Source organism: Zonotrichia leucophrys, chromosome 9 (genome assembly GCF_028769735.1).
Source record: "Zonotrichia leucophrys gambelii isolate GWCS_2022_RI chromosome 9, RI_Zleu_2.0, whole genome shotgun sequence".
NCBI lineage: Eukaryota > Metazoa > Chordata > Aves > Passeriformes > Passerellidae > Zonotrichia > Zonotrichia leucophrys.
In genome coordinates this window covers 18,692,173-18,748,083 of record NC_088179.1, presented here as the reverse complement: position 1 = coordinate 18,748,083, position 55,911 = coordinate 18,692,173, and the positions used below count along the sequence as shown (strand labels likewise).

Below are 55,911 nucleotides of genomic sequence, written 5' to 3'. Positions count from 1 at the left end.
GTTCACTTTGTTCTGTGTTTAAGTCCCATCTGTGGGACGTCCAACACACTCTTGCACATACATACTGCATGACTCCCACATGATATTCCCTTTATTTACCTTCTTCCTGTCTTTTAATGCATTGAGGAGACACACATTGCTTGGGTTTGTATTAGATCATGTTCTATAGAGTAATTGCAAAAGGAATTTGCAATGATCTGCTGAGAATGTACAAAATGAATTTCTTATATAAAATCCTAATATAGCTCTTACTGAAATTATGGATGTCACCAACCTCTTGACTAGAGAAAACTTCTAGTAGTCTATATTATTGTAGTAATTCTGTATATTTATAATTATCTTTCCACCACTAGTAACTTGAGGAATGTTATTTTAACTCTGTAAATTTAAAAATTTTATATACGGGCTTAAAAGACTGGTACATTACACAATTTTTACTAATGACTCTCAAATTATTTCACACATTTGTTTATATAATACAAAGCACAATCCTACCTTTGTAATCATTGGAAGTGAGTTTTTACAGTTCATTCTGTAGCTCTATATCTGAGTGGATACTTGGACAGATAAAAGAAGAGTGGGGTCACTTAGATCATGCTAGACACCATGGTGAAAATACTCATAATAATTACTAGTGGAGTTTACATTTCTTTCTTCATTGATTGTAAATTTGTAATGTAAGATTGTCTAATGCAAGCTTTGTATAGAGATAATTAATGTATCAAAAATTTCTTGTTCAGTGAGGTTTGGTGTTACCAGCTTCAAGGCATGCAAGGGTCTTTGGATTTGATTTTTAAAGCCAAGGGTAAAACTTGGCTGAATGTTATTGATTAATGGAAGTTCTGATTTCCAGAGAAGTATTTCTGGAAAATCTATGAACCACTTGGTGGTAATTTTGTTGTGAGAGGCAAGACCATTTCTGTCACATTGAAATGCTGATATACTGCTAGATTTTGTGTTTTGTCATTGAAAGGGCAACCTGAGAGTGTCTTGCTGTACTTTATTACTCCCTTGTATAGAGAATGACAGTATCTGTGGTAGAATTGCTGATTTCCTATTTTGAACACATTCTTCCCTGGCTGGCTTAAAATAGTAGCAATAATATAGTTAACAAAACACTAAGATGAATTATTTTCTATATGGAAAGTTAATTTTCGTCATATATCTGAAAGGGGGAATGCTGGTTCTCTGAAAGCTCTGCTCCTGCTGATGGCACAGAGGGGGAATGGCACAGCTGAGCTCTAGGGGAAAAGCTGCTCTGGGAGACAGAGACAAGAAGGGGAAAAAAGGCATTTAAAAATCCCCCAGAATAAATAAAGGGGCTTAAGAAGTGTATATATTTGTGTAGATCAGCATTGTGTCCCCAGCAGGAAAGGTGGTGTCCTGTGCCAGCACAGAGCCCTGTGACACTTGCTTGTTGACATGAATAACTTCATGGCTGTCTTTGAGTTGGGTTATTTCTGACCTCTAAAATGCGAATCAAAACAATCCCCCACAGGAATGCTGTGAAGCCAGATCATTCCAAACTAAAATGCAGCGTCTAAACAGGAAATGTATCCAAGGTCATTTTAGGTTGGATTTTATAAATGAGGGACTAATGTTAGTATTTTCTTTTTACTATCAGGTAGTAAATGAAAGTGTACAGGAATAGCATGTCTCATTTTAAAAGGGAACACAAGTACACTGCTGGCTTCCACATGATCTGCATGTTAAAGCAAGAAAGTGACTAAGTAGTAGGAACAATAGGTAATGAATAAAAAAATAGGTAGTGAAAAAATAGGTAGTGAGTCTGCGGGGAATGTGGAAGGCTGGAAGGCACGGCTGAGCGTGCCAAGGACAGGGATGACATTTGGGTTATTTGGGTGAAGTGGCAGGTGAGTGCTCTGACCTGGCCACTGATCCGTCACCCTGGAGCCCGAGCAGCTCATCTCAGTCCGGGAGGCAGAAATACACTCTAGGGACCAGCACTGTGCCAATATTTATTTTTTTTTCTCCAAGGCAGTAAGTATCAAATTCTGGTTGTTCACTGGTACCTGCAAGGTTCAGCTGTTTCAGGAACAGCATTCCAAGCAGAAACTATGCAAAGAGATTGGTTTTAGTAGTGTTTTATATTTGTGAGAGATCTGTATTTGATTCTTTGCTTTTCAGACTTTTGAACCCTTTGTTTCGATGTGTGAACCCTTAGTTTTGAGGAGTATTTTCCAACCTTAACAAATACCTGTGTATCAGATTCCTGGACCATATTTCTTATTGAGCAAAAGACCTTTTTTATGTGAAAGACTGTTGACTTCAAAACAAAGTTTACATGCCACAAACTATTGCAAGATCTTAAAATACAGCGGATTAATAATCCTCAAATAACGTGTCCTCTAGAATGCTGTTGTCGCCGATTTTCATGTTGATTCTCGTCCCGTACCAAATGCATGAGGGTACCGGTGCTGTTTAACTCCTGCCAGCCCGCGGCGCTGTCACCGTGCGGGCTCTGACCGAGCCCGGTGCTGTGGGGGATCCCCGGGGATGGTCCCGGTACCGCCCGGGCTCTGCCCCCGGCCCTGCCCGGCTCCATTTCGCGAACTGCCCGCGCTCAAGATGGCGCCGGCCGCCCTCAGCCCGCACTGAACATGGCGGTGCGGGCGCGGAGCGGGGTCATAGGCGGAGGAAAGGGAAGTGACGCCCCCCGTCCCGGCGGCGGCGGTGACGGGCACGGCCGGGGCCAGCGGGGCTCCGTGAGGGACAGAGGCCGGGACCGGGAGCTCGGTGAGTGACTGAGGCTGTGCCAGGGCTCCGTGAGAAACTGGGGCGAGCGGGGCTTTCGTGAGGGACCGGGGCTGAGCCGGGGCTCCGTGCGGGACCGGGGCTGAGCTGGGGTTCCATGTGGGAGCGGGGCCGAGCCAGAGCTCCGTGAAGGACCGGGGCTGAGCCGGGGTTCCATGAGGGACCGGGGCCGAGCCAGAGCTCCGTGAGGGAGCACGGCTGAGTGAGGCACCATGAGGGGCTGGGGCCGCCGCTGCCCCTCGGCCTGACCGCACCGAGCCGGGGCTCCGGGAGGGAGCGGGGCCCGTCCTCGCTGGCCAGCGGGACAGCGCTGAGCCGCAGGCGGTTCAGCCGTGTTTGACGAGGGGAAAGCCTCGTGTTTCCGGGACAGATAGCACCGGATCTGTTCGAACCTGCCCCCGAGTTTCGTCAGCTGCTCTTGCCGCTTGTGGTGAGGAGAGGAGAGCAAACAGCTCCTACTGAGCTTACTGCCCTTTGGAGTTTAGAGCTTTGATTTGGGGCTTCAGGCGTTTTTGTTTTGTTTTGTTTTGTTTCCTAATGGCTGTGTGAGCAGTGTATGAGTTTTAATGAGCTGGGTGTACCGAGTGTTTGGTCACTTGATGCGCCTTTCCTTGCAGCTGCAGCATGGCAGAAGCCTCTGTCTCTCCACTGAAGCACTTTGTGCTGGCCAAAAAGACCATCACTGCCATCTTCGACCGGCTGCTGGAGTATGTCACTGAGGGAGCAGCGTTTGTGGAAGGTGAGCTTTCCCTTTAAACACGAGGGCCTTGTCCTTTGTTCTGAGTATATTTTATTGCAGCGTAATGTACCTTATGTTAGCTGTTACTGTGCTGTTTGTATAAACGTGCACCTTCAGAAATAGTCACATTTTTCATTTGACACTGGGGATTTTTTCATCTTGTGCTGGAAGGAATGCCTGGCATTGCTACATATCTGAAAAGCTGATTAACTTACTTGGATTGGCAGCCTGGTCTCTTTTCCATGAGGGTGAAAGCTTAACCACTCTGGCCTGACAGTTCTGTGGCGGTTTCTTTTGCACAGAAGGAAGGACAAACAGGTTCTCCCATTTTCCAGCAGGAAGGTGCATCAGTGATGCAATGCAGGGAACCACTGGTCACACCCTCAGAGGGTTTAGCAGCATGGAATGTGTGAGGCCACACAGAGCTGGTTGCTTATCATCCCCAGTGAGCCCTGTGGGGGCAAGACAGCCCAGCTAGCGGGTGTATCCATGGGAGGTCCTGGCTTTCCTTTCTGAAGGAAGCAGGAGTCCCAAGGAACTGGGCACATGAGCCCATCAGCTGTGTTCACTGGGTTAGTCGATCAGAGATTGGGTTGGCAATTGATATGAAGTGATTTATGTGGTAATTTCACCTTGCTTGTGGCAGAGCTGTCAAATGATAAGGGCTGGTATCAGTGTCTGTAGTGAGGTTTTTCTTGTTTTATCACTAATTAAAATTTGCAGTTGGCATGTTAAGTACTGATTACTTACACCTTGTTCTCTGTATGTGATTGCTTTTATGTTTTTCCTTTCTGTGTGTAGCCACATACAAGAACCCAGAGCTTGACCATATAGCAACAGAAGATGAACTAGCAAAAATACAAGCATATAAAAACAAGCTGGCAGTCATTGGAGAAGTGCTCTCAAGGAGACACATGAAAGTGGCATTTTTTGGCAGGTAATGAACGAAATTGCCAGTACTTAATGTCTTTTTTTTTTTGACTTAGGAAGGTCAGAGGTTGTCCTGTTCTCCAGAATGGCTTTGGGTTTTTTAAGGTGGTGGTTTTGTTTAATTTTTTGTTGTTGTTGTTATTCTGGACTGTTCCTACTTAGGATTTTTTTTGTATTTGATCAGAAGTGCTGAAGAACTAAACTTGGAGCTGTTCATGCTTCTATCTATAAGCAGCTGAAGAGAAACAGAGATAGTTGTCTGGTTGGTTGTGACATCAATCTGATAGATCTGTGTGATGATTTTAAGGATAGCAGTAACAATATAGTCTGCTAGTCCACTTTGCTTCAGGGAATTGATTGTTCTGTCTTTACATTTAAACATATTTTTGGAGTGTGAATCTTCATGGTTCTAAAAATTCTGTGATAGTATTGGGAAAACCTTGTACAACAGTGGTCTTGTCTTCATTTTGCTAAAAGTAGTTTAGTTATTTAAAGAAAAACTATAAAAAGTTCTGGAATAAAGAAATTAGTTATATCTCAGCCTTGATATTTCAAAAAGTTAGAAGTTGAGTGCAAGCTGTGATGTGTGACAAAAGTTTCCCTTCTGCAAAGGGAAAAAGTTCTGAGCAGGACAAAAGAGTGCTCAACTCTCCCTCTGGCATTTTGAATAAATTTGTGAACTGTTGTCCAGTGAGCACTGAACTTTTTCTGGAAGTAGTTCAAAAATGAGTAACAGTTGATGCTGTTGTGTAATAGTTAAACCTCAGATATTTCTGGGTGAGGGGTAGAGGCTCAGTGCAGAGTAGGACACTGCTGAGGACTGAAAGTTGTTGCAGAAGGGGGAGTTGGTGACCTGTTCCCCTGAATGAGCACTCCCCACTCTCCTGGCTGGAGCTCTGTACCCAAACCAGCCTGTGCATCCAGTTCAGCACAAAGGTGTGTTCAGTGCTGCTGTGCTCTGCTCAAAGTACTTTTGTTTTCTATCCCTCCAGAACAAGCAGTGGGAAAAGTTCAGTCATTAATGCAATGCTGTGGGACAAGGTACTTCCCAGTGGGATTGGCCATACAACAAACTGCTTCCTCAGTGTGGAAGGGACTGATGGAGATAAGGCTTATCTGATGACAGAAGGATCAGATGAAAAGAAGAGTGTCAAGGTACATTTCTTGGATGATTTAATGCCAATTTTCACAGGAAATGACTCTCAAAGAGTCTTTTTGTTAACAACAGTTTAAAGTCCAACAGAAGTACAGGGCTCTCTCATTCTACATTTTAAAGTTCTTATTTAGGAGGGAAGAGCAAACTAATGAAGGTGCTCTGCTGCACAGGTTTCTTGGCCGTTCTAGAGAAAACACTAACGTGTGTTGTTTCACTGTAACAGAGCATGTGTTGAGTGATTTATTTTTATAGGACTCAGTAAGTCCTGTTACTGATTAAGGATTTGGAATGTGCCCTTCATTTGGACTGATGGTGGTCACCTTAGTGAACTGCATACTCTGATTTGTTAAACCTTATACCTCTGAGGCAAATTCATGATGATGCTCAGTAGCACACAGTCCAGCCCTGTAGGGAACATCTGTGGCTCAAAAGAAACTCTGGTCTGAGTTTCAAGGCACAGCTTCTTCTTTAGATGCTGGTGAGTTGAAGAGCTAAAGAAAAAAATCACAGCTATTCACCAGAACAAAGTATGAACTCTGTTACCCTCTTCAGGATAGATCCTGTCCCAGTTTGCTTGAGAACTGAGTTAGGCTGCTTTGCAGACTTGTTTGAGGTGCATTTTCATGTTGGTGTTCTCTGTAATTCTCTCTCCAGACCGTCAATCAGCTGGCTCACGCACTCCACATGGATAAGGATTTGAAGGCTGGCTGTCTCGTCCATGTCTTCTGGCCCAAGTCCAAGTGTGCCCTGCTGAGAGATGATTTGGTTATAGTGGACAGGTATCTCTTCTGTTTTAGTAAATATTTTCCTAAGGGTATTAGCCATTACAATGTTTAGAAAAGAGATTGGTTTAGATTCAAAATTCTTGAAAGGCTTTTCTGTTTGAAAGGACAGAGTTTGTTCTTTTTTATGTACTGCTTGTCATCACCCTCCTGATTGTGCCCTTGTAGCAGTTGGAACAGACAAGTATCTTGTGACTGAGCTGAAAAAGGTTTTGGCTGAGGATACTCTACCTTTAAAACAAGCAATATGGAAGCATGAATAGGGTTGTTGCAGCAACAACCTTTTGCCCATTTCCTTTCTTGAAATGCTTCAGACTGATCATGTGAAGTATAAACAATGTGGACTTCATTTTTAAAAGTTTCTGATAGGAGTTGCAGTGCCTGCGTACCAAAGTAATGGGTGACCTCAAAATGTAATTTTGGCTATGTCAGCTGTGTGTGCCCTGTGTCAGGCTGGCATTTCCTCTGTGTTGATGTGTTTAAGGAATTCTGGAAGTGGTTGTTTTGTCCATGCTAAATGCCCTTATTTCTGGCCACTACATTATAATCTACAGTAGCTTTTCAAACCTTCAGGTCATCTGTACCTGATGTGTAAATCAATAAATAGTGAATTTGAGAGTAATTCACACAGGTATCAGTGAATTTTTAAATATGATTTCTTCAAGAAAACAACACTCAAGACTGTATTCTAATAAATCACGTGGGTTTTGTTCCATCTCTGTCTTGTACTTTGAAATTACTGGGAGTTTGTTATTATTTCCTTGGGTGCATGATCTTGGATCTGTAAAGCCTCTTCTGCTAAAGGGGAAAGAAAAGAACATATATTCTAAGTTAGCAGGTATTTGAAAAGAGCAAATCATCCTTTCACTGTTAAATTGAGAAAATTTGAACCACTATAATTTACGTGTTGCAAACATGACTTAATGTTCATATTCCACTTAATTTTTTTTAATGGATAGCACTATAGTTTTAACTTCATTTTGGTTTCTTCTTAAATCTATGCACAGTTTGCATAGCATATTGCTTTAAATTTGGACTTTATTAATGAAAAACATATTTTATGAACTACGGTCTCTTCTGATTAAAATTAGGATCTGAGGAGGGGAACCATTGTGTGAGGCTCTCTGGGTTTCTGGTGGACTCCCTGTCACTTCACTTGGCAGTTAATTATGTGTGCATACTTACTAATCAGAAATTGCATTTTGGAATAAATAGGTAGTGTAATGATCAAGTGTCTGATAAATTCTAGATGGTAATTGGCTTGTGCAGTGCTTATCTTAAGTTTGAGGCAGGCATCAGCCTCGAGATACAAACCTCTGCAATTTCTTGCAAGGCCCTTAGGCATTTCCACTCTATTTGTATCAGTTTGTATCAACTTCTTTGTTGTGTGAATAAGAGTTTGTGTTTCTTGTTCTCAACAGCCCTGGCACAGATGTCACTACAGAACTGGACAGCTGGATTGATAAGTTCTGCTTGGATGCTGATGTGTTTGTCTTGGTTGCCAATTCTGAATCAACTCTCATGAACACGGTATGATGTGCAACGATTTTATGCTCCTTCATTTAAATATTCAGCAGTTCCATAACCAGAAGAGCTGAGAGCTTTACAGAAGGTGAATCACTGCACATAGGACTTGGGGCTGGGTGGCAAGAAATAATGTATATCCCTCACTAGGGAACAGAGAACAAAATTTACATTTCTGACTGGCTTGGCTTTCTCTGCCTTGGGTGTCATGATTGTCCTTTCCAGCTCAGTTGTGTTTTTCATAGATGGATGATGGAGTGCTTGTCTTGCCTTGCAATTTGTTGGTATTTGTTACCAACAAAAGAAGACGCTTGTGGACTGAAGACACTTGTATTATCAATGAAATCAAGGAGTGTTTCATATCCAGAAATGCTCCATAAGTTCAGTAAAATACAGGAACTGGGTGAAAGGAGTTGAGTTCCTGTCTTGTTCCTCTCTCAGGAGAGGGTGAATTCCCCTGGCACACCTTGTGTTGAGGATGAGTGCTGCAGGGAACCCTCAGTGGGCTGTGTTTCTTCTGAAGGTGTGAACACCAAGGGTGCTGTGCAGTGTGGAGAGCTGAAGATACTTTAATGTCTTGTTTCAGGAGAGAGAAGAGTTCTCTGAACCTTGCAGCCTAAATATTGTAGGACTTATTGTAAGAGGAGGGGAACATTTAAGGTGGCCAGAGCAGCTGTTGCAATAATCAAAATACAAGACCAGAAATTTGGTGTAATTTTGTAGTGGTCTCCAGTTTTGACTAAACTAAGTATTGTGGATGCTGACAATGAAAGGTTTCTAAGTTATTGCAAGTGTGACTGCCAGAATGCAGAGTGGTACTACTGAGGGAATTCCTGATGATTTTTATTAAGCCCACTGCAGACAAATCATATGCTCAGGTTTTTCTGAGGATGGTTCTCACCTGAAAGGTCTGAACTTTCTAACGGTTGAGACAGTTTTTAATACAATAAAGAACTGAGTGTGCAAAGACAGTATTTCTTTGCATTCTAGCAAATTAGAATAGTTTAGTAGAAGTATAAGAATGCAAGTTTAAAAACCTTGCATTCCATTTTCTGAGCTGAGTCCACAAAGAGTCAAAGACAAGAGATGTAATTTAGAAGAAAAAGAAAATTCTTAAAACATTCCAAAGGATTTGGCACTACTGTGGCCATGTCTTCTCTGTTGTGCACATGAGTGACACTTCTAGGTTTTTGGGATGGACAAAACCTGTAAGTTGTTTACATTGTGTATAACACAGTTGCTGGGGTCTTTTAATTAAAGGAAAAATTATTTCAGTGAACATCTCACTGCTATATAGATAACGTAAGTTGCCCTGCAGATAAAGCTTTTGACAACTAAAAAGTTCTCATCCTCCTTAAGCATTGGTTTTGCCTCTTACCATAACAAGTTTGAGAATACTTGGCATTATTCTGCCACACTACCAGAGATTTTTTTGGTGAAAACATGATTCTTCTACTGTTCCCTCATAAATTCTCGTCAGACCAAGTTCTGATTTCTGCAGCAGTGATCTGGATTGCACATGCTTATTCCCAGCTGATGGAGAATCATGGGTCTCCAGTGCTGTGTGCAGGATGTGCTGTGGTGTCCTGCTGGGAAAGTTTATGGCAGCACAGAGATCTCTTCTGTTTCAGCCTTGCTGAGTGGGGACTCCCTCCATCACGACTTCCCCATTATGGCTCTGTTAACAGCAATGATGGGTGGGAGGTGCAGCCTGGAGACCTAAATACACTTAATTTTGTTAAATTAAGACATTCCTCAATGAGGTTTTATTCTGTGTCTCAACCATGTGTCCTCATGCATCCTCTGTAGCTCAAGCTGATGTTGCCTAGCTGAGGAATAGTTAGATGTTGTATTATCTGGATAGAGAACCAGATTTAACAGGGTTAGCAGGAGCATCTTGGTAGTTCAGGTAAGGGAGACTTCATTGTTTTAGTCAGGCATCAGTAGTTTTTGGACTATTTTTTGGAAGTTTTCTTAGTTTATATTTTTACCAGTTTTTAGAGAAAGTTGCAGTGTCTTTGACTAGCACTGGCATCCGTTTTAAGACATTTGATGACTTTTGAACTACCCTAACCTGTTATGTGCTGAATATCTGTGGGGTTTTATACTGATGAATTCTTTATAATAAACTTCTAAAAAGCTGGATAAACTTCAGAATCTGTTACAGAAGAGTGCATGACTCTGGTTTGGATGTCTGGGACATTTTCTGTTTGTGCTTTAATTCTTAGGAGAAACATTTTTTCCATAAAGTGAACGAACGACTTTCCAAGCCAAACATCTTCATCCTCAATAACAGATGGGATGCTTCTGCATCAGAGCCAGAGTACATGGAAGATGTGAGTGAATTGATGGCTCTTACATGGGTTGACAGTTAATTAATATGTATTAATATGGAAACACCAGCTCTGTCTTATTAATAAAAGGCTAAGTTATATGGTCAGAAAAAGGAAATAACTATTCCTCATTCAAACCAAAAAGTAACTTGCAATTCAAATGACAGTAATGCAGGCAATTAATAAAATGGGAGACTTCTTTAGAACCTTTTTCCTCCACAGTTAAGGTTGTTTTTTAGTCTTATTTGTATTACCTTTTGTTTCTGCAGTGATAATGCAGCCTGAGGGCACAGTTTATACATTTATACCTGCATAGAGTAGCTGGGAAGGTGCAGTGTTAGGTGGGAACAGTTTGGATCTTCAGCTCTTGCCAACAGCAGCCAGCTTGCAGTGAGAATTATTTCTCCATGTGTGGGGAATGAAGGGTTTACCCCAGAAACTGCCTGAGATCTGTGACTTACGTAAATGCAGTTGTACAAGGAGGTGTTGCTGTGTCCAGGCCTGTTTAAAGGAGCAAAAGCAGCTGCTGCTTCTGTAGGGTTGGCAGGCATCTGCTGTCAGAGGGTGGCTCAGCATCTGTTTCTCCTCTGATGTTGTGATGTGCTCGCTCTCAGCTCAGGCTTTGCCTTTGTTCAGGAGCTTTCGCCTTTCCGTAGGTGCGGAGGCAGCACATGGAGCGCTGTCTGACCTTCCTGGTCGATGAGCTCAAAGTTATCGATCCTGTGGAGGCGAGGAATCGCATCTTCTTCGTTTCAGCAAAAGAAGTTCTGAGTGCCAGGACACAGAAGGCCCAAGGAATGCCAGAGAGTGGTGTGTAGCAGCTCCTGCTTTTCCTCAAATACAGAAAAACACTATAAAACCTGATAAATGTGTTTAAGATGCAGTCCCTGCTGTGAGGTACTGCTGTCTCCCTTATAGTGTGTTGTTTCACAGGTGGAGCACTTGCTGAAGGATTTCAAACAAGATTCCAAGAATTTCAGCATTTTGAGCAGATATTTGAGGTATTTATGATGGGCTTTCTGAACTGCCTGGTTTTTGTTGTAAAGGTAGCTTTTCCTTATGCTTAGCTTAATTATACTGAGCATTATCCATATTAGCAAGTGGAGGAGTGTAATGTATTTAAACCATCTGCAGCTTTGCCTTTTCTGTGGGTTCTGTTCATATCCTCTCACCTCGAGTAGTAGGTAGTTGTTGGAAATGAGAATTATATCAGTTAGTGAAGGGACCAAAACTCTCAGCTCATCTTCTGAGATCTCAGGACTAATATAGTCTATGTAAGAAGAAATTATGGTCTTGAAACGTGTGTATCACTTACAGCCACATGCTGGTGAATGTTTGCAGTAAGAAATTTAGTTTCATCAATGTAAATCTAAACATTTATTTTCATTTCTAAAGCCAGAGTTTTGAATTTATCACCATTATGTACCTCTTAGCTCTGTTGTTCTGATCATTAACACTCTCCTTGCATCCTCTGTGCTGTGCAGAATCCACCCTTCCACCTCAGTTTAGCCATATTCATGGCTGGAGTTCACAGTTTCTACAGAAATAGGACTGGCTAGACAGTTGAGTGGTTTCTTTATTATAGGATCCATTTACTTGCTAAATTTGATAACTTTAATTAACTAAAGCCATTCTTGGATATCTTAAGGAAGCCTCTTGGGTACCCCTCAATGGTTTTGTATATGAGTATTTAAAAAAAAAGTCCAACTGCCTCTGAAAAGTCTTTCTTGCATTACAACAAACCCATTTAACCTTAGCAGAACTGAATTATGTAATGATGTGTGTACATGAGAAAGGCTTTAAAATGATAGCTTGATTTGGTCTTGCATAGGCAAGAAAATGTCAGACTAAATTTAATCCTTATCCACACTCTTCTGATAGGTGACTGAAGTGTTGAAATGATGGGTGCAGGGTGCTGGCAGGGCCTGGCTGCATGAGGCATGGCCTTTCTTGTGTCTCTAGCTGCAGTCAAACATGCATGTTCTTTGCAATTTTTGTCCTGAGAACCATAGTAGCCAGCAGGAAAAAAGGAAACCGAGCTTCTAAATCAGTTATTGTTCTTTATTGTATTTTGTCATCTGCTGTACCCAAAGCTTTTTTGACAAAATCTCTTATAATTACAGTTAAGCACTCAACACTTAGAGTATTTCAAAATGAAGATGGATGATGACTTGTGATGCTGTGAGTGCTCAGCACATCTGTAAATCAGATGTCACAGACTCAAGTTGGCCACCACAATTAGAAGTATCTGTCACAGGATCACAGCCATGACAAGTTTCTGTGGCACAAGGAACAATTCTGTGACAGCACTGCACGGCCTTAAATCAACCTTTTTTTCTTTTTTCCCCATGTGTTACATTTGCTGCACACCTGACTCCAACAGTGAGAGTGGATTCTGTAGTGTTTTCCCTGCTCAGCTGTGTTTTGTCCTAAAATCATTATTAATGGCTTTGAATAGGGGTGTGATGCCATAATTTAGAGAATGACAACTGTGCTGAATTAAGATTGCCAAAGCAATTTAAAATTTGAGCACTTGCTGTTGCAGCCTCTTTCACATTCAGGTTTTGTGGCAGTTTTCTAACTTACAGTGGCAGTTTATGTGCTTTTAAAGAAAGGCTGAGACTGAAATGGTTTACCAGGTCTGAAGTTTTCAGACCTGATACTCAAATTATTGTCACCTGAGCTGATAAAGTAGCTGACACCAGCATGCTGTTGTCATCAGTTCTGACTGCCAGCTCTGTTAATGAGGAATCTGGGACTGCAGGGAGAACTTTCTGTGTGAAATCCTCACTGATGCCATGCCTTGTGCCCTGCCAGACCAAACTCAGATGCTGTGCAGCCCTGAGTGCAGCCTGAGCACTTTGCATTTACTCCTGGCAGGAGCTGCAAGGCCCAGCACTGGGGTTACATTGCAGTGTGTGAAAAGGAGGGGATGAGAGCACAGATGCTTCTGTCTGTCCTCATCAAACACTGACTCCTCTCTCCCTCAGTCTGTCTTGCCTTTAGCTCCTTGTCCTGTGCAGGTGCCCTCCTCAGACTTCCCAAACTTCTCTCAGTAATGTCACCTCACAGACCTGTCCACGTGCACCTTGTTCCCCCTGGCTGTACCTGCTGGCTTTGCTCCTCCTGGATTCTCTCACCCTGCTTCTGTCGTCACTAGAATTGGACAGCTTTTCCCTCTTCTCCATATGGGCTGAGAAGAGGAACTGTTACTTCTCCAGTACTTCCACATTCCTGATTTTAGTATCAGTTCCCTGGTGGGAAAGCCTGTTCATTGTAGGACTGATATGAGCTCAGTATAGATAGAATCTTTTTAAAAATAAATCTAGAAACATCCCCCCAGTGCTAGTTAGTTGTGATATGAGAAAAACTTGGACTAATTTTGGAAAGCTTGTAAGGTTTATATAGACTTTAGTGTGAGGGCAAAAATCATTCTGAAACTAGATGAAACATGTTTGTCTGCAAAGCACAGGGTGGTTGAAGTTGCTAAAAAAATACCTGGTGCAGGCATTACTAGAAACAATTGTAAGCAGTGGGAAAATTAAGATTTTAGAGATTCATGTAGTAGCTTTAAAAAGTGATGCTACTGTGTCAGCTGTATTGCAGCAAAGGAAAGGAGAGAGCATTGAATCCTTGGATCAGTGCTGGATTTTTGTGTTAGGGAATAATAGAAAGTGGTCAGCACTGAGGTACACAGAATGCCTTATTAAAACAGCAAAGAAATGCCTGGGCCCTGCCCTGTGTGCAGCAGTGCCTGGAGGATATCCTAGATAAAACCAGCCCCACCATGCCTCAGGCTGGGGTGCTTCTCAAGTTTCTCAGAAGTGCTGGCAGCAGAATTGGGGTGGAGGAGGGAAGAGGGTGGAAGAGAACTCGTGGCTGGCAGAGCTGGGATGAGGCAGCGCTGCAGAGCCTTCCCCAGCTCTGCCCAGGGATGGGGCACAGAGCACTGGGCACTGACAGCTCTCCTGTGATGGAAGGTAACTGGTTTTGCTTAGACTGTTGAAACAGTTCATCTTGGTTTCAGTCAAAACTTTTGTACAGACTAACAGCCAAACTGCTGCTGTCCCCCTCTTATCTTTCCCCACTGTTTAACTAACCTTTGTGTTTTTCCTAGTGCTCTAACTTGGATTTTCTGATTGTGTTGTGAGTGATTGTCATCCTTTTACCTACCACATACTAATGTTGGGAAGACTCTGCTCTGTGCCTAGTCTAGCTCTTACAATGTGCTGATATTTAAAAAACTCTGGCCTTTCATTGCTGATTTCTAGATCTGCTTCGTCGAGGAACAGGGACTGTTTTACCCATTTTGTTTATTTTGTTTTCATCTATTATTTTTAGATAGCTGAGATTTGTAATTACAGCATATGCTAAGGTCATAGGCAAGTTTTCTAAAAGCAACCCAAACCTGTGCCATGAAAGGTGAATCCACAGATGGAGAACAATTTAAAAATCCCATTGATGTGGTTTTAGGAAGTCAGCTGCTTGCTTTCTTCCCCTCAAACACAAGAGTTCTTCAGTCACTGTCCTGTAATTCTGAATTGCTGTTCCGTGTTGAAGATTGGTTAGAAATTGTATTGTTAGAGCATTTTCTGCTTGCTCATTTAACACATCAATAATATACAAACAAACTGATACTTTAAGGACTACTTAACTTTTATTTATCCCATGAGCAAGCCCTTGTTTCTTATTCCTTATTGTATATTTTGTTCCTGGATGGTCAGTATTGACATGACAATGTCCAATTCTATTGACAGAGTTACCTCTTGGAAGTAAGACTGTGTAGTGCAACAAATAAAACTAAAGCCAGACCATATTGCTAGCACTCATATTTGACATTTGTAATTCCAAATAGATGGTTTTGAAAATTTCCTGAAGAGATAGATTTATCTTATGTATTCATCTGAATTTTCTTTTTTTTTTTCACATTATTAATTTATTTTAAAAGAATGAAAACCTATGCACATTACTGTGAATGGACACGAAGGCAGATTTGCTGCTGTAGATTCATTTGAGATTTCACTTTCTGTTGTCTTTTAATTTCTTTATACTTTCTCCCTTTTTATTTCCCACTGGTTTAAGTTCATGGTAAAATTGGCAGCATGTGCTTTCTGACAGTGAAATTCCTGATGGTGTTGGCATGGAATTGCAGTAATGTGTTGTGGCTTGGGCCCCTCGCAGGAGTGTATCTCGCAGTCAGCCGTGAAAACCAAGTTTGAACAGCACACTATCAGAGCTAAACAGATAATAGATACTGTGAAAGACATTATGGACACCATAAACGTTGCAGCAGCAGAGAAAAGGTAGGTGGGGTGGAGGACTGGTTGGATTTGGTTTGTCCAGATCATCTGAGGAGCCATTCCTGGGCTGGTGATTTTCTTGGGCCATTATGGACTTTAAAATCCACTTTTTCTGCTTGGTAAGAAACAGACAATTTCCCTGGTATGTCAGTATGTCAGTGTTACCATTGTTCACTTGCCCACTCAGTTCTGTTCTTGGTCTGTGATTTCTGTACAGTGATCTTGGTTTACTTTGGTGTTCTTTGTTACTGATTTGCAATCTGTGTGTTTTCAAACCTTTTTTTCAGAAATAGTTAAAATGTTAAGTTTTTCTAGTGATATGCAGCATTTCAGAGATGATGTTTGGGCCTACTTTACTTTCTTTAACAGTTACAGTGAAGAATAAAAATGGAAGGATGTAGATGCTTTAATTTGCAAGTGATTAGAATACTGTAAGGAATGAGATGAGCCCAAGCTAACAGAGGCTTGGCCTCTGGCCCTTTCCAGATTGCATCCTTAAATATCCTTATTCTCTCTTCACTCATGTAATCCCTTAGTGCTAATGATAGCAGCTCATCTGTTCTGTCTGGTAGCTTCATGTATCCTTTGAGGTTTGCATATGTGTGCAGTTTTTCCTCACTTTTGTTGCCACCTTGTGTCTCTTGTACACAGTGAACTTGCTGTCACGATTAATGCTTCCCATCCATCTCCTTCCTGCCTGTCAATAATGTGTCTTTGTGTTTCAACAGACTTCACTGTGCTGTCAAACACACTCATCCCCCTGACTATGTCAGTTTTTACAGACTGCCTGTTTACATACTGACTTGTCTCACGTTGTCAGATCCCATGAAAACATGCTGTGAAATGTTTGAAAATACTCTGATATTCTGCTTCTTTCTGTCAATTGAGTTAACCAAAATGTCTGTGGTGATGCCTCTTAGTTTGAATTGCTATTTGTTGTTTCTGGTGGCCCTTCAAGAGGAAATTGCTCCAGGTTTTCAGGAATTTTTGCTTAAGTGATAGGTCAAGGAATTCTAAAGAGACTTGTTTGTGACGAGGTTGGTTTCTGCCACATCCCCTTTGCTTTGCAGGGTCATCAGGCCCACATCACTGTTAAGGAGTGGTTGAGTGCTGGTTGTGAGCAGAAGTTTGATCAGATTGACCCTTTTTTAAAATCAGGGTAGATGAGTTATTAAAGGCCTCTGATTCCCCACACCTTTTTTACTTGTAATTATGTGACAATACAGTGATGACAGCTCTGACTCAAAATGTTGCTTTTGAGTTGTGTTTGCTCAGCACAGCCTTTGAATGCTCGTGCACATGGAGCTGCCATGTGCAGCCCTTCTTGGAGCAGTGCCTCTGCTTTGGGCAGCCAGTGTCACTTGGGATCCCCCTGCCTGCTCAGAAACCATCAACTGATCCTGGTCAAGGGCTCGTTTCTTTCCTGGGGGAATGCATGGTGGTGATGGTGATTTCCTTTCTGCTGGGTTAGAGTCCAGTCCATGGAAGAGCGAGAAGATCAGAAGGACAGGCTGGACTTTGTGAGAAACCAGCTGAACATTTTGACAGAAGACACCAAGGAAAAGATCAAACGCGTTACTGAGGAAGTCGAAAACAAAGTAAGTCAAGGCAGTGGGAACAACTCCTCAGATCCAGGTGTTGCCTCCTCTCTCAGGCAGCTCCTTTTGCAGTCCACCCATCTCAGGAAATATGTTTGAAATGTCAGAACACTCCTTTTTCAATTAAAAAGAAAAGAAAAAACAAAAGCTTAAAATACCAATCTTTCCTGAGTGTCAGATGATTGAATGATTTCTTGGGACAGTTCATGCAGTTGTCTGTTCTCACTGTCTGGAAAAGGTAGCAGAAACATTTTATGCATTTCCTGTGTTCTTCCAGGTCTCCTCTGCCATGACTGATGAGATTTGCCGGCTTTCAGTTTTAGTTGATGAATTTTATTCTGATTTCCACCCTTCTCCTCAAGTATTGAAGCTCTATAAGACAGTAAGTTTCTTTAAATGGTTTGAAGCCAGACTCTTTGTCTTTCCCTTAATTTCTACTTCTGTGTTTTCACAAATTGCTTAGATTTTATGTGACTTTGAGCATTGCAGGATTTTTGCTTGCTGACATGTCTCTACCCAGACTGAATATCCCATGCATATCTCTGCCCTAAACTGAAAAAGGTTGAAAATATTTTCTGCTTTGTTTTTGGAAAGAAATTAATTTTTTCAACATCTTTAGTAGTAGAATGGTTCCTAATTTCAAGTTTTCACTTCCAGTGAATAAGACTTTCCATAAATAATTTTCTTTACTCCTAAAACCAAATAGATCCAAAAATAAAATAAGCTTGTAAATACTCAACACTTCTAATAAAAACTGGTTTGGGGGTTTTTAATTTTATAAATTCCTTTTCAAACTTAGTGCTTTAAGTTAAAGGACATATACCTGATTTTGCCTCTTGTGCTCAGACTTTGCTGATGATTCTGACAGCCATAGCTTCCCCCTGGAGTCACAGAAAGTTCTGAGGTGGAAGGGACTCACAAGGATCACTGAGTCCAGCTCTTACACAAATGGCTCATATGGGGATCAAACCCACAACTTTGGTGTTAACAGCACCATGCTCCAACCAGCTGAGCTCATCTCAGCCTGTTCCAGCCTGGCTGATCAGTCTCAGCCTGTTCCAGCCTGGCTGATCAATCTCAGGCTGTTCCAAACTGATCACCTGGAGTGCTGCATTTTCAGGACAATCTGTGCTGGTTCACCTCAGCAGAGCATCCTGAGCAGGCCCCCATGGGAGTTGGTGGGATGGGTTTGTCCCTGTGCAGAGCAGTGGAATTGGCTCCCATCAAATGACACAGGAAGGGCTTTGCAGGGCAGTAGGTAGTGGTTTGCTTTTCACTGTCACAGTGAAAGTACAGACTTCTGTGCCTTTTAATGTTTACAGTCCTAGGGAAATCTTTCCTGTGTCTCTTCAGTTAGGTTTTCAGTCCCAGTGTGCAGTTGGAAAGCATGGTATTTCCATAGAAACACGCTTTTCTTCCCACTGTAAATAACAGTGCTTAGTGTGTAACATATTTCTGCCCCATATAATGTAACTGATTGGCTAAACACAAACTGATGAGTTTGTGTTCTTTGTGGCACTTCAGGAACTGAACAAACACATAGAAGATGGTTTGGGGAAGAACCTGGCTGAGCGCTGCTCCACTGAAGTCAACCAGTCAATGCACCAGTCCCAGCAGGAGATGATTGGTAGGAGGAGGGAGGAGGAATGGTAACATTTCACATTTAAAGGAACACAATCTAAGAAAATTCAGTTTTAAAAGAATTTTCCTTCTGATCATGCTTAACATTGATGCTATAAAGGGTAAAAGAAAGGCCATGATAGACCAGGACTGAGTGTTTAGCTCAGTCCCCTGTTTCTGGTACTAACCAGTAACAGATGCTGGGGGAGAAGAATAATGAACTAAGGTAAATATAGCAATCCCTGTCCATTTTATGGAGTTCTGAGCTGGTACACTGCATCTGGATTAATGGCTTAAGCAAGTAGTAATGGACCTGTCCTTTGGAAGCTCATCTAATCCTTTTATAAACTCATTTAAAATTTGGCTTCAATAAGAGACACACCAAATACACTAATTATTAGAAAATGTTCCTGCAGTATAGTGCTCTCTGTAGGTTCCTCCAGACCCAGAAAGCAAAACAGTTTATTTCACAAAGGATTTGTGCACTCCCCCCTTTTTTTGTTTTCTTTTTAAGTAGTAACTTTATTGCACATCCATCTCTATTGGCCTGTTCCTGGTAATGAAAGATTCAGAGTGAGATAATGAAATTACATGAACTTTTCCATCCTCTTATGTACTAGTATTGCCTTTTCTGTGTGGCACCATGGAACTGATGGATAAATTAAATTTTTTTCTTACTCCATCCCTATCTTTTGATCAGTGGTAGAGGTCTTTCAGTTTATTTGAGCCTTTTTTTCCAGCAGTGAGTTGATTTTCATGACTGTTTTCTTGTATTGGAGCAATAAATTCCCTGCTCTGTTAGAGTCAATCCTGCTGCAGTGCCACTGATTTTACAAATAAATAAATAATGAACTGACCAGTTTAGATTCTCTGAATTGATAAAGCTGGTCAGCAGTGCAGAGATACTGCTTGTGAATATGCTCTTCTTCTAATGGTAACTCATCTTTACTGTTTGTTCTTATTTCTAGAAAATCTGAAACCATTGTTGCCTTCTAGTGTTCAGGATCAGCTCCACTTGCTAATTCCATGCAGGAAGTTTGATCTTAGCTATGATCTAAACTGTCATAGCCTGTGTGCAGATTTTCAAGAGGATATCATGTTCCACTTTTCTTTGGGATGGACTTCTCTTGTAAACCGTTTCTTGGGTCTTAAACAAGCTCAGAAAGTACTCCAGGGATTAACAGATCCAAACCTACATGTGAGTCCTTCAGAGCTTGGGCTGCTTTGTTTTACCTTGATGAGAATATATTGATTTTTCCTCTGTGCCAATGCTATTTCCACGCTTCCTGCTGCCTTTCCCTAGATCCACTGTGTGAAATATTTTTGGTGTGGGTTGTTTTTATTGGATTATATTCAGGGTTAGAATGGAACTGAAAACCTCTTGTAAACTTTCTGCAGCTGTTACACAAGTTGGTTTTCCTTTGGCTTGAACCCTTTGAGTAGCCTATTCCATTTGTAATATTTGGATCTTTAGGTCAGAACCAGCCCTACACAGACCCTTTTTCTCTCCTCAGGAGTTTTGTGCAGATTTCACTGCTGAAGGCTTTCCTTCAAGTAAACCAAAACCTGAATATATGAAAATAAAGCCCATCTGTGTAGTTCCCTGATGCTTTTGACTCAGGCTGCCGTGTTCCCATTCTAGATCCCTCGTCCTTTAGCCAGCACCCCGTCCGCCGCCAGCCTTCCCGCCTTGACTCCCGACAGCGTGCCCCAGGAGGAGTTCATGGTTCCCTTGGTGTTGGGTTTGGCCTCGCTGACATCCCGGACCTCCATGAGCATCATCATTGTTGGTGGAGTGGCAAGTAGCACATTTCCTGCTGGAAGGGTGGCAGAGGCTGAGCTGCTCTGTCCTGACTGGGGTGTACACAGAGCGTGCCATGGACTTGACACTGGGCCAGATGAGCACGTGCAGTGCCCTGGATACCCACAGTCAGTTCACAGTGAGAAACCAGGCTAATCACTCTGAGCATAGCTGGGTGTATTCTCTGTGCCAGAAGTCTGTGTTCAATGCCTGAATTAAATGGTGGTCTGATGGTACTTCCTTCACTTTGAATTTAGTTGGAGCTTTGCTTCCTTCATGAAAGAGCATCAAGCTTCTGTAACCTGCACATTCTCTGTGCCACTGGGGACCGGCTCATGTGAATGTAGCTGTATTGCTCTGCTGTAATAATATGGAAAACGTTTATTTTCTTAAACAAGTCCAGTGAAAGAGCTGTGGAGATGATTTTTTAAAAAATGGGCGAAGTTAGCTTTTATTCCATAGATCACCTTATTGAAGCTAATGAAGATTTTGTTTTTCAGATTTGGAAAACCGTAGGCTGGAAGCTGATCTCGCTGTCGCTGAGCATGTACGGGCTGCTGTACCTGTATGAGAGGCTGACCTGGACCACGCGGGCCAAGGAGAGAGCCTTCAAGCAGCAGTTTGTCAACTACGCCACCGAGAAGCTGCAGATGATCGTCAGCCTCACCAGCGCCAACTGCAGCCACCAGGTGCAGCAGTAAGTGTCACACGGGCTGGCCCTCACTGCCTCAGGCATTGTGGGGCTTGTGAGGTCCCCAGGGCGAGGTGAGAGAGGAGAATTTGGCTCCATGTTCTCAGAAGGCTGATTTATTATTTTAGGATATTATATTATATTAAAAGAAATTACATATTAAAACTATACTATAGAAAGAGAAAGGATACATAAGAAGGTTAAACAAGAATGAGAATGAAAGCTCATGACTGATTCCTCAGAGTCTGACACAGCTGAGGGTGATTGGTCATTAATTAAAAACAATTCACATGGAACCAAAGATGCACCTGTTGGTAAACAATCTCCAGACCACATTCCAAAGCAATCAGATAATTATTGTGTGCATTTCTTTTCTGAGGCTTCTCAGGAGAAAAAATCCTGGTGAAGGGATTTTTCAGAAAATATCATGGTGACAGGCCATTGTCACTGACCCTGTATGATGGCACCTCTAGTGTCACTTGGCACTTAGTGGGAGGGGGTTTGAGGAGAGTCTAAAATGCCACCTGAAAAGGCCAATGCCTGCACCTGTGTGTGGTGCTCTGAATGCTGGCTCTTTGTCCAGCACCTTACAATAGAGACTTGAGAGATCATTTTAGTGGAGGCTGAGTTGCTCTGCCCTTGGGGTCCCTGGATGATTGAGCAGAGCTTCTGCCCCAGGGGCTGCTCTGGGCAGGTTCTGAGCAGCCAGTCCTGGCTCTTCTGCACTGCAGGAGATGAATTTCACTTGCCTTTCTGGACTGTTCCCTGAGCTGCACAGGAGAGAGAGGTGTTCTGCACCCTGGGGGCTAGAGGGTGCTTTAGCAGCCCTAATTTTCTGAAATAATAATTCAGTCAAAATACATAGTTTCAAGAAGAAGCTAAGGAAGACAATCAACCAGACATTACTTAGCAGAAACAGGTGGGAAAGTGTTTTGGAAAGAGACAAAAAAAATGGAATAGTAAAAATTTTTGCTTCAGTAGAGGAAATAGATCCATCCCTGTGTCCAGCAGCTCTGTGAGGACACAGAAGAGCTGCACTCAAACCAGTTGAGTGGAGAGGGTGCTTCATCTCCTGCATGAGAGCTTGGGTGCTGGGCCCAGGCTGGTGACTGGGTTTGTTTTCCCTTTGTGTGAGGTTGGCTGGGCAGGTCTGGAGCACTGCTCACCTGCACAGGGCTCACGTTCCTGTGAGCAGGGCTCAGTGTGGCACAGGGCACTGAGCTTGGCAGTGTGGGGCTGCTCTGGCACCTCCTGCCACAGCCAGAGCCCCATCTCACACCTGCACCTCTTAATGCTCTGTGGAGATGGCCAGGCATGGACTGAGGTGCATTTGGTCTGTTGAGGGTTTCTTTTTCTAGTTCAAAAAGTACCCTGTTCTCCTGCTTTCTGTTCTGTACTCCCATACAGAAGGTTTGATTCCTGTGTTCTGCACACTGCAATGCTGTGAGATTTTATTTCTTTTTTTTTAGCATTAACTTCTGTAAATCATGATTATAAACTTGTTCTTGCCTTAGGGAAATGGCCACTACTTTTGCTCGGCTCTGTCAGCAAGTGGATATTACTGAGAAAAACCTGGAAAAAGAAATAGCTAGGCTTTCCAAAGAAATAGATCAACTGGAGAGCATACAAAGCACCTCCAAGCAGCTGAGGTAAGGCTTGGTGTGGCTGGCCACAAGCATCTCAGCCCTGCTGACTTCAGAGTGGTCAGTGCTTGTGTCAGACTGGAGTTGAACCAGGTTAGTTCAGGTGCAGAAGGAGATGCAAAGATACCCTGAACAGCTCTGGGTATGTTAAATAAATGTATGCTGCTGCCTCAGTGAATCAGCTAACCTCCAAAAATATTATTTCTTAGATCATCTTTACCCTTGTCTCTCTTAAGGGGGGGAGACAGGTGTTGCAGCAGAATTTGAGTCTCCTGTTGGTAACTTGAGGGTGGCACCTTCCCAAAGCCCCTCCCCAGAGCAGAGCAGGGGAGCAGCTGTGCTCTTTTGAGTCATCAGTGCAGTACTGGTGGTGCCAGTGGTGTGTTTGCAGAGGAGCTTCCAGCAGTTGGTGGTTCAGGGCTTGGAAGGAGCCTCAGCTGTAGTTTCCTGTCCTTCCCACCTCCTGAAATGCTGCTGCCTGCTGGCCTCGGGCATCCACCCCTGATGGTGAACATCTGCCCCCACACACCCCTTCTAAAAACCTGCATTTACATTTTCTTAGTGCTGGGGCTGTGAGTAGATGAATAGAAATAAAGCACTGATATTGATCCTGCCTTTGGGATGTTCAGGCACTGAAGTAAATCCCTTGCTTTTGTTTGTTTTACAGAAATAAAGCCATTCACCTCGAGAACGAACTAGATCGCTTCACAAAACATTTTCTTCAAAAGAGTAAATAAAACATCATTGTGAACCTTCCCAGTGCTCCTTTGTAGGGCAAAGTAGGAATTTTACAGGTGACACTTCTATTCTATGAAAATGATTTATATTTTTAATGTTACTCTGGTGACAGTTGTTGTAAAACTTGGGACTCTGATGGTGAACCAAACGGTAGAGCTGTGGTACTCTTGAGTGTTATGTTCATTTTGCAGATTTTGGGTTAAAAATTACCTTTAAACACTAAATTTTTTGGGCACTTGACAATAAAACCCCAAATCCTCACTGGTTTTCATGAGTATGTAGCAGTGGCAAGTCTCTCTTCCTGGCATCCAGGACCTCAGACAGGGAAAGAGCTTGGCCCAGTCTCCTGCTTTCAGCTGCTTAGGAATTGTCCAGGGATGGAGGGTGCTGGTTTTCCATGTGGATGTGACTTTGTTTAGTGAAGTACAAACTGTGGCATGGGAAAGAAGTCCTGAGATGTTTAGAAAGCAGGTGCCAGTGTGTTGGGCAGCAGTTCCTCTTGAAAGGCAGCAAAGGTGAGGGTGAACTGCAATGAGGAAATGCAGAGGGCTCAGGGCTCCTGTGGCTCCAGCCTTGAGCCCAGAGGGCACTGATGCCATGGAAGTGAACCTGTTCCTTGCAGCTGAGCAGTGCTGTGGTCCTGTGCCTGTGAGCACTGGCTGTAACCAGGCCCAGCAGGGTGTGCTGAGATGGTCTGGGCACGGTTGGTGCAGGCTGGCTCAGGGTGCCAGGAGGGGCCTGGAGCTCCTGTTGCTGCATTCAGGGGCAGGACATGGTGGAACCCCATCTCTCCCTTCCCAGCCCCTCTGCTGCAGAACTGCTCTGCTCTAGGTCAGACTCCAGGCAGCTGTGACAGAGCCCTTGACCTTTGCTCACCTCCAGCAAAGCCTCTTTAAAAACCTTCTGCAGTCATTCAACATCTACTTTTTTCTAACTAGACTTTTTAAAATTATTTTAAAATAAATGCCTTTGCAGAGTATTTCTATATTTTTATGGCAGTGTTAATATTGACTAAGTTAAAGATTGAGCTCTAAGGTGTAGGAGTTTGCCATTTTCAAGGAACTAAGGGCTGTCTCATCAGGAAATAGATGTAAGATGTAATGCTAGAGGCACTGAGGGAAGACAGCAGTTCCACCAGTGTGTTCAGGTGTTTGTTCTGACTGTGCATGGGGCGTCCTGGGGGTTTGAAAGTGTGGAATCCACCCCTGAGAAACAGCCCAACCTTGGTGTGAGGGCAGAGCTGTGTATCAGTGCTCTATTTGTGGAGCATTTGTATTGACATTGTATCAAGATAAAACTTTCAATGCATGTGTTCTACAGTTATTTATTAAAAAAGTCCTACCCCTGTGCTCTAGTAAGTTCTTTGGCAGCTCTGTCCCAGGTGGAGGCTGCACATCACTCCCAAGGTACTGCAGATCCAGGACAGGTCCCAGCTGCTGCTCCATCCCCAGCCCAGGGGCTGCTCTCATACAACACTGACAGCTGAGCCAGGCTGGTTAAAAGCACTTGTTTATTGGTTACAATATCAACTCATGGCAACATCTTTCACTGAGCCACTGTACAAATACAAAGAAAAAGATCCATCGTGGAAAAAAAAAGCTATAAACAAAGTTCATAGCAAGTGATTTTTTTGTCACAGGGAAGTCTTTTTACAACAGCACTGTTAAAGAACAAATGGCACAAGTCCCTGGTTTTTTAATAGCTTAAATAAAAGCCTTAAGACTGTTTCTGAATACATACATAATCCAAAGGCAGTGCAGAATCACTTCATAATTGGTAACATTACCAAAGTTTTCCAAAGTAGTCAGCAACAAGTAAAAACAAAACAAAAAAAGCTGATGAGAGATGCTGGGAACTAAAGGCAAAGTAAAATTTAGCATGTTTAGAAGCACTTTGCTTTGGACTCCTTTGGATGTAATATGTACTACAAGTGTTCAGATGCTTTTATTTAAAAAAAAATAAAAGAAAAACACAAAGAGAGCACCATTGTGTAAGTAAAACAAAGGCTTGAAATACCTAAGACTATTCCACCGAAGTCCATATTAGTTAAAACCTAAACATACTGTGTGGTATAAGGATGTCAGGCACATGTAATCTGTTATCAGTTATATCAATTAGTAACACTGTTCACACATTTACCATAACAACACTGCATTAACATTCTGCATGTATTTTACATAACCAGCAATTGGATTAAAGGCTCTGGTGCCTCTGAAGTGTAGGAAGAGTGTGACCAGCATGCATGCCAGAGTACTGGATACACAGTGCACCATCAACCCATGCTAAGTACTTGGACAGGAAATGCTATCTCAAAACCAGCCATTCTGCTACACAACCATTGATACCAACTAGTCCAATTAGCCAAAACTCTCACCAACATCTTAAAGCACAGCACTAAACCTAGTGGAGGTGACAGTGTCCCCAGAGAGGACAGACTACAACTCTGGGAATGTTTTCACAATGTTTTCATTCCATCTTAAAGTAATTAATGTGAACTTCATCAAGGGATGAGCGGTTACACAACTGAAGGAAGGAGTCAACTACTTCCAGCCCATGCATTACAGTAAGGACCCACTGAGACCTGCTGCTGCTCCAGCTCAGCCTTGCCAAGGCAAGGTCAGACCTGTCCTGGGGCAGGAAAAGCCTCTTCATTTAATGCACATTCCCTTTGGAGTGGCACAAATCCTGTCAATCCACAGAGCTGTTGGCTCTGCCAGCCCTGCCATGGGTCTGCAGTTGAGCACAGCAGTGTGTGCAAGAAGGGCTGCAGGCAGATGGAAGCAGGCCACACTACTGAAGTGCATGAGCAAACATCAGCACGAAGCCACAGCAGCTTTCTGTGGTTTCCAGAATCTCAAACTGCTTTCTCCACCAATAAACAGCCATCTAGGGCTACATGGGAACAAGCCCAGGCTGGGCACTTGCCTGAAGGGAGCATTCTCTATTGGAAAGTTAGATCACATTAGAAAATGCTGACAAACTCTACCAGAATAAACTAAACCTTGTTACATCGAGCACATGGTTCTGCTTCCCAAGCCATAACAGACTGCCTTTAGAAGAGAGGCTGGGCAAGAGTTACTCTGCCACTGTTTGGCACAATGCTCTTGCTTACTCCAGTTCTGTAAGGACACAACTTATCTGAAATTCAGCTAAAGATGTAGCCTGGCTACAAACTTTTAAAGCCAGTGAAGATGAGCCCGCTCATGCTGCAAGACCTGCTGCGAGCAGGTTTGCTGTCATGGTGCAGTCACACAAGCTGCACTCCTGGGCCCATGCCAACTGCAGGCACACACCAGTGTCTCTGAAATTCAAAGCTGAGTAAAACCTATCAAGGGTCATTTCATTACCTTCCTTCTTTTAGGAGAGTTTGGGCTTTCACCATAAAAGCCACCTCCACTTGAGCTGGGGCATCAACCTCCAGAGGTCCCTGCCAGCCTAAAGAAGGGAACGCCACAGCCTGAGTCATTCTGTGGCACCACACAGTACCTGTGGTACTGGAATCTGCAGGCTTGGAAAACAACCCACAGCCAGGGCAGGAATGAACAGCACCCATCACCTGGGCAGGATCTGTCACAGCTTCCTCCAGGCCCAAAGCTGCACCAGACGCCGATTCCCCGCTGCGCTCAGGCTTCCCCCAGGTCCCGTGTGCTGACAGCAGAGCCCCTCAGACCTGGCTGAGCGAGGAGCAGAGGCAGCAGAGCTCTGTGATGCTGTTGGACACCTCAGCAAGCAGTTGGCATTCCTTAGGATTTACTTTAAAAGCAGCTGAATCCAAGAGGCAACAGCCATCCAACAATGACAGTGAAGTTATTTGCAGTAATACCTGTACAAGAGCCATTACCACTGTTACAGGCTACCTGAACTGGTAAGAAAAGTTATATACAGCTGTAAAATTCGTTTTGGAGTTTCACAAGTAGAAACCAGTTTTAATACCAGAATGTAAAAATGGCACCTGTCTCGGCAAAGGTGTTGACTAGGAAATTGGTTCAAAACACACTTCTATGGAAAAGAATTTTTTTAGAAAAAGAATATTTTCTTAAAATTCCTTAGTAACAAATTTCCAGAATGATTCACTCAAGGCAGCTGTGAGTTAAAAAAAATAATCAAGTGCACCACTAAAAAATAAACTGAGTCTGCAAGATCCCAAAGAGCTGCTCACTTAAGAGAGTTACAAGAATTCCATAATAGTTCTAGAAATGCAGACAGATCACAAAGCAAAACACTGAGGAATTCCTGTGAGACACAATACAGTGGGATTTTGGTCCTACACCACAGGCTGCTGTTAGGAAATGTTCCTTCTCCAGTATAAGCGCCTTTTTCTTATTTTAAAAGTGAATTTACCGTGATTGACTGGTACATTTATTGGCACCTTCACCATTATAGACATGGCGAGTTTACAGGCACAGTCTGGAAGTACTGAAGTTTAGGATTAAAAAATGTCAGAAACTTGACAGAAGTCATCTCAGCCAGAAATCCATTTGGATATCCTACAAGATTCTGGGTCCTTCTCTTTCCTACCTGACCCAGAGACAGCCAGACTCCTCATCAGTTCCAATGAATGACAGCTAACATCATCTTCCAACCTGGTGATTTAAAATTCACGTTATCCTTAAAATAAGTCACTTAAGAGAAGCCAATAGACTTAATCCCCCATTCTGAAATAGCCACAGATGTTCAGATTCCCAAGGGAACATCCACTGGGAGTGCAGACATGCTGCCAGGCACCAAAAAGTTCAGCATCCTCCCTGGGCAGCTTCAAATGGGCATCAGTCACATGATTTTCCTGTCTCTGCACTGAACTTGGTGAGATTTCTAAACAACTGACAGCAAAATCAAAATCAAATCAGGAAGGGAGCAGAAATGGCCATTTACGGTGTTGGAGCTGCAGAATATCTGGCATCACAAAACCCCCATGGCACAGCCCTCAGAGAGCACACAGAACAAGCACATATCCTCAGGGAAGTTTGCAGGGGTCACACAGGTGCAGTTAAGTTACACAATTCCTTTGGTAATTCACACTGCACACAACTAACAACAAGCACTTTTGGCTGTGGTGTGCTTTGGCAACCCCTGAATTTGGAGAGGAATTACAAGCAATTAACTGCACAGTTAAATCCTCCTTAGGAATTTAAGCAAAGTCCTGAATTTCTCAGTTGGTGTGGAATGAGCAATCTCTGCACACTCTGCTCTGGGCTCTGAGCAGCAGCCAAATCACTGGGAGTGCACATCAGCTGCAGCTTGTGAGGAGCCAAACCCACCCGTGTGGCCAGAGCTGAGCTGGCCACAGCACTCTGCCACTTGGCTTCTGTACCCACAGACTGCATGGAAGAACTGATGCAAAAGCCTGCAGGGAGGAAGCTAAAACATCTGGATTTACTTTATTTTCCAATTATTTCTGCTGTTGGTGCAAGTCTACCTGGCGTTAACTCCTTGGTGTTTGGAGGTCATGACTGCCAATGGATGAACCAGGAACCACTGGCTTCAAGGAAGAACCCCCTGATCAAAAACAGGCAAGCAGGTCAAGAAGTGAGTGAATAAGGCTGTAGGTATTAACTGGGAGTCTCCAGGGCCTTTAAAAAAAATTCAAATGCCTTCCATTATAAAAAACACATACATACCATTGGCTTCACTTTATCTACAGTAAATTCACAAAAACATTTAAAACAGCAATCTAGTTCACCCACTACAAAACTCAGAAGTGACATCTCAGGTTAAAAGCAAAGCTATAAATGTAGTTCCATAAAAAATGCAAACATATTTCTTTACATACAGACAAATGTTACATGATTGGCTGCTATAATGTGTATATTCTGTTATGTACAAAAAAAAGTACAGGATTGGCAGACTGAGCACAAGCAAAAACCCTTCAAGGACAATCTAACCAAACCACCAAAAACAAAAAGACTGGCTCTTAGTTTGTCGGTCACCATGATTATGTGTGCTGGCCCCTTTTAAAAAGTCAGTGATTTCTTCCCCCCTCCCCTATTTCTTCACTTGATTTTTTTTTCTAGTTTACAGAAAGCCTTTTTGTGTAATAATCAGTGAATAGAAAAACTTCACCTGCAAATACAAGGTAGAAATGTTATTTCACAGCTATAGGCTGCAGCATTGATCTCTCCAGATCTCAAGTGGAGAATGTACATGTTTGGCTCCCAGTTAATTCCAGATTCTGAGAAAACTGTCCCAAGACCCTGTAGCTACAGCCATGCCGTCATCAGTAACACCTAAACAGCTGACACGGTTGTCATGGCCAGCCAGGACACCTGGAAAAGAAGAAGCAATGGAAGTTCAGTGTCTGCAAGATGCCAAGGACTTCAGTTGTTACTCTGCTCTCCCAAGTAAGTCTTAAGTGTACTAAAAAAGATACAATGCAAGATCTTAATTCTTCTTTTTTGTCTTTACTCTGAGGAACCACATAGACTGTAATAGCCTTATCAAAAAATCCAACCATAAGGTATGTAAAAATATCTACACACAATATTGCCTCCATTTTTCTCTCTGCCCTTATGACTTCTCCTTTCTGTCCCATAGGTGTCTTCCCTAATCTGGCTCTCTACTGGTTTTTCTGTTTTCTAGAGTGCTATCCACAATTTCAGCCATCAAGCACTCCCAAAATCCAGTGTGATGTCTCCTGAGAAAGTCCTGGATGCATTAACTACCTTGAGTTTGTCACGTTTTGCAAGCCCTAGGGATTACAAATCCCCCACATATTGTGGCAAACAGAAGAGCAGCACTAGCTTGCCTCTTTCCTGCTTTGGTTCTGTTTTCTCTCTAAGTTTTCTCTTCTTGCCCTTGTCTGCTCTCCCAAGATTCCCCATCCAGGTGTAGCAGAACTAAGGAAAAGGATTTATTTTCAATCTGGACAGCAGAACTGATGTTCAGAACTGAACCAGGCCCAAGCATTTAAGTTACTGTAAGAACTGAAATAGAAATAGCTGTGCTATAAAACATGCTGTGTGCTGACAAAAGTGACTGATTCAAGGACCAGAAGTTTCCACTTTCTCCCAACAGCAGGGAATGCAAAGCCAAAAGACTCCTGTAGCTCCATCTGAATTACTGCCACTCACGGGTGCAAAACACAATGCAAACGTGTAATTTCGCTCTACTTAATCCCATACACTTCAATAAAATACATTTTCTGTAGATGCAATTTTGGAGAGCATTCCTCAGCCTCAAGAGCTGCTATCTCCCAGCACACAGATCTGTAAAGCCCAAGAACGGGCCTGTTCTCCTGCCTCAGTTACTGCTCACACCACAGAGATGGAAATAAATGCAGTGTGACTTCTGGAAGACACAACCAGAATGAAAGGAGAACACAGCACTAAAGGGATCCAGCAGACCCACACCAGCAGCACCCCGGCTCTGCACTGTGTGCTCACCTGCCCTCTCCCCTTTGAGGGTGTCCCAGACGTTGCAGTTGAAGTCGTCGTAGCCGGCGAGCAGGAGGCGGCCGCTCTTGGAGAAGGCCACGGAGGTGATGCCGCAGATGATGTTGTCGTGCGAGTACATCATCAGCTCCTGGTCCGCGCGCAGGTCGAACAGCCGGCACGTGGCGTCGTCAGAGCCCGTGGCGAACGCGTGGCCGTTGGGGAAAAACTGCCAGAAACGTGGGGGTGAGACACGGGGGCTCAGCAGGGACATGTGCACTGGTCATGCTGAGCTGGGCACAGCACAGCATTGTTTCACCAGGCAAAGGCAGAACGGTTTATTTTATTTCTGCATGTTGGAAAATGCATGTACACAGCTATGCAAGGGAACGCCTCTGGAACAGCACTGGGGACACCTGAGTGACTGGAATTACAGCCAGGCAGCTCCTGGGTGTGCTCTGAGAGCAGTCACAGGGATGCCACTGACTCCTACAAAATGAAGCAAACCCCAGCTCTGCACATCCTGGCTGAAGTGGAACACAGTGTTCCATCCTGAGCTGCTCAGCCAAGACAGAAGACTGCAAACAAACAATTCAATTTCCTAAAAAAATCTATTCCAAATCCGAGTTATTCTCTCAACAGCAATATTGATTGAAATGGGAATGGAGAGAGCCCAGCACATCTCAGAGTTCAGGTCTAAGTATAGGAACTGCATTTTTGTACTGGTCATGTGTTTGGTATTTTCTCAGCCTTAACAATTTTTCATGTTTATCAAAAACAGATGCAGCTTCGACTTAGATTTCTTTCTCTATTTACCAGAGCCTGGATCTTGCAGATCAGAACATAGTGTTACTATGACAGAGGGAAATATAATCCACTTTCTAAATATTACCATATTATTCCAGGGAATATTCAATATCAATATTCATTTTAATTGCCTTCCAGAATACTTCGCTGAAAGCTCTTTTTGTTCAATGAAAAAACTTTAAGATGAGGATGCTTGGCTGTGTTGCACCCTCTCAGTATACTGCATTTATCTACAATTTTCAGTTTTTAACACGTTGCCATGCTTCAAAAAGTTTCCCTAGTCCATTCTTCTTAAAAAAAGTGATGTCTCAGTTACTGAATAAAAACGCAGGGGAAACTATTCTAGGAACAGTGCAGTGCATCACAGATAATGGCAGTAATAATTCACTTACAAAGTAGCTTGTAAGTTATTACACAACCTTCTCCATTACATACAATTTAACATTCTCTACCCTAACTAATTGATTTTAAATCAAGGCAGCTCAGTAGACTCTAAGCTGAATTCATGCAAATGTAGCCTTTATCCTCCCCCTTTCTTCCCACGTGGAAGCAGGAGGCTCACTTACACAAACTGCATTAATGTCTGACACGTGCCCCGTGAAGGACTGCCTGCACATCCCATCGCGGATATCCCACAGCTTCGAGGAGGCATCGCAGGCGCCCGAGACAAAAGTCCTCATGTCTGGGCTCAGGGAGAGGCTCATCACATCTCCAGTGTGCCCAGTGAACGTGGTGGTCTGCTGGCCAGTCTCTATGTCCCACAAAGCACTGCAGATGGAGTTAACACAACGTCTGTCATTACTTCAGAGCTCAAATTTTAAATACAAATTAAGGCACCGGAGAGAAAAAAAACGGGAAGAAAGATGGGGTGGAGGAAGGACAACAGAACTCAAAAACTCACCAAGTGGTGTCTCCTGAGCTAGTGACAATTTGGTTGTCATCTAGGAAGCGACAACAGGACAAGTATCCTAAAAACAAAACAGTTGTGTGAGGGTTTAACCCAGGAGTAACGACTGAAGGTGAAAATGCAAGAGCAGCACCTAAGGCATCCCGCACCAGCAGAGCAGAGCAGAGCCAGCCCGGAGCAGGGCTGTCCCCGGGAGCAGCAGCACTGACCTGTGTGGCCCGGCAGCTCGCGGCTCACGCGCACGTTGCCCTCCCTGGTTTTCAGGTTGTAGATGGAGCAGATGTTGTCCAGGCCCCCGCACGCCACGTAGTTGCCCGAGGGAGCGTAGGCACAGGTCATCACCCAGGAGGACCTCAGGGGGATGGCGTGCATCTGCAGGGACACTGCAGGCTCAGGGCACACACCAGGGCCATGGGGCACCCCCAGCAGCAGCACTTGGGTTTACAGCCCATCACACCCAGCCCACTGCACTGTACACACCCACAGCTCCTGGTGACAGATACCAGATCTTCGGTACATTATTTCATAGCAAAGCTATTGCAAATTTACACATTTACAGTCCTCGTTTATTCTAGTTAAGATTTCTCTGTCCAACTTATTTACATCTTTAAACTACAGGTTGTTAGGCAGGATGGCTGTCCCCATGGAGACTGCCTGGTTTACAGAAGCACAGCTCCACTCCACACTACCTAAGCTTTTCCCTAACAGCTGTTTTTCTTCCTTCTCCTTCCTCTGCCCTCAAACCCAAAGCACTCTTGTAAATTCTGAGGTTGTGTATTTCTATAATTCAAAACCAAGTTAGTTTTATAAGCAACACCACACAGGCAGAGAGCTACAGCTACTGCACTAGGCAAGTAAGAGTGAAAATGTTACATGTTATTATGTAATTATAACTATTGCTTCAGAGACACAACCTACAACACATCCCTGGTGCTCACCCAGCCATGAAAGAAACAAAAAGAGATTGTCTGAATGAGAAAGACTACTTTTGATTTTTGATTTGCAACCATGGTAAAAGACAGACACAAGCCCATTCAAACACACAACTTATACATGAATTATTGATAAGGAGTATAAATAACTACCTTATTTGTTGTGTAACTATCCCAAATAATTAATTTTCCATCTTGAGAAGCACTGACTAGTAGCCTAAATATGAACACAAAATAAATATGTTAATATAAAACAAACAAAAAAATCTCGAAATACACATACATCATGCATGATTATCAAGTGATTCAGAAGTTTCATAATTTCTTTATTACCTTCTGCTTTTTCCTTTATTGACAGGGTGCATTTGTTGCAAAGATCTAGATTTCCATATCACCTGACTGAGGAACCCCATGGGGACTCATGATTGAAAATGAACACAAGTGCCCAACTCACTAAAAACACATTTTATGAACCCTCCCCACAATTGCTTTCATTATTCATATAACTACACAGTTACACAAAAGCAAATAAGGAATTTAGGCAAAAATAAATCTTGAGAACAGATTCTAGATGAATTCCTCCCTGGAGGACACAATACAGAGCCAGTGTTTACACCTCACCATCAGCTGCTCTAAAGGCAGCAAAACAAAACTCCAAGTTACTTTTCCCACTAGGTACAAAAGGATCTATTTTCAATGAAATAAAAAATTGTCAGTAAAGTTTTTACATCCCTACCATAGAAGTTACAAAATTCTTCAACAGTTTGGAATGCACAATTTCCAACATTCCAAAAGATTTGTCCCATCACATACTCTCTATTGCTGAAACAGATTCAAAAACTTAAGTTAAAATTGAAAGGAGGAGAAAGCAAAATGCCTATGGCAAGAACAAGCAAAGTATCTCTTCTCTGAACCCCCAGCAGTGCTGGTCTGTGATCCCCTGCAGGGGCAGCAGCTCCCAGGGCCTGACATTAATCTGAAGGTGCCAGGGGGATCCCAGCCCTTCCCTGGCAGCTCCATGGCTCCCTGTACACACCTGGAGCTGGATCCCCAGGGCATGGCACAGATTGTGGCTAGGTGACCTTTGAGCTGACATTAAACTGAAGGTGCCACTGGAATCTCCAGCCCCTCACTGGCAGCTCCAAGCTCTCTGTACACACCTGGAGCTGGATCCCCAGTGCATGGCACAGATTTTGGCTAAGTGACCTTTGAGCTGACATTAGTGTGAAGGTGCCAGGAGGATCCCCAGCCCCTCCCTGGCAGCTCCAAGCTCCCTGTACACACCTGGAGTCGGATCCCCAGTGCATGGCATAGATTTTGGCTAGGTGCCCTCTGAGTGTGCGCCGGGTTCGCATTTGGATTCGACCCACGGAGTCCAGACTTGTTGTGATCTAAAAATAAACCAAACAAGCCCCTGAGATACTGGGAACTATTTTTAACACACAAGGTAACAAAAATACATTTGAACTTTGATAGATTATCTATCTTGGCACACAACAAAAACCATTAAAAAATAGGATACTGGTGTACACTCAGCAACACCGACACAAACGGATTTTACAGAGACATAACACACTTCACAGTGGCCACAATGAAACTTCAGGAAGCTCTTTTAAAATAGTCCTATGTTATACTAAGACTATTTCAGATTATCAAATCTCAAAGTTTTCATTTTAAACCAATGAAAGAAAATGCTTCAGTATTTACTACACTGTTAGTTTTTAAAGCATGGCAGAACTTCATATGCAAAATAATTCTGTTTTCAAAAAACTGCTAAAAGATATTTATTTAAGTATTTCTAAATATATTTAACACAATAAACATACTGTACTTAAAAGGTAAACTGGAAGCAAGATCCATAAAGATAGTGGAGGGGGGTTGACTGGTTGGGGTTTTGTGCTGTTTTGTTTATTTGGATTTTTTGGTGGGGCTTTATACACTTATTTAAAACTAAACAAACACACTGTACATTTCCAAAGGCTTCTTTCACTTTATTCTTTCAGATGCTGAACATGCTAGAGTCACAAAGTGATATTTTTATTTTTCATCTCTCAAGAAACAGCCTACACAAAGAACAGGAACATACCTGAGCAAGAGTTGTGTCACTACAGGCTTTCCTGGCATCCTGAAACAAAAAATGGAACAAGTTGAATTGGAAAGGTAACACTGAGCATCAGGTGAGAGGGTCTAAGGGAAAAATAACTCTTGAACTAAATTCCAACACACTCAAAGCCACACAGCACCACCAACTGACATGCCAATATTCCTTCTGTCACCCTAATCTGTTTTATTGTGCAAGGAATCTAAAAAGCAATGGCACACAACAAGGGGTGGTAGAGGAAGAGGGACTTAAGAAAGGCCATGCCCCAGCAGCCTTTGAATCTCCCTTCCTACAGACTATGGGATTCAAAGGCATGTGGAGCCATCCTGAAGTCCCAGTGCCTACCCTGTTCCCTGTACTCCTTTCCCTGGGCTGGCTGGGCTTGCTCAGGGTGTGCTGAGCACAAGGGAAGAACTGATCCACCTGGAAAAGCAACCACATATTACACAGCATTAGCAAGCTCTGTGCCCACATTAACCCTCCTGCTGGCTGGGAGAGAAGGGTGAAAATCAGCAGGCAGGATGCCAGGAGCAGGACTGACAGCAGGATTACCAAGGCTTAGTGATGATGTACTTGACACAAATTGAAGGGAAACAAATGGCCCAGTGACACCCTCACCCATTTCATGGAATGGGTGGTGCCCAGATCTCCACACAGACACTCCATGGGTTTTTCCTTATCTCAGACTCTATGGACACAGGACTTGTTTCCTGCATATGATTCAACCTGACCTAGAAAACAGACTTGATTTTCATTGTGTAATTCAGTCCCACATTGAACCCTGGCCCAGGTGAGCTCCTCTGAGCCTCCCCTGCAGCACAGATTGTGCAAGAGCTGGTTTCAGTCCCAGCTGTGACTGCTCTGCTCTCCTGCAGCCCAGGGCCTTCCCAGGACACACAGACAGCTATGGCCTGTCCTCCTTCTGACAAAATGGCTTAAAGGGCTTGAAGTTAGGCAGGAGCTGTGCAGCACAAACTGAAGTTAAAACATCACCAGGAGCAGCCACAGAACCCTCTCAACTCCTGGAAATTTCTCCACCTTGTGCAACCAGTGAAGCAGCCACCCAAAAACAATGGTGCCTCTTCAGCAGCACTTTGTGTGTCCCTCCCAAGTTCAGTCTGTGCAGATTGTTCAGTCTGTCCCTTCCAGAGCAGGAACAGAAACATTTGCTTGCACATTTTGGATCTGCCTCGACATGATCAGGCTGGGATCTTCACGTTTTTTCAAGCTCTTGCTTGAGAGTTACTTGACATTGCAACTTTAACATTTCTTAAGTGCATGTTTATTTTGACCACCCTTTGTAGCTCTCCTCCCAAAAAGCAAGCCTGAGAGTGGATTAAGTCATCTCAACTTATTTTTGTAATGTCTGAACTGTAGAAATATTTATAAAATGTTGACGTCTGGAATCAGGAGGGGTTTAAAATACCAGAGCAGCAAATCCCTTAGCACTCAGGACTTATTTCATCCACAGGAAGAAACACACTGCATTTTAAATGACTACTTGTTTGATTGTCCTGAAATAGCTGAAAATGTTCAACATAAAATGAATTCTGAATGCAGTCTGAATGAAACAAAGCTTTTTTGCTCTTTAAGAGCAAGCTATTAGCAACTCCTGTATTTGAGGCTAATACTTGCCATACAATTGGCAAAACTGTAGGAAAAGGAGACTTTCAACAGGCTATTTTAATTCTTACCTTGAAACTGTATTTCTACATATGCATCACCATAACATAATCATTAGTGTCAAAACATAAAAAACTTCTTTATGTAATTGCAGATTTTTTTCAGTTCATGCAGCAAGACAATGCAAAATTTGTGAGAAAAATCCAACTGCTTGATCAGTGTGCAGCCCCCAGACTTTCCTAGCACACACTGCAGGGTTGTAGGGTTTTTTCACCCCAACTGTATTTTTTAAATAGTGTTATTTGTCCAAAATTTCTGGTTTGAATGACACTGTGCCAAGTAAGCAACACTTCTAAAAATCATTATCCTCAATTTCAGTTCTCACAGTGAGGACACAGGTATGACATGGGAATTTCACTACAGACAGAACTAAGAATTAATTTTAGCCATCACACCATCTGACAACTCACTGTTCCAGCTTCCTGCACTACAGATTCCTCTCAGGCTGTGCATTATCAGTGCACAGACCAGAGCTCCAGCTGCATGGGGAGACACATCACCTACATACTGCAAAAATAAAATTAATAGCATTGAACCACTTCTAAAATACTGCAGACTGAAGACCATTGGGGAATCAATAGCTCTGCACTGCAGTTTACACACCTTAGGATGCTGTTAGGTACAATCTTATCTGGACCTCACTTCCAGGCACAAAGCTGATTTTCTGTGATTATATTGTTAGAGGAAATATCAGATAAAACCCAAGAGTTGTCCACAACTAAGACAGAAAAATGCTAGCTGTACATAAAACATCAAATGCAGTTAGTGACCTCATCTCTTTCAAGGAGTGCATCAAAAATAATTCCTGAAAATAACCAGCCCAGTAGATATTTGTGACACTTGAACTCCCTATTTTTCAGATCCTGTATCTATCCTCTTACCCATCCCAAACAAAAACTGTGCAATGATTTAATCAGCAAGATAAGTAGCCATCTCTTCAAATATGAAATTAAAGTATTTAGTCAGAAAGTTTCATGGACATTAAGTCATCAGAAGTATTTTTAATTGCCTAAGAATCTGAAGTTAGAATGAACTACAAGGTGTCCCCGCCTGCACTCAGATGCCAAGAGGGAATCACAAGTTGCCATTGCTGAGCCAAAGGCAAGAGAACCAGGGTTACTGAGCTACAGCTGACAGATCCAGTTACCAGTCTGCCTGCTAGAGTTACAAAGGAAATGTTCAATCGACCTAAAGCCACCAAATGGAGCCATTACCCAAGAGTCCATCACATTTCTGTGCTCCAAAATTTAAAAAGTAAGCAAACATTCCTGCAGCACACTAACTTGCCTGCTAGCTCTTTCTTCCCACAGCTTTGCATGAAACCAGACTCACCAACTGTGTGAGACTGAACAAAGACTCAACTGGCTCCCCTCAACATAACACCATGTTAAAGTCTTTACACATCACGCAGGGAAGAACTGAAGAATTATGAACCCCTTTCAGCAGCATAATTCTGTAGTAAAGCTTCAATTGGAACAAAAATAAATAGTATTTTAAGCTAAAAATTTCCTTGTATCCTCTGCAGAGCAGGTGGAAGGGGCACAGTGGCACAGCACTGCCTGATCCCCACCTTGTCTCTCCAGAGGATGTGAAAGGAGAGCAGGACACAGAGGCATCCCTGGCTGGCTCTGAATGAGCAGCAGCTGCCCCAGCACAGCCCTGACACACCAAGTGTGCTCAGCACGAGGCTGACACCCCCAGCAGCCTCACACCTCTCAGGAGACACCACACAGCGACTGCTGCCAGCACATGCCGTGCTAGAAATGCCTCTGTGCATGCAACACATTCTGAGAAACCTGTACTCTTTATTCTTTAAGCCATTCCCATATAAATCAGATTTACAAATGCTTCATGCTTTGAAAATTTTGATGAAAAATAAACAGACTTTGAAGATCCTTATTGTACTTCCCTGAAAACTGCATCACTGACATATAAATGCACGTTGCAGAAGATTCCTGGAAAACTAACTTTGGGCATGACAGCTCATACTTGGTTTATCTTCACTGAGTAAATACAAGAAAATAGCCTGTATGGAGGCATCAGCATTTAATAAAAATAAACTCTACAGGAAGCCAAGAAACAGTGCTTGTAGAAATGACATCCATTCTGGAAGGCTCTCTGACACTCCAGCTTCAACATCAGGTGTCACCTTTAGCCCAGGACCAAGCTCTTCTAACACCCTTAAGCCAAACTTGTTATGCCTAGGTTCTAGAAGCTTGATGCTCCCTTCTGTTTCTAAAAACCCAGAACATAGAACTTGCAGAAACACATACACTCCCTAGCACCAAAACTCAGCAAACCTCAACAGGAAATAAAACATTTTGTTCAAGAAATATTACAAATTTACTTCATTATACCAATGGCTTTTCTGATTTTTACTCAAATATTCTGAAAATATTTTAAGCTCTGCACGAGTTAAACAGGAACAACTGACAGATCTTTACAGTTTGTTCCCAAAAGGGAGGAGATCTTTACAGTCTGTTCCCATAAAGGAGGAGTTTTAGCATGGAAAATAAGCAGTTGACAATTCTTACTCTGATTTGGTTTCGCAGCTGCTCTGCCTCCTGCCGTAACTGCTCCAGCTCACTCATCTTCAGCCTCTATTTCTCACACTCCACTCGTGAAGAAAACCTGCCAAGAAGAGGGAAAGAAAGAGATACTGAAAGTTATTTTGCTCCTCTTTAGAAAACATAACAAAAAACCTAAGAATCTGTATATATATATATATATTTATTTTTATTCTCCTTTTAGAAAGGCTTCCAAACAGACATTCCCTTTAGTACACCGTGTTAATGAATTTGGCAAGACCTAAGTGATTTCAATTCCTGAATTACCACGAGAAGCAGAATTAAGTGAAGTCTATTTTAAATACAAAAGCAACTGTCAACAGAACCACCCACTGTACTTTACAAACCTGTTTTGTGGCAGCTCCCTGCTCCCCCGCCCAGAGATCTCTGTCAGGCTGTGCCCCAGGATGGGACACAGAGCAGGGGCTGCAGCTGCCCCCAGGGTTTGCCCCTGGCTCAGCAGGGCTGTGCTGCAGCCACCTGGCACAGCACATCCAGGGCAGACTTGGTTTTATTAAACATGACATTTTTGAATCCTAGACTACAGCTGAAATAACGGATTATCTTCACTTTTTTTCTCGTTTTTTTTTCAGGCAAAAAACAATAATCTTTTAATTTCAAAAGCACCCACAGAGTGAGAAGGGATAGCAAAAACCAAATCCTCCCTAAAAGCATCCTTGTGCTGATACAGCCCTCTGCTCCCTAAAGCAGTTGTCATCTGAATGAGGACTCCAAGCCAATTTAATAAAAATATCAATTAACAGTAAGACCACATGCAGGCACACATTCAGATTATTTTTTTTCAAATCAGATTTTTGCATTTGATTTTTTTAAGGTGTTGAACAAGCTTCCTCAGATCAATTTTCAGGTTTTTATCCCCAGCACAGCAGTGCAGTCAAACACCACTAGAGACCTCTTAAGTCTATTCACACACATGGAGACTTCAAAATCCTTGCAGTGAAAGCAACATCAGCAAGTAAATTGCTCACAGACAAGCCAGGCACTTATTTGTAATTTTTTCATGACAGAAAATGCACACCAGAAAGGTGACAATAGTGGTCCCATGACATTATATAAAAAGCCAAAACACTTCTAGCTTGTAGGAGAAGACAGACAAGTCAGACTACTGCTCACAAAATGAAAATTGAGGAAGGAAGGAAAAGAAGCAGGAAGAAGAACCTATTCAAAACGTTAGTCTATGTTTCCTATTTAGTCCACTGAAAAATGGCCAAAAATCAGAGAAAAAAAGGTCACAGTGTGTCTGGTAAGATGTAGACCTCAAGGGAAACCCCTTTATTTGGTCTGCTATTGGTTCTCTGCAGTTCAGTAGTGCTGTGCTCTAAAAGACTGACTCTGGAAAGGTTTTTTCCATCTGTAAAACACCACACTCACAGATTTAAAAGAGTGAGAAGTTTTGGTTCAATGCAATTTGTAACAAAAAAAAATCATCCTTGGACTAAGAGTTTATACAAGTGTTTAAGAGCTACAATCTCAAGAAGAAAAGTATCTTCAGTAATTATCCATCTACTTCCTTTCAATCTCTGCTTTCCACAGGTCTCACTCCAAGTCCATTTCAGAACCAGCTCACAAACACACACTGACTTGGATCATCCTCATCCCCAGCAGTGACAGCGATGGTGACTCAGCTCTAACCAGTATTTCCAGCTACATGTAAGCAAACTGTGAGGTTCACACATTCCCCTTCCCTAAACCTGTGCTCTGTTCAACTCCAAAGATGCTGTAATTCCTAAGGGAATTCTCCAGGAGACTTCTCCATTTCCCACTGTGCTCCTTTTTCAGCAGCCTGGAGTATGAAACACTGCTGAATGCACAGCAGGCATAACACACAAGCCATCAACACAGGTATCCAATTTTAAAGATTAAGCATTAAAACCATGACTTTAGCACACACATTAATCACAAACCTTTATAGGCTATCAGTTTAATTACAACCTTAATGCCTTTAATGGGGATACCTCTATGAAACACAGCCCTAGCCCCACTTTCAGTTCTGACAGTGCCAAATTAACCTTTTCAATATGATTTTCCCTTTTTATTCCAGAACCTACTGAAAGGTAACACAGACAGAGCAATGGTCTCAAAGGTCTAAAGCCAGCCAGCCATGCTGCCTGTCAATGCTTAGCAGTCTTATGTGCTATTTTTAACAGGAGATGAAGATTCCTAGCAGGGAAGTTGGTGCATCTCCAATTTTCTGAGAAGGGAAGTCAGCTTCTGCCCTGTGCTGTGCCACACACTTCAGTGCTCTGCAGACAGTCACTTCAAATTCTCACAGAGAATCACTGATCAGAAAGAAAGTGACATTATTCACAACTGGAAGCACGCATGGCCAGTCACAAGCACCCAAAGTTAGGGTATTTTTCCATTCATAGGTAAAGCTGTGAGCAGATTTGAGAATGGGCTGTAGCACTGCACTGGCACTCAAAGACAATTCTGCACATGAAGTTAATGTTAATAAATGTCACTCCTATCAGCACTGTTCACCACTAATGCCATTTCTGCACCAAATTGCACCAGCAGCTGCACAGCTGGTAAACTTCACAACTTTAAATTGTGTCACACCTCCAAGTTCCTACATGGACAAACTCCAGAAGCCTCCTCACTCACCCACGTGTTTCGTTTAAAATTCTGAAGTGAATAAAAGGACAATGATCCTTCATATTTTTGAAAGAAACTTTTAGCAGTGGCAGAGCCCTAGCAGCACCAGCACGTGCTAAACCTGCAAAGCCTTAAGCATCACTGCTCAGCAGAAATGTGCCAGTGAGCAGAGAGCTGCCTTCAAACCAGCACATACTTCCACTAAATCCAGGCTCACTCTAGAACTGGTTCACTCTAGCTTTGAGCATTAAAGTTCCTTTCCAGCACACAGCATTTGAACAACTGAGATATTAAGCTATGTATAAACACCAAGATACCACAGTAAACAAACTAAGTGCAGTTCAACTATTAAATTGAAGTGTATCCAACAGTGCTGCACTGCCTGGCAGCAGCTCCCAATGCAAAGGCCTGCGTGCTCAGATCATTAAATATTTAGCAGAACTGGGAGAAAGATGCTTCCACTTGGGATTTTTATTTTTTTTCAAGCACTATTTTCATGTGCCCACAGGAAGCTACAGAAACTGAGTGGGTAGGGAGGAAGCTCTCACAATGCATTTCCAGATTCACACCAACTCTGCAGGCAGCATCTCTGAACTCCTGTCAAACTCCTGTGGGAACATCTTACTGATGCCACCAGACTCACAACTCCAACACAGGAAGATCAGCACATGCTTGGAAGCTTGGAACTCATGGATGCATCTGTGTCTGCTTCAATACTTCTGATGCTCCAGCCTGGTTAAAGAGAGGTAGTTATGTGCAAAGACCATTACCCAGACTAGATTCACTTGCTGTAATACTGTTTCTAAGCCTACCAGGGAGGTGAGCAGTGAAGCACAGAAGAACACACAATGAGATGCTTGGCAGCAAACAGAGGCTGCATCCTACAAACCTGTCCTCACTGCAGAGAAGCAAGACACCACCACAACCTTCAAGTGTGCTACCAGGCATCAGGTAAACACCTTGGGTTTTATCAGATTCAATGCTGGGACTGGTTTGGCAGGGCTTACAAGGATTACCAAGAACAGAGGTGATGGCTGTGTTGCAGACTTCCTCACACAAATTACTGAAAACCTCAGTGGATTCCTCAACAACCCATACTGGGTTAACAAAGCACACAGTGCCTCTTCACTCTCCCCTCCAAGATCAAAATACCACAGCCTGGAGGAGCAGCAGATACAAATTTCCCCAGGAGCCCAACTGTACCACGCCTGGTCATATACACAGCAAAGCCATCAGCTCTTGTATTGGTAGAAAGAGTGAGTGAGGATTCCTCCTGCCATCTCAGGAGACTGGGGGTAATGGGATGTCTACTTCCCTGACTTATCCACAGTTTTAATAAATGTTGAATCAAAGAAAAAATATTCTGAGTTTGCCCAGATGCAGAATACTCATGGTATCTGCTTTTCAGCACTCAGAGGCAGCACCTCTGATGAAAGAGGTCAGAGGCATCTCTTCAAATACACGTGCATGATGAACTATGAACAGTTCCACCTGCTGAGGCCTTGAGGTAACAGGACAGGGGAGAACCTTTCAGCACCTCTGGTAGCCCAGGCTGTGCCACTGCAGGACACCCAGAGCAGCAGGGGATGGAGCCAAGGACACGAGGTGCCTCCATCAGAAGTAGCAGCTCAGGGTACCAGGGAGGCACGTCCCTGCCCTCAGCCATTTCCAGGCTGAGCTGCACTCAGTGCAATTTCTCCTCAGACTTGTACAAGTGAATTTACTGATACCAAAATAAAGTGCCTCCCAAGGCAATGTATTAACTAAGTCAGATTGCACAGTCTATCTAGTGCCAGAAAAGCCACTGCCAGGCTTGAGCTCTCCACAGATAAATGACTCCTTACACTACTCCTGATTCAGTAGCAGCATCATTTGCTAACAGTTTAATTCTTCATTATACAGGCAGGCAGTGACAAATTACCCCAGGGTCTTGTCTCCAAAGTACTCTCTTTGCAACGTGTGGACTCAAAACCTTGTGGCTGGAAAAATACAATTTTCTCTGCAAGAGTTACTAGAGAAGTGTAAATATGCCCCTCCCCACAACAAAGGTTTGCTATTTCCGTGCCAAATATATAGAGATTAAAGGGGCTGCAAAAAGAACAGTCTGACTGGATTCTTAAGAGCTATCAGACAGTTATTTCAGTAAGAATTTCATTTTCTATCAAAAAATCAGTCCTTTAGAACTAAAACAAGTGCTTACCTACATGTATCAACCTCAGGTTTTCAACTCCTATGCAGCAAGATCTCAAAGATCTCAGTAATACCAATGATCTCAAAGTGATCAACAGACAGGAGGAGAAAGGAGGCTCCACATGGCTTTCATGTGATCACACAGGTGGCTGAACATAAGGAATGCTAACTACAGCACTCTACTAAATATAGGGGAAAGATACCAAGAAACACTCCAGCTCTCTCAAGGAGACACATTGCTAACTCAGACACTCAGGCTGTGGACAGTGGGTTCTGGCTCTGGAGCTGAGCCCTGCCAGCACACACAGACCAACATTTTACATACTCAGGATGTGCCAGAGAAGATTTTGATTAAACACTGCTTCATTTAGTGACACTAAACAAGACTTTGGCAGCTTTGCCCAGTCATTTATGTCTCCCCAAAGCCATGAATAAGAGAAGAACAAAAAGAGGTTCTATCTCTTACAGCCTGAAGAGAATGGATTTGACATATTCAAAATCCACAAACATGGACACAGTGGACAAAGCCTTACATCAAGTGAAATCTCTGCATGCACAACAGTAATGTAAAGTAAATGCATTAATGCTGTGCTGCAGTTACATACTTTCATATATAGCAACTATTTCAGGTGGAATTTTACATTAAGTATTTTTTATGGTGGAGCTGTTTGAGAATCACACATACACTCAGCACTACACTGAGGAAAATGAAACATTTAATGGCTTTTTTTACTATACCTTGGGCCTATGCTGCCTCTCCTTTGTTTCTCAAAGACCTTTCCAGCTATCCATTCTCCCAAGCCTTCTTTGTTCTGACTTGTAGCAGTACTGCATCAATAAACAAAGACAACAAAGCAAAGAGCTTTTATATTGGTCAACTAATACTTGAATCCCAGGAGAATAATGCTGGGATAAGTTGAAATAACAGTATGTAAGGGCTATAATTGCCCCATTGTGTACCTTGGTCTTTATCTCTCCTCTCAAACCTGTTCAGGGCATCTCCCCTCTTTCTTTATCTTTAATGTATGTTTTGAGAAGTGCACTAACTGCAGAACATCTTACACACACCAGTCAAGTAAGAAAATAATGGTTATTACCTCAAAAAAAAAAAAGGTTACAATTGAGAAAATAAGCCTGGAAATGCTAACTGAATCTTTTCCTTAAGATTTCTCTATGTTCATTTAGTCAGAAGGAACGAAGTGGCGCTCTGATTTCCGATCCCCAGGCAGATGCAGGGAGAGCTCTCCATGCTCAGGGCTCTGGTCTCCCCAAGAAGAAAACAGGAAGCAGCCTGGGTGTGACCTCGCTCGCTGAGGTCAGTGCTATTGTTGCACTTCTGCACATTTTGGAAGTGTTTTAAAGTGATATGTCTCCATTATAGCTTTGGTACAAAAACAGGAAATAATCAACCAACGCCTCTTGAGAGGAAGGGTATGAGCAGAACTTTCTTAAACACCCATTCCTCTAAGAGAGACCATCCCCAGTTCCGAGGGACCAGTGGATGTGTGTGCTCAGAAACTGCACGGCCAGCTGGGGTGGGGAGGTCACAAGAGAGACTCCAGCAAAGTGGGGTTCAAGTCTCCTCTCGGTGTGCTCACATGGCCTGAGCAGCCACACCAGGAACACAACCCCACCCACAGCCGGGTGGCACCGGCACTTTCAGGGCAACAAAGGCTGCTCCTTCCTCCCTTCTCCAAAACACCTCAGGCCCGCTCACCATAACGAGCACAAACAGGTGCCGTTTTATACCCACATACACACTCAGCCAGGGATTCTAACAGGGCTTTGAAATAAAGCCTGCCACATCAAGACACTTCTATACAGCACAAGAACTACTTGGAGTTATGAACAGAATTTAAACCTCTGCATTCACCTTCAGACTCAGCACTGTGAACATCACCCTGGAGTTTTCCAGCCAGAGGGGAGCAGAGGCAGCAGCAGCTCCAGCACATCCCCTGGTGCTGCTGCCTTTCAAAGCCATCGCTTGGCTCAGGAGTGAACCCACACAGCCAGGCTGGAACTGGGGCATCCTCAACGTCCCCTTCCAACCCAAACCACTCTGTGGTTCCATGGGACCAACCCCAGCACCCCAGGGCACGGCCCATGCTGGTTTTGGTGGCTGGTTTGATGGTGGTTTCCATGGAGGACAAACAGACCAACAAACACTGACCTTGCTGACAGCAGTCACAAAACAGCCAAAGGAAATCAGTTTAAAAATTTAAGTGAAGTGATTCTAAAGTTTACTAGTAAAAAAAAATTGCTGACTGGAGACTGTTGCCCTTTATTTGGCTGACAGCTCATGAGACTGGTTTCTTAAGCTCAGAGATATGAGAGTTTATTTCTAATACCCAGCTGAAGTCTAAGCCAAGTACATTCATAAAACACATACAAGAAAGGCCTTACTCTTCTTAACCCACACATTCTAAATTCTAGAAAAAAGCCTCAAGAAATTCAGTGTTAAGCATAAGGCTGAGAAAAGCACAGGAAGGAAGGAATTTTTTTAGTCATGAATATTTCACAGTCCAACAGTGATTTTTTCCAAAATTAACATTCTTGCATCTTATATTCATTATGTTCGTTTCCAGGTCAAAATGTTTTGGTACATAAGCACAGATTTATTTTTATCACACTCCCTGCAAACAGAACTACATGTGAAATTCAAATGATCTTGTCTTTTGTGACTATAATAATCATTCTGCAGTAAAAACCTGGTTCACTGACCTCAGGACACTCCATCACTGAACAAATTATTATTGTTTTTGCAATTCAAAACATGTAAGAAATAGCAAGAAAGATCTTAATGAAGCAGAAAGATATAACCCTAAGTAAGACGACAGAGATGGTTCCAGTCCAATTTCTTCCTTGGGTATAGACAGGTGGATACACATATGGAGTGAGGTGAGGGCTTTTGTCTCTTCAAATACCCAGCCATACCCAGAAGCCATTTTAACATTTTAGTAGGAAAAGTGTACTGCAGAGTGACAATTCAAAGTCATTCTGAAAGACCCTCATTTCCATTTAAATCCATCTCTAAGCAAGTTTGACTTTGGATTTTTTTAAGGGCTAATGCATTGGTATTTACTGAAGTGGCATCATGTAGGGCCACGCAGTGCTATGCATATCAAATCTGGTCTGGCACCTACAGGCACAAAAGATTACTGAAGCAGCCTCCTGTTATCTGAGAGGGAGCAGACTGCACAGCATGCATAAAAAGCACCAAGTGCACAGAAAATTTGAGGTTTAAAGTCAATGGAGAAGATACACATTAAGAGAAACTATAGTGTCTGCAGGAAAAGTGCCTCCATTCATCTCAGATGACTGTTCACTTGCCTGCAATAATTTCTGGCTGACAGCTTTTGCAAGTGGAGCATTCTCACTCTCCTGAGGAGCAGAAAGCCCAGCAGTACCAGTTACACACACACACACTATATCCTTTCAGATGTACCATCAACAGAAGCCATGCACTTGATGGATCCATGGTCCCAGCCCCTTCCCTCCTCCCCATCCAGCACTCCCTTGGTACCACAGGCACAGCGAGGCTTTATGTGCTGCTCATCCCACAGCTGAACACAGCTTACAGCTGCACCCTTTCACTGCACAACGAGGCAACATAAACATCTCAGCTTTTTTAACACCAATTATCCAAAGGGCAGATAGAACTACGGCCCTTGGGTCTCATTTTAATTTTGCTTTCGGTTCACAATACATTTCCGGTCAATTACTTGTCATTTGAAGCCATGAAAATTAAGTTCTCTTCCAGACTAGAGTTCAGGCTACCTTTTAAAAAAATATTTTTTTGAGATTCACATTTATATGAGATTCATATACTTAAAAACAAAATCTACCAAAAATCTCACACTACAGAATGATCAGAAATCCAATGCTAGGAAGTAAAAACCCCATGTACTGTTTTGTCACCCTTTTACTGCAAATACAGGATTAAGAGCATATGGGCTGTGTAGCCACTTCTGGTACCACTTGTGATCAGACTGATATATCTAAGCTACACTCCTTGGAATTGCTTTTGATGTTTCTCAAGCTGTAATGTCTGTTTTCAAATAGTCACTTACTAAAAAAGATAACATTCAAAATGAAGAAAGAAGTTACATTAAGGAAATCAGTAGCACTGTGCTCCTAATTATCTCCACACTTGTAGGGTTCTCAAAACAAAGGCTGTCTTTGTAGAAGTAATTTTTAACTGGTACAAAGTCAGAAATTACCTATCTGCCTGGAAAGAAAATGGCCCCAGATTAAGTTTCCAACAGAAGAGGATAAAAGAGAAACAAACTGCTGCTGCAAAGAAGTACAATATTGATTCCCACATGCAGTAGTCTTCCACAAAGTGTAACTTTTTCATTTTTTATATGAAAACTTTTTTATGAACACATGATGGTCACTAGGTTATAAATAGCAGAATTCCCCTCTGGAGACAAAGCCTAAGGTTACAGAGAGGAATAATGAGTCAGGCATGGCCAGGAGAGAGCCCACGGCTCCACAACCTGCTTTGCTCAAGGGTCTTTCCAACCCACTGGAACTTCTGCTGCTGTAAAGGCTCCCTCCATGTCTCAGCCCTGGTCAGCAGCTCAGCTAAATCCATCTGTTCCAGCCCTCAGCACAGAGCAGACTCTGCTCCTGGGAGCCTTTTGGGTTTAATGTTTGAGATATGCATTCCCACTGGAGTTTTTCTCAGCAATGGTGGCTGATGGATTGGTAAAAGTGGCTGAAGATTCTTGAGCTCCTGCTCAGGAGCTCCACACCAAGCACTGAGATGCCTGACTGAAAGAAAATGCAAACACAGGCCCAGCTCAAACTCTGCAGCAGTTCAGCTGTTTGCTGAGGCTGTCGGCCTTTCAGCTCATCCTGTCACAGTTATCAGAGCTCTACGATTCAGGGCCATGAGGTTTCTGTAGAGACTGAGAACAGAGAATTCCTTGAGCTTCTGAAGCAGCACCACCAGGAAAAGTCAACTTTCTTCACTCCATCCCTTCCCAAAGTGCATGTTTGGCTTTTGATGCCCATCTATCTGCATTTGAAAGAATGTCTGACAGATGAGCAGGGAAAAAAAGCATTAATCATTTCCCATCTTCAGCTACCTGACCTTCCAAATTAGCTGCTTTTTCCTAAAGTGTGGGCAACTGCACTCACACCATCAAATGCTCCTTTACAGGACATTTACTCTGGACTGTCATTTTATTTTTATTTTGCTGTATAAAAATCATTAATCCAGCTCCCTCTTTTGGGATGCTTCCAAGACAAAAGAGGAGTTTCCCCTTTTCTGGTGCTTATCTTAGAAATTAAGATTGCATTTGTAGCACCAAAGCCAGAGTTTTATTTCCAGGCCATCTCATTCTCCATACTTTCAATTAATTTTGTATTTAGACACCTTGTATTAAAACTACTTGAAAAAGCAATAAAGAAGTTTCTTGTCCAACAAGTGTCAGTGAGACTGAAAAGAGGCATTCGGTGTCCTATAAAAGCTGCAACACCTCCCTGTGGGCCTCTGCTCTTCTCCCCGAGATTGTCATGAGCACCCAACCCCCTGCTGTGCCCTTCCTACCATTCAATGGAAGGAAAATGGTACTAACATCATGATTAATTTCTTTAAATTCTAGGGCATCTGGACTTAATGCTGTCATGGAAACTTTGCTGTGCTGGTTTTTAACTCTGCTTTATCGTGCCTCATGTTGAGATTACAACAAATCTTGATCTTCCCATCAGCACCGTGCACAAGCAAAGGGAAGGGCTCCAGTCTGCCTCCTCAAAAGCAACACAGGATAAACACAAGGTCCTAACCTAATTCAGACCTTTTGGGGGAGAGAAAACTTTTATAGAATTTAACTACCTAAAACCTAGTGTACTCCAATTTATTAATTTTTAGTACCACGACATTACATTGCACTGTCAAAATCTTTAAGTCAAATCATCAACACTGACCAAAATCACTAGGTACACATTAAATGTAGTGTGTGAAATCAGATTTTGACAGGCATAACATCTATACAGAGAAACTGAATACTTTTTTTCAGCTCAGTAACAACTAAGCTCAACTTAAATCAAGAACTGAAAGAAGAAAAATATCTTCCTTTTCCAAGCTAGGAATAAAACTGTTTTGTATGAACAATCACCTAAAGCAAGCAATTATGACACAAAGGGTCACCAGAAATATACTCAGATCAAATATATCTTTTAAACAAACCAATTTAAATACTACAAGAGATCATAAAACAGCATCTTGCAAGACTTTAAATGCACACAAATTGCATTTCAATATATAAACATAAAATTACACAAGTGCAATTTATGTTATAAATACTTACTACATATATATCAGGAAAACCATATACAAAATATAATCTGACAAGAATTAAATCATCAGGTTATCCTGAAACTGCATGGATGCTCTGTGCTAGACTAGATGCTGACCACCTGAATTAATGCCTGCATGATGAAAACAAACCAGGCAGGTCCAAGAGTTCCCACTGCTGATTGCAATGAGGTGATTTGTCCTTGTAAAGCTGCCAAGACACTCACTGAAAGCAGCTCCAAGACCAATCTCATTTAAGAAGCACATTCAATCCTGGGATTGATTTTATGATTTCATTTTGTTCTCCTCCCCACCCCATTTGAAAATTAAAACCTTATACAATAATTTCAATGTTAACATTACTCAGCTCTTTTAATGTTTCAAAACACTGGGATTCACAATGACTCAAACATTTGGCTTACACTGAAAATCCATATGATTAATATTTGTCTGAGATCTAAAGTAAGAAGGAGGGGGAAAACAGCTCCTGCAAATTGTCAAACCTGTTTTGCCCCAAAGAACTAATTTTATGTAATAGGTGGCACTTGAGAGTGCCTTTTGCTCTACAATACAATCAGGCACTGCCATCTTTCAGTTTAAGCCCTTCTGGAAGGCAAGAGATTGCAAGAGTTGCAGTAATTGAATCAAAACCTGGCTTAGTACGTGTCAGCATTTGGAAACTTTTGGAAGCCCAGACACCTTAAAGGAAATGAAACCATCTCCAATGAACTGCATCAGTATCTGCCAGCCAGTGTCCATCAGCAGTTGTGTTAATTGTGGCTCTGATAGAGCCCCAGCCCAGCTCTCTGGCGCTGCCCCTCAGTACCTCAGGGATTTATCTGCACAGCCAGTGCCACTGGTGGCGCTGACACTCACTCAAAGCATCCCCAGCTCCCCTCCTGGTTGAGGCTCTCTGCAAAGCAGCTCTGCTGCTCAAACGCTGCTGAAGACATCACCCCACACCCGAGCAGCGCCATCCTTCAACCAAAGCTGCAGCTCAGGGCAGCCGGCTCCTGTTCTCCAGAAAGCTCCACGAGCCCCTCTGCACCAAAGCACAGCCTCCAGAGAACAGCACACAGTCTGTTTTTCAGGAGCATTTGCTGTACTTCTGTTTCAGATCTTTCATGTAAATTCTATTACAAAACTCTGGGTTGCAAAACACAGAAGTTGCATACAAGAACAAAACAATAACAACTAAATTTAATTACACACTTCCGAAGATGAAGTAAGTGACAGGTTTGCATCCAATTAGAATAGAGAAAAAATTTGGTGGAACTTAGAAAATGTTTTCTTGATTAGCAATATTATGCATACTTTCTAAACAGCCGGTTCCAGGCACTGGGGAGCTGCATTAATCTGAGCATTGATATTTCCAGACAGTGCTAAGTACAAAACACAATCACTGCATTATCTCTGGCCCAAAGTATTTACCTGCACTGCACGTCAAGCTCAGAGATTCTGAATTTTTTACTAGTTTGATAAGATATTTCAAAGTCACTCCTGAGATATAAAAAATATAAATTACTGTCTTCAGTAACACAACAGTCATAAATTAAAGACACTGGCAGAAAAGAAGAGTAACTCAAGAAGATCACTTCTCTAGATACTGTCAGGATTTTTTACTTTATTTCCTATTCACCTTCAAAATCTTATATTCATAAATTTTGTGCCATGTTTCTTAATGGTCCAGGAGAGAACTACACAGTTCTGTATTCAAAAATATTTTTGCAAGGTTTTCTAGTTAGGTTTTTGAGTCCTACATTTTTCTTTAGAAACCTGAAAATTAAAATACTTAGACAAATAGAACACAAGATGCATCAGTCCTCAACTAAGCAACATGAAAATACAGTTGAAACTTTCATTATCTAACATAATTATAACATGACATTTGCAGCCAACAATTTTTTATTTCAGATTTAAATGACCTGAGCAGTTAATCAAGACCAACTTTCCAAGCACTCAGGAAAGGGCTCAAGTAGAGCAGCAGCTATTTGCTGTAGTACTTTAACAATACCGAAGAGAGAAAAAGACACATCTGTAACCTGAAACTCCATTTTTTTCATGATTAACAGCTGAAAGGTATATACTATATGCTATTATAGCAGCCTTAATTCTCAGCCTATTAAATCTGTACAACTCATCTACATTATCCACTGTGAAAACTGATTATTTTAGAGAAATGACAATTCAAAATACAGTTTGCCAGAGCAGACGCACAGCAAGACATTTCCATACTCTTACCATCTCCCTCATTTCCCTAGCCCCCTTCTTGCAAGATAACATCAGTCTGTTCTTTGGAAGCACAAATTAACTTCACCACAGCTATCATGCTCAGAAATCACAAACAAACACTGCAAAAAACCCACTGAAGATTCCCATCCCATTAAGAGACTTTCAGGACTGTGTGCGCTTGTCATGTGGTTTGTTTCATCTTAATTTGTTGATATAGTTATTATTCCTGTTAGCACAGCTCCAGACTTCCCCCAGCTCTGCCCAGCCCCTGCATCTCCCGCAGCTGACACTCCACTGCCAGGTTAGTGACCATCTTTGACATCACTTCCCACATTTCTGACACAAGTCAGGAAGCAGCTCCAGGTTTTCCTCTGAGCACTCCCATGACTTTGCAGACTCATGTCCCTGCTATTCCTACACAACAGTTTTCATCTCTCCCCGGGTTTTACAGGCTGGTACCTGTTTCCTCTCCCTGCACCATTTTGCCATTCTTTCCCCTTCCTTCCCCAGTACTCTCCACCCAGCAGAGGAGCATCCACTCTGTTGCTTCAGAAACTGATTATACCTAATTAAATTAAGCACTTTTTTCATCAGCTCATACTTAGCTTTGAGACTTACCCTGCTTCTATTTCAGAACTGAAAACCATCCTGGAAAATCATGTACTTTCCAAGCTACAATAAGCAGCCTAATAAAAGACAACATCCTCAACTGTATAATTAACAGGAGGGAACAGATCAGAGGCTTATTTTGCCTTAGTTCAGATAATATTACAGCATAAACTAGTCTACCACATTTATATCTGGTAGCAACTTGGATGCTTTTTAAAATTTCCAACAGAAATCAAACAAAAAAATTATCAAAGATGATAGTCTCAGCAACAAGTGCAAAATTAAAAAAGCAGATTCAAAATTAATCTGGATGGGGAAACGAGCGATAACTACGAAGTATGACAAAAAAAGCACCTAATGACTTTGCACTTTTCCTAAAGACGGGGAGCACCTTCCGACTCACCTTTGCCACAGCAGTCACGCAAGGCATGCAAGTCACAGCCAGAGCCGATTTACAGAACGCTGAGCGCGAACCGAGCTGTGCTACTCTGGCCAGGCACGGACCCGAGAGCGGAGCTCCCCCGGCCCGGGAGCCGCCGGGCGCTGCCCGCACCCGCACGGGACCCGGGGCCGGCCCAGCCGGTGCTGCCGGGAGCGCCGTGCCCCGGCCGGCCCTGCCCACCCGGGCTGCCCCCGACCCCCAGCGCTCCTCCCCGGCCGGAGGGACCGCGGCGCCCTCAGCCCGGTGTGTCACTGTCACCGCCTCGGTGTGTCACCGAGCGGGCCCGGAGGCACCGGAGGTCTCTGCCCCGCCCCGCCCGCTCCTCACCTCCCAGCCCGGGGTACCGAGCCTCTCCTTCCCTCCGCACCCCCGTGCCAGCACCCCCTCGGGGGACGCTCCGCGGCCCTGCCCCGGCCCCTCCCTTCCCCGCGGAGCCGGGCGCTGTGCCCGCGCTCCGGGGCGGGCGGGACGGCACCGGGTGATGCCGCCCGCCCGTCCCGCCGCTCTCGGCGGACCCCGGGACCGCGCCCATCGCCCCGCGCCCGCCCCAGCCCCTCTCCCGCGGGGCTCCCCCCGCCCGGGGCTTCACCTGCCGGGGTCTCACGGCGCTGGGGGAGCTGGGGCCGCTGCCGGCGGCGCCGCCCGAGCCCTGCCTGCCTCCCGCCCGCCCCCCCGGCGCTGCGGTGGTGCCGCCCATGCCCCCCCCGGCGCCAAGGATGGGGCCGCCCAAGGGGCGGGGCGGGCGCGGCGCTCCCGGGCGGCCCCGCGGGGGCAGCGCCGGACACGGCTCCGGGACCTCCCCGGGACCCTCCCCGGGACCGGCGAGCCGGAGCCCGCCCCGCTGGGGCCGAGCCCATCCCCGGGCTCCGCGGCACAGGCGGGAAGCGCACTGGAGCCTCCCGCCCGCCCGCAGTCCCGCGGGAGCGGCCGGCGCTGCCGCCGCGCCGGGAAGCTCGGCCCGCGGCCCCACGCGGCCCCGCCCGGCCGAGGCTCCCCGGCCCCGGCGCGGCGAGCGGAGCCGCGGGGGGACCAGGCACCGCCCTGGGGGCGGCCGCGCGGAGCCGCGGGGGACGGGCAGAGCCGCCCGGCGGCAGAGCCCGGCCGCGGGGACATCCCCCGGGCGGAGGTACCTGCGGTGTCCGGGCGGCCGCGGAGCGCGGTGTCACCGAGCCGCCGCCATGGCGCTGCTGGGGCGGGAGCGGCTCCGCCCCGCCCGCATGGACCGGACAACGTGACGGGCCGTTGCCATGGCAGCGCTGCGTGACGTCAGAGCGCGCACAGCGCCACGCCCCTGAGGGCGGAGCTTCTGTCACCCCGCGTGTGACAACCGTGAGGGACGGGACACGGGGCAGGGGGACACTGAGGGTGACAAGCGTGAGGGACGGGACATGGGGCATGAGGACACTGAGGGTGACAACCGTGAGGGACACGGGGCAGGGGGACACTGAGGGTGACAGCCGTGAGGGACAGGACATGGGGCATGGGGACACTGAGGGTGACTACACCTCTGGGTCGCTCCTGCTC

The 55,911-nt window shown here is 43.6% G+C and overlaps 2 protein-coding genes across 3 annotated transcripts; one reads left to right on the top strand and one right to left on the bottom strand.

Annotated features, from left to right (window-relative positions):
* The first annotated feature begins 2,616 nt into the window (after positions 1 to 2,616).
* Positions 2,617 to 24,984, top strand: MFN1 (mitofusin 1). Its single transcript, XM_064720707.1, has 18 exons — positions 2,617 to 2,757; positions 3,393 to 3,514; positions 4,316 to 4,451; positions 5,437 to 5,599; positions 6,255 to 6,379; positions 7,804 to 7,912; positions 10,135 to 10,242; positions 10,896 to 11,049; positions 11,173 to 11,240; positions 15,421 to 15,542; positions 17,011 to 17,137; positions 17,415 to 17,519; positions 18,662 to 18,764; positions 19,726 to 19,955; positions 20,400 to 20,555; positions 21,059 to 21,255; positions 22,764 to 22,898; positions 23,560 to 24,984. The coding sequence occupies exons 2-18, from the start codon at positions 3,400 to 3,402 to the stop codon at positions 23,627 to 23,629; spliced, it is 2,223 nt and encodes a 740-aa protein (XP_064576777.1). The 5' UTR covers positions 2,617 to 2,757; positions 3,393 to 3,399; the 3' UTR covers positions 23,630 to 24,984.
* A 3,996-nt stretch (positions 24,985 to 28,980) lies between these two features.
* GNB4 (G protein subunit beta 4) lies at positions 28,981 to 55,645 on the bottom strand. 2 transcript variants are annotated; one of them, XM_064720713.1, is made up of 10 exons: positions 55,518 to 55,645; positions 39,962 to 40,058; positions 35,730 to 35,768; positions 34,928 to 35,034; positions 33,797 to 33,860; positions 32,921 to 33,083; positions 32,706 to 32,772; positions 32,371 to 32,572; positions 31,010 to 31,226; positions 28,981 to 29,893 (listed from the first exon to the last, which is right to left on the bottom strand). In XM_064720713.1, exons 2-10 carry the CDS (start codon positions 40,016 to 40,018, stop codon positions 29,787 to 29,789), a joined length of 1,023 nt encoding a protein of 340 aa, XP_064576783.1. In that variant the 5' UTR covers positions 40,019 to 40,058; positions 55,518 to 55,645; the 3' UTR covers positions 28,981 to 29,786. The 2 variants fall into 2 exon arrangements, with proteins under 2 accessions (XP_064576783.1, XP_064576784.1); XM_064720714.1 differs by lacking the exon at positions 55,518 to 55,645 and adding an exon at positions 45,539 to 45,632 and having other exon boundaries at positions 29,248 to 29,893.
* Positions 55,646 to 55,911: the final 266 nt, after the last annotated feature.

What these genes read in the sequence shown, in the direction of transcription:
- MFN1 (XM_064720707.1), top strand. Translation starts at nt 3,400, where the DNA reads ATGGCAGAAGCCTCTGTCTCTCCACTGAAGCACTTTGTGCTGGCCAAA. An exon ending in AATCAACTCTCATGAACACG is followed by an intron (nt 7,913 to 10,134) that starts GTATGATGTGCA and finishes TTTAATTCTTAG; the next exon opens with GAGAAACATTTTTTCCATAA. An exon ending in TAACAGATCCAAACCTACAT is followed by an intron (nt 19,956 to 20,399) that starts GTGAGTCCTTCA and finishes TTCCCATTCTAG; the next exon opens with ATCCCTCGTCCTTTAGCCAG.
- GNB4 (XM_064720713.1), bottom strand. Translation starts at nt 40,018, where the DNA reads ATGAGTGAGCTGGAGCAGTTACGGCAGGAGGCAGAGCAGCTGCGAAAC. An exon ending in GTGACACAACTCTTGCTCAG is followed by an intron (nt 35,035 to 35,729) that starts GTATGTTCCTGT and finishes GTTTATTTTTAG; the next exon opens with ATCACAACAAGTCTGGACTC. An exon ending in CCTCAAAGGGGAGAGGGCAG is followed by an intron (nt 29,894 to 31,009) that starts GTGAGCACACAG and finishes CTTCTTTTCCAG; the next exon opens with GTGTCCTGGCTGGCCATGAC.